Raw genomic sequence first — 70400 nt, forward strand, 5'->3', positions numbered from 1 at the left:
GAAAGTCAGAGGAAGCTGGGGTCTGGGCTTGGTTCTGCACCCTCGCCCTGTCTCTGAGTCCCTCTCCTCTCTGGAGGCTCAGTTAACAAGGTGGGTCTCTGGGGGCTGTGGTGACATTAGCAAGCGCGGCATCAGCCCTGGGAGGAACTGTCCCTTTCCTTCCTTCTTTCCTCCTGCGAAAGGCTCTCAAGACAGCAGTTAAGGGGCCTGTTGGTCTTCTTTCTGCAGAGGGAGAAACAGTTCTGGGCTTTGCCACGGAGAACCCGCCAGGGCTTTCAAACACCTGGCTTCTATCTAAGCCCATCCTTCCTTCCTCTGCCTGGGCCTTGATTTCCCCACTTGCAAACTGGCCAAGGCGCTGGCCTTGCCCAGCTCATCTCTCTTGCTTTCCCTGGGTCTTCCGGGCACCGCCGGCAGACTCAGCCTGAAGATGCCCCTTGAACGAAACAAGCAAGCGCCACCCTCCACGTGGCTGTGCGCTCCTGGCTGGCATTGCACTTTGGCTCCAGGACAAACATAGTCTGAAACCCTAACAACAGGACAAACACAGTCTGAAACCTGGACCGTTTGCCCTCCTTCTACCCACGGTTTGCGTAGGGCAGTGCGCCTACAACCAAAACAAACTTATTTTGAACACCGGCCGCGAGCACGCGGCGCCGCCAATCATTAACCGCTGGTTCAGGCGGCCCGGCCGGCGCCCTTCATAAGGCGCCCCGGCGCTCAGCGAGCATCAGCCTCCGCTCAGCCAGCATCGGCCAGCGCGCCGCCGCCACCGCCTAGCGAGCACCGGCTCCCGCCCGCCGCCGCTGCCCGGCGATGCCCGAAGTCCCCGCTGTCCGCGCCTGGCCGCTTCTGCTCTCGCTGGCCCTTCAGCTCGGCTCAGCCGCTGGCGCTCCGCAGCCCTGGCGCTGCGCGCCCTGCTCCGCCGAGAGGCTGGCGCTCTGCCCTCCCGTGCCCGCCTCGTGCCCGGAGCTCACCCGGCCCGCCGGCTGCGGCTGTTGCCCCACGTGCGCCCTGCCGCTGGACGCCGCATGCGGCGTGGCCACTGCGCGCTGCGCCCATGGGCTCAGCTGCCGCGCCCTGCCCGGGGAGCCTCGGCCCCTGTACGCCCTCACCCGCGGCCGGGGCGCCTGCATGCCCGCGCCCAGCGCCGAGGCCACAGGTACCAACCGTCTCCCCGCCCGGGGCCCTCCCCTGGGACAGATGGGGTGGGGGACTGGGGCGGGCCGGGGCGGGGGCTCCACCAAAGCCCACAGCCAGTGGGGAGCAAACCCGGCCAGGCTCAGAGCTTGCAGCCAAAACCTGTAAGGGGAAAGGATTTGTCACCCAGATGAACCCCATCGTTGTGTGGTCCTGCAGGGGGCGCTTAGGGTAAGGCAGGACACACACAACTTGGTGGGAGAGCTGGGGAGGGAGCCCAGACCACCCCGGCAGCCCACTGATCTATAGAAACCCAGAAGAGGGAGGCGATGGGGTGCCCAGGCAGCGGGGTGCCACTCCAGATGCCCCTTGCTCTCCTCCCTGCCAATGCATTAGTTTCCGGGAAGGCCTGCAGTGGGAGCCTGTACTGCCGGCCTCCTGGGAGGTGTTTGGAATGTCCTTTGAAATATATGTCCTGTGCAGACAGTATGTGCTTCCCAGATGTTTACAGAACATAATGTGAAAGTTCAGGCTAAAAACTTCACTTGCGTTCATTGCCACAGAAAAACAGTGGTTGATGTGTGTGCTGCCTCCTCAGAACTTGACAATCAGAACTTTCCTGAATTTAGCAGTGATTTATTTGTAGTGGGAAGCAGAGGAAATACACCCTCCTCTACCCCCTCTCCCTACCTCCCTGTCTGGGCAGCTGTATGTCCAGTGATTCCGTGATTCTTGGAGGGATCTTGTGGCTCTATGCCCTGATAGGGATCTGCTGGAGCGCGTCACCCTTCCAAGGTGGGGACGGTTTTCCTCCTGGTTCTCTGCCTTCAGAGTCATCTCTGTGGTCCTCAAAGGAGAGGGTGTCCCCCCGGGTTCCCTCAGGAGAGCCAGTTCTCCATCATTCTGTCCATGCACCAGATCCAAACCCTAGGACTCTGCAAGAAATCTGGTGACCCTCCCTTTTCCCAGGGTTGCAAAGAAGTCACTCTGTGGGAAGGCAGAGCCCCTGGAAAAGAAGAGAGTAGAGCTGCAATCTAGACCCCACCTCTAAACAAACCCTACCACCTGTTCACAGGGAATTACTAAAAATGCCCATTTTATGGATGGGAAAGCTGAGGATGGCGTCAGGAATTGAATTGTAATCCATGGCTTTCTCAGAGCTCTTCCCAGGCTTTGACAAATGTGCATTTGGCTACTTTAGAAGCAGAAACACAGGGCACTCGTGCCATTGGTATTGCTGTTGGGTCATCCCTCTACCTGGAAACCATCAGAAGTTCCTTTAAAGAGGGAGTAGGCAAAACTCTGGGTCAGCATGACCCAGTCCGGTTTTGTGGGAAGGGAAGCAGCTTCAGGGGAGGGGGGCACAGGTGCAGATGCTTCGGTGGGAGGCTCATGGGTTTTCGTTTTTCCATTTTCAGAGGCAGAGGACCCTGCCATCCCAGAGAACGTGTCCCCTGAGAGCTCAGAGATGACCCAGGAGCAGCTTCTGGACAATTTCCACCTGATGGCTGAGTCCAGTGAGGACCTGCCCATCCTCTGGAACGCCATCAGTAATTATGAGAGCATGAAGGCTCTGGAGACCACCGACATCAAAAACCGGAAGGTGAGAGCCTCGGGGTAGGTGGAGACTCTAGCTTGAATCTGCTGGGCCCTGCAGGTCCGGTCCTGAGCCCTAGATATAAACAAGTTCCTTCCCCAAGCCTAACAGACATTTCTCAGCTTAGCTTTGGGAGCTTTTAACCCAAGGGCTTTCAGCAGAGGAGCCCTCTGGATGGAAAGAAAATGCAGTTCGTGCTGTGCAACCTTAGATACATTACTTCACATCTCTGAGCTCACCTCTAAAATAAGGGTATCAGACTGGCAGTGTCTAAGGAGCACTGAGCTATTCTTAACATCCTCCTCCCCCATCCCATCTTCCCCCCACTTTTTAAGAAATTGTGGTAAAATATTCATAACATAAAATTTAGCATTTTAATCATTTTAAAGTTTAGTTCCATTAAGTACAGTCACACTATTCTGCCACTATCTATCACGACCGTCCATCTTGAGAACTTTTTCATCTTCCCAAACTGAAGCTCTGTCCCCATTAAGCACTAACTCCCTTGGAGCATCTTAATTGATGTATGTTTTTAGTCCTACCACTTGAGGGCGACAAAGAATCAAAGTTGGAGTGACTTGGGTTCATTTGTGAAAAAAAGAAAGAAAAATCACTTCTACGAACATGCATACCCAGAAAAGTGGAGATTGAACCGTTTTCTAGACACTTCAGAGTTTCATCCTGAAATCATGACACATAGAGAAAAGTTCATGCTTATCTCAGATTGTCCAGATGAATGCCTTAATCCTCAACGAATTTGGTTCATGGGAACTGACCTTGTAGATTACAGAGGAACATTGTTCAAAATTTAGAAATCTCTGCTACTAAGTTCTCCATTCACAGAGTTGTGCCCATTCTCCTTTCAACCAGATGACTGGTGCCAGAATTACTCACGGGGGGCAGGAGAGTCGGAGAGCTCATGGCATTGGTGATGTTCTGGTCTCCTGCAAGTGTTTAGTGAATGTTCAGTGAGGGAGGGCATGGGGTTCCCATCCTTTATCTTAACAGCTCAGAACAGAGACTAACCACCCTCCTTTTACAGGTGAGAGAGTGAGGCCCAGGGAAAGTGGGTCCAGGCCTGTCCTCAGAGCCCACACAGAACCTCTTACATCCGCTCCCCTTTTAGGCTAATAAGACACTGTTTCTTGTCATTTACCCCAATGTCAAATTTTTCTTTCAGGAGCCGTGCCAGCAAGAACTCTACCAAGTGCTGGACAGATTAGCCAGGGAGCAGCAGAAGGCAGGAGACAAACTTTACAAATTTTATCTGCCAAACTGCAACAAGAATGGATTCTATCACAGCAAGCAGGTACGTGCATCCTCACGCGACAGCCCCTGATGCCCGCACCCCTGCCAAGTGCCAGCCTTTCAGCAAACAGGGTGCCCAGCCCCAAGTAAGCAACGTAAAACCACATAACCGATCATATTATGCAAGACCCACCCCTCTGGGAGTAGGAGCCACTAGCCCCCTGGTAGCCTGAAGACCAGCTCAATGCTCAAAGCCAGTGTGCACTCGGGGACCCTGAACCGAGCGTTGCCCCATCACCTAGCAAATCTGAGCAGGTGGGGACCTTCACAGGCCCCTCGCGTTCTGGATCTCAGTGTCTCACCTGTAATAGGGAGGAACGGGACAATTCTACTTAGGAAAGTGAGTATCTGTTTGGACAGCTCTTACTTTTTTTCTCCCTACAAAGGGAAGTGAACTTTATAATTAAATATAATAGCATTTTTTTGGCTTGCCAGATAAGAAGTGAGATGAAGTAAACCAAGACCTAATTCTGAGGAGCCCTTTAGGACTCAGTGAAGCCTAGGTTCTGTGGATATTTCTGGGGGAAACTGAGGACCAGGAAGTGCTTTATAACAAACAAGGGATTTGGCAGGGGATACGACAGCAAGGTTGGCCACACACGGGCAGGCTCCCTCCGGGCTCAGCAGCTCTGCTGTAGGGGCCGTGAAGCAGACAGTTGTACACACGCTGTACCGTTCAACACACGCGTGACATCCTTATTGCACTGGGCACTTGCCCTTAGTCTCCATTTTATGAGGAGAACCAGGACGGTGTAGGATTTGCCCTCAGTCATGGCCACGGCCGGTTGGGGGTGCCCACGGCCTGGCTCTCAGCTGCCACGCCCTCCACGTGGCACTGGGCAGCACGGAGCCCCACCTCCCTCTCAGCTTCACAGGGGCTGTTCTTGACCTTGCTTCTTTTCTTCGCAGTGCGAGACATCCCTGGAAGGAGAGCCTGGGCTCTGCTGGTGTGTCTACCCTTGGAGCGGGAAGAAGATCCTGGGGTCCGTGGTAATCAGAGGGGACCCCAAATGCCATCAGTATTTTAACTTACAGAACTGAAAACAGATGCAATATGATCTGTTCCTTCACATGAAATATTTAAGTACATACGATATTTATACTCTGGAATACACACACACTTTTATATATATATAGATGTGTATGTATATATATAGGAATTACTTTTTATACTCCACATATTACTTGATATATAAAGCTGTAGTTTATTTATTCACCATAAGTTTATTTTTTTCTACACAGTAACTTGTGTTATATTAATTTATATATCATGAAACACTTCCCATCATGTTGTGTGTAAATACTTGTATTTCAGTTCTTCAGAGGTTCATGCTTCTGTCTTAAAGAGCACAGGAAAATACTGCCTAGAAAATGCAAAATCAAATGTGTAGCAGTGATTTTTTTTAAGTGGTTTGATGGAGGATGGTTATGCTGTGCTTAGGAATGATTTACTCTGTTTATTCCATGGATCCGTGTTTAGCGTAAATTTGCAGGGAAACTTAAATGTTGATTACGTAGTCAAAGCTACATGTGATGATATTGCTACGTGTTAAAATATGTATTGGAGATATGGTCAAACACATGAACACAGTGTAAACACATTGGAATAAATACACCACACTGGAACATTGCTATTGTCATGGACCTTTGTTGAACATAACGTCTTCTCCCTTCCTGAATTCCCTCCCTCCGTCACCTCCCCTTCCTCATGCAGTGTTGGGGCGTCCAGTCTGCAGGCTCCTGGTCCCCACTGCTGGCAGGTCTGCCCTGCCCACTGAGGGCTCCCACGCCCAGGGCACCCCTCCCTCCCTCTGCGGGCCCTAACCTCTCCACTAGCTCCACCCCTTCCTCTTGTAAATAGGCCAGGGTTTCTCCTATCTTAAATGCAAGACAGAATCACTTCCTTAACTTCTCCCTCACCCGTCTCCTCTCTGACTCTGCCCAGCCTATGTCCCCTGCAGGGCTTCAGTGGCGCCCTCCAGGGCAGCACCCTGCTTGCCCCTCTGTTTGCACAACTAAGACCTGAGCCCAAGACATGGGTCCTCTGCAACGTGGATTCCTTCTTTCTTACCCTGCTCCCTGCTCGCTTTTCCTGACCCCCATTCCTTCCTGCCCTGCTGACCTCTCCTTCCTCTTCTCCCCCTGGGTGGGCATCTCATCCATCCCAGCGGATCCCAACCGGCCCCTCCCTGGTCTGGGTTCCAGCTCCCTATCTTGGGTCTCCCCCTTCACCCCCTGACCCCCACAGCTGCCACCCTCCCTGTGCCGAGCCCGCAGGACTCACTGCGAACTCAGCCCTCAGCTGCATCATACAAAATATATCAGCCCGATGTGGGTCAGCCACGGCCCCATCCCACCCTGCTAAAAATAACCTCATGGTCACCGTCGTGGTCACCGTTATCCTGTGATGGCAATGCGAGCTTTTCTCAGCACTTCGGTCCCCACGAGGGCCCTGTAGGACCCAGCCTGAGGGTCTGGACTGCAACTACCCCTCAGGTGTGGGCTCAGGAGCGGAGCTGGGGAAGGTGGACTTCCCTCCCCACGACGCGCAGGAGGTGACTTCTGGGCAAAATTAAAGCGACACAACTCTAAACTTGAAGGCACTGGCACAGCAGCGCCTACAGAGGGTTCTCAGTCTCAGCTGAAGTTGGGGGTATTCATCCACCTTGACCATGGCATGTTTGGGTGGTTAGTCAAAAGTATCAGTTAAACTATATAAGTATCAATATGGTCTTAGACCGGGGTTGGGGGGTGGGCAGCTCTGTCTAGTCCCAGGGCTTCTGGACATGCTCTCATGCAGCAGTCGTGACTGGCAACAGTGTCTCATATTTCTAGTTCCAGTTCCTTTCAAAGGAATCAGGAGTTGATGGGCATTTGGGAGGCAATCTGAGTTAAGAGTCCTTCACGATTCTAGCGCCCCCATCTTTTATTGTTGTTGCGTCCACCTGATTCTCCAGCAACTTCTCAGCAGCTCCCTTGGGTCAGTCCTATTCATAGAGAGGACAGCTCTTTCTGCTTACACGTAGAAGTCATGCACCCACATGTTGAGTATGTAGTCACAACAGCAAGTCCCATGGGTTCACACAGGTCTGGGGGTAAATGGGCTCTGGGGACAGCTCCTGGTGGGACAGAAGGATCTCTGCTCCAGCCACGTTTGGAGTCTATTCCACGTCTGATCCAGGCCATAAGCGTTATTAATAGGATGGTTTCTGTGGCCGGGTCAGGCCCAGAGCATTGCTGCACTTAGTCCTGACAGCAAGCAGGGGCAGAAGGTCCAAACGGAACCCCTCCCATGAAAATCATCCTGCTTTTCGTGCTTTTGCCTCTGTGGGTCTCAATTGGGACAGCACTTCCCTACTTCCGAGCTTGGGAAACTCTCAAATCTGAGGAAGGTAGAGCAGTGCTTAGAAGGAAATTTACAGCTATTAAATGCCCCTATTATTTATTAATAGGGGCATTAAAAATCTCAAAAAAACTTTATGACACTGGAAAAGGAAGGCCAAACCAAACCTAAGTCAAGCAGAAGGAAGGAAATAATAAAAATGAGAGTGGAAATAAATGAAATAGAGAACAGAAAATCAATAGAGAAAAATCAAGGAAACCAAAAGCTTGTTCTTTGAAAAGATCAACATAATTGACAAACCTTTAGCTATATTGACCAAGAAAAGAGAAAAGACTCAAATAACTAGAACGAGAAATGAAAGAGGGGACATTACCACTGATTTTACAGAAATAAAAAGGATTATAAAGGAATATTATGAACAACTGTACACTAACAAATTGGATTACTGAGATGAAATGGAAACATTTCGAGAAACACATGATCTACTAAAACTGACACAAGAGGAATTAGACAATCTGATTAGACAAGTGAAATGATTGAATTAGTAAAGAAAAAACTACCCACTAATAAAAGCCGAGATGGCTTCACTGATGAATTCTACCAAACATTTAAAGAATACTAATTCTTTAAAACTCTTCTAAAATTTAGAAGATGAGAAAACACTTCTCAATTCATTTTATGAGCCTACATTCATAAAAGTTTTACCCTGATTCCACACCAAAGACATCACAAGAAAAGACAACTACAGAGCAAAATCTCCTATGAATATGGACACAAAAATCCTCAACAAAATACTAGCAAACTAAGTCCAGCAACATATTAAAATACTCATTCACCATGACCAAGTGGGACTTATCTCAGGAATGCAAGGTTGTTTTAACACCCTAAAATCAATTAATGCAATAAACCATAGTAATAAAATAAAAAACCAAAAATCACATGATCATCTCAATAGACTCAGAAAAAGCATTTGATAATATCCAACACCCTTTCATGATAAAAACACTCAACAGACTAGGAATAGAAGGAAACCTCCTCAAGCTGACAGAAGGCATCTAGGAAAACACCACAGCTAATGTCATAGCTAATGGTGAAAGTCTATATGCTTTCCCCCTAAGATCAGCAACAAGACAAGCATGTCTGCTCTCATGACTTCTCTTCAACACCGTAGCCAGGGAAATTAGGCAAGAAAAAGAAAGAAAAGGCATTCAGATATAGGAAGAAGTAGAACTATATCTGTTTGAAGATGACATGATCTTATACATAAAAAATTCTAAGTAATCCACTAAAAGACTATTAGAACTAATAAATGAGTACAACAGCATTGCAGTATACAAGCTCAATATATAAAAATTAATTGTATTTCTATATGCTTGCAATAAACGATCAAAAAATGAAATTAAGAAAATTTCACTCACAATAGTGTCAACAAGAATAAAATACTTAGTAGTATGTTTAACAAAAGAAATACAAAATTTATATTCTGAAAACTACAAAATCTTTTTGAAGGAAATTAAAGAAGATCTAAATAAATGGAAGACACACCATGTTCATGGATCAGAAGACTTGACATTGTCAACATGGCCATACACCCTAAACTGAGCTACAGATTAAGCACAACCCTTTTCAGAATCTCAGTGACTTCTTCGTAGAAACTGACAAGCTGATTTTAAAATTCATATGGAATTGCAAGGGTCACAGACTAGCCAGTGTTTTTATTGAAGTGATACAATACCTTTCCTCTTCTCTTCAAACCTACTTGTTATATGTTTGTTTCCAAAGGAAACTAATCTACTTTTTTTGTTTACTTTTTGTTACAACTGTGAATTCATAATGTCCCAGGGTACTGGCCACTCTCTCAGATGATGTGTGACGGTCTGTGTCTACATCTGAAGTTCAAGAACACAGGTGCAGGTGAAGGATGAGCCAGATGGACAGCGTCCAGCACCAGCAGCCTGCGTTTGGTCATTCTCACCCTCCCCTGACCAGGGAGGAGCTCTGGGGGAGGACATTCCTGGTGGTCACTGCCCAGTGTAGAGAGCGAGACCTGGAAGGGATCATCTGAACTTGGTACGTTATCACTGGTGTCCGTCAGTGTCTGCCCTGCCTGGATTTCACTCCTCAGGACACCTGGACCAGGTGTCTGTGTAGGTGTAGGGCAGGTACTGAGGGCACTAGTGGGGACAGGGCCACAGCAGCCTGTCCCTTTGGTTTATGCGGCAGCACTGCCGGCTGCCTCCTGCCCCACCCCCTGAAAATCATCTTTGGCTGCCATCTGTCTCCCCAGGGGCTTCGCTGTTTGCAATGAGCTTGAAATTCTCCTTCAGGAAGCCACAGCCCCCTTACTGGAGGTGCCTGTGGTGTTTCCGGGGCTCGTCTGATGTGCCTCTCAACCTGAACTTGTACAGAGGTCCCGAGTCCCCCCCCAGACTGTCTTCTCCTGTTTGCTTCTTCAGTGGCAATGCTGCTTTAGTTGCTCAGACTTGCTGTCATTCCTGACGTTCTACCTCCACCTTCTCACCCTCACATCCAGTCCATGCCTTCTCTGCAAAATATGCGCTGACGGGGCCACACCGCAGCCCCCCAGGGCAGCGCTGGTCTGACCCACACAGTCTCCAGGTGGAGACCTCCCAGGCCTCGGCTTCTGCGGACCCGCTGGACGAGCCTGTCACAGCTCAACCAGGTCACCCCCCTCTGCTGCCTCCCAGCCCCCCATTCGCTCAGCACAAATGCCAGGGCTCTGGGGTCCCGACCTGCCCCCTCTCCGGCTGCAGCTCCATCCCCCCCCATCCACCCCCCTCCTCCTGCCTCTGATAGGGACACCGGGTGGCTCCCCGCTCGGGCTCCCAGGGCCTGCTCCCTCACTGCCCGCCCCCCCCCCCCCGCGTCCCCTCTCAGCTAGGCCTTCCTTCACTAGCTTTTCCAAATTAAACAAAAACCCAAAAGTATGCCTCACCCCCCCCCCCCCGCCAACAACAATAACAACAAAATAACATTCACTGCAGGCTTTTTAATATTAAAAAGGGGACATACAGGTTCTCAGGTCCGATGCTGAGAATGGTAAAGAGGTTATGATAAGTTTCACCCTGAGACAGACATTGTGAGTGCATTAAAAAAAACGCGGAGGTACACTAAAAAAGAAGAAAGTGAGACAGGCTGGGACCTGGGACCGGGGACACTTTGCTGCAGTGCTTGCACCTGCACAAATGTCTCCTCGAGCGATAGAATACAAAGAAACTCCAAGGGACTAAAAATAATTGCACGCATGCGCAGTTGGGGGGCAAGTATGAACAATATGATACAAAAAGGCCACAAACCAGCCGCCCTTTCTCTGGTGTCAGGAGCAAAAGCAGGGTGCTGCACATGATCCCAGCACACAGCACCACCAAGGGGGTGCGCAGATCACCGAAGCCACCCCTCCAGCCCGACCCACCCATCGGCCCCCACTCTCACCCCATTTAAGGGACCAGCTCACCCGTGCCTTGGGGAGCGGGCAAGGGCACCGGTGACTTGTTCTCACTCGCTGTCCTGCCGCAGGGGCCCCAGCCTGAATTTCTCATCTGGCCTCTTATCAATTTCTGTTACTTGAAAAAGAGTCCCAGGACCCACGTCGGTAACAAAGGGTAGGGAAAACAGCAGCAAGGACGCCGCTGGATGTTCCGCGTCCCCCTCTGTTCTCCCGCACACTCATCTCCCAGGGGCCGCGAGTCCCACTGGCTCGCCTCGTATACTGTGTTTCTCTGCAAGAGCAGTGATCCTGCGTGTTCTGTCCCCTGCGTGCAGACCATGCCAGGACAAAAGCCGGAGACCGTATTGCTGGTGGAACGCGGGGCCGGGAGGGGAGGCCAGGCCACCCCCGAGGTTTGGGGGTACGGCTGGGCCGCGGAGACGAGCTGTGGGAGTGGGAGCCTGAGATGCTCACGGGAGCAGACCCCACCCTCCAACTTTGGAAGCAGATGCTTCCCCCCGGGGCAGTGGGCCACCCCTCTGCCACACGGAAGCAGCACACTTTTCTAAATAAAAAGGAATCCATTCCTGTTCACTACGGAAGTTGTTAAAACTAACGAAACAGACATAAAATAAGGACATCATCTACATTCACAGTGTAACCAGGTTACCGTTTTGGTGCCTTTCCGTTCAGTTTTATGTGTGTGTACGTGTATGTGTGTGTACGCAATATAATTGCATTTTGCTCTGCCTTTACCCCACCATGAGCATCTTTCTGTATTATTACCAGCAGACACATTTTAGTGGTGGCATAATATTCCTTTCTATGGATGTATTTGTTTAATATCCTCCTGCTCTCTGGGCAGAGCCCCTATTGTGCCTTTAGGATACGTTTCTGGAGAGGAATGGTTGGTTTAAGGACTTATGACCGTATGAGAAAATGGCCTTAGACAGGTTGCCTCATCACTGAAGCCCCGTTTCATGACACCCTCGTCAGTACCCGTGATTGGTAATTTTCCAGTGCATTTGCTAGCTGAACCCTGGTAAGCGGTTGCCATAGCAACAGCATGGCCTTGGCCCTGGTGAGTGGGGAGCCCAAATCACTCATTTCTTTGTGCCGTTGGGGGATGGTGGCCGCGGACTCATGGGACTTGGGTCTGGTGAACCTGGCAGGACCGCCCAGAACTGGAGGCTCACTGCAGAAGTGACGGGTGCCAGCAAGGCCGCAGGCTGGCTCCTTGGGTTCTCTTTCCAGAGATGGAAGCAAGGAAAGCTCCTACTATAGTCGGAACATCATTGCCCTCTGGATTATTTCATAACACAAAACCCGGAACCGGTCACTAACAAGGGGAAGGGGATTTCTTTATGGTAAAAACTTTATTTACTATTTATAAATACATTGCAAGACGAACTTTTCAAAAATACCTTTTTTTTTTCTCAAAAACTTAATTAAAAAAATAAAGGAAAGCTAATAGGTAGGCAGAACATCTTGAGATCCCTTTGTGTTCTCCAGGAGGGCTGTGTGCAGCGTGCATCCAACCAGAGGCTGCAGTGAGGCGGCTGAGGGCCCCTCCCCACTCTCCTGCCAGACCTGGAGGGTGGCCTCAGGGAGAGTGGCTGCGCCCTGGGCACGAGCCCCCTCCCTCCGTCGTGGCCATGTTTATATTCTCTAGCATTGCTTACAGTTCGTCTAGGATTATCTAGTATAGGTGCTATCATATTTGGACGATGACGTATACACTGTGAACAGTCATGAAGAGGGTATTCTCTCTGCGTGTACGTGTGACTTAGAAAGAAAAGGAGGAAGTCCAAGTGCAGCAAGCAAGGGGGATTCTCTGTGTTCTCCCAGTGTCCTCGACCGGCTCCCCAGCAAGCCATTCGTCTTCCAGGTTAGATAGAATCATTATTTTTTACATGGTGCCAAGGAGGACAAAAGGGGAGAGATGAAAATAAACCTCTTTTGTCTTTAAGGAGCTTATCCTCAAGAATACACTTGCTCTTCAATTGTTGAGTGGGAAAACACTATTTTCTGCAGTCATTGGAGAATGAGGCTATTATTCGTGATGCCTCTGGCTGTCACCCTGCCCCCCTGCCCCACGGGGCCTCAGCAAAGGCTGTGTCTTCAGGAAGCTGCCTGACAAAGAAGGGTCAGAAATCCCCACCTCTGTAGGTTCCCAGAGTTCCCTAGAACATTCTTGGTCATTATTATTATTTTTTTGTGTGTGCAAGATTCCACCTTATTCTCTCCACTAGTTTCCAAGCAGTGCAGGTCCCTTGAAGATACAAAATATCTTCTTGGTCCAGGGACCCTGGCCCTTGCTTCAAAGATGTAGCTCCAGGTGGGTGCGTCGTGATGTGCAGGCATCAGAGGGCAGGGCGTTCCTCTTCTCGATGAGGCCTTGTCTCACCTTACATGTGGGGACGAAGCGCGCGTCTACATAAGCAACACCGTCGCTAAGGCATGAAGTGGAGGGTTGGCTGCGTCGGCAAACACGTGGGGAGGGTTCCAGGGCGGTGTGAGCTACGGCCGTGCCGTGCTTGAGCTTACAGGTATTTTTATAGGAAGCAACAAGAAGAATCAAACTGCGTTTCACTGACTACTGGAAAGTGGAAAGATGCCAAGTTCACCATTTGGAAAAAAACTAGGCATTTCAAACATCTCTTTCTAAACTTTGGTTTAAAAAAAAAATAAAATCAATTCACCACAAAAAGAAATTGAAATCGAGGCTGTGACCAGCTGCTGATCATGTCCTTGGCAGTCTTTTGTGCAAAATAAGGCATATTTGAGCTCCACATGAACTAAAACAGAAAGAAAAAGGAATGTATTGAAATAACTCCCCCCAAATCAAAAGGGCTCAGTGCCCACGCTGGGACCATCAGGCATGATACCCAGGCAACTGGCAGGGTGGAGGCTCATTCCACACTTTATAACAAAGCAGAGAACACCATGAGACGCCCACGGTGTTCACTAACATAATCATCCTGAAATTACAATTATTTTTTCCAACTTGCGAGGAAACAGAACTTATCACTAAAAATGACAGTTTCTTCTGTTTACTTAAATTTGTCTTGAGATGATGAAATATATTTATCGTTTTTCCAATAGCTCTCTCATTTATGAAAAAAGATTTTTAAATATGATTTCATTCTTCCACGTGATGGTTTGAAATTTCATTTTCATGTTAGATTTAAATAAACTTTATTAACATGCTATTTATCATAGACTCTCAGAATAGCCATAATGTATTTTACTGGAAAGAAAAAGCCACATCTTTTAGAAACATACTCCTTTAACAAGTTCTTTTCGATGAAAACAGTTTACATGTGAAGATAAATGAACCATCAGGCTCATGGGGGGAAAAGCTTAACTCTGGAAATCTTACGTCGTGTATGAATGTTTAAGTGTTCTAAGATCTTTAAAATGAGGCAATGCTATATTTAAAATGGATAACCAACAAGGACCTACTGTATAGCACAGGGAACTCTGCTCAATATTCTGTAACAACCTAACTGGGAAAAGAATTTGAGAAAGAATAGATACATGTATGTGTATAACTGAATCACTCTGTTGTACACCTGAAACTAACACAACATCGTTAATCAACTATACTCTAATGTAAAATAAAAAGGTAAAAAAAAATGAGGCTAAGTATCTCTAAGACAACCTGGCCACAGACCCTCTTTCCTGCTCTGGTTTGGGCGGGTTCAGGGCTCCTGTCTCGTGTGGGTCTGTCCTCCAGGCCAGTGCCGCTTCTGGGTCGCCAGCCCCTGGGATCTATAGATGCCCCTCGCACCAGGCTGGGTCCCGCGCCCCCCCGGATCCCACCGGTGCCCAGGGCTTACGTGGCCGCAGTTTACTTGCTCTCCATGCTGTAGCAGTGCACGTCCCCTTTCCCCTTCACGTCGAAGCCCGGGAGGGGCTGCCCGTACTTATCCACGCACCAGCAGAAGCCCCGCTTCCTGCCTTTGGAAGGGCGGCACTGTGGGCAGAGCACAAATGATCCAGTGAGCCCCGGGGAGGCCCCGTCGAGGGGGTCCTGACGACGGGGGCAGGTGGTCAGCACCCAGGATGGTTTCCCAGCACGGCCTCTGCTATGCTGAGGAAGCACAGCTGATCAAGGCCTTGTGTGCACAGCGTGTGTCTGGGGGCGTGTTGGGCAGGTATGAGTGCCCCAAGAAAGCAGGGGTCCTGGTGGTTTTGTGTCCCTCAGGGTCTCACTGGGGTGGACATTGGACCCTGTTGGTCCTACAGGTCTATCTGCTGAATGGGGGGAATGATAATGTCCCATCTGCCCTGTGCTTGTCACATTTGGGTCTTTCAGAGCACACCCCGAGCTGTGTATATGGTACCTTCTCAGGGTGAGTTTGCTGAATAAGTGACTGACAGAAATATATGAAAAGGCAAAGAGACCAGTGGCCACTGAACAGGATGGGGCCCTCTAATCGAGGCCACTCCCACCAACACTTTGAACATGGCCCTGTGTTCTGTGACTAATTCCGTAGATACTGAGGTAGGAGTCATCCAATTAGAAAGTCCATTGAGATGCTCCCAGAGCGTGATCTGAAATCTACAGAGGTACACTCACTATGCCTTAAAATAACAATGTATCGGATCCTTTACAGCGGGTCACCATCAGGAAGGCACGGGTGTGGAAGGGACCAACATGGGACCTCAGGGTAAGCTTCCTGCCATAGGATCTCACGTCAGGCTTCTGGGAAATTCTCTACAATAGTTAATAAGAACATCCCTCCACGGAGCAGTGCTAACGTGTCTGGGTCCCTCTATGGCTAGTAAAAGGTTCCAGGGAGGCCTGGCATTGCTCTGTGGGTCGGGAGGGAGGAGCGGACAGCGGGAAGATACCAGGATTCAGGGATTTAGGGGAAGCCCCTCAGAGGTCGTGGGTGTGGCAGGAACCGGAAGCAACGGCTGCAGCCGGAGGACTTGGTGGAGGGCTGGTCCCTCCTCCGCATGAGCGGCTGGTGGGAGAGAGAAGAGCCGCGCGGGCAGCGCTCACCTGCTTTTTCTTGTAGAAGCCCTTCTTGTCGCAGTTGGGAATGTGGATACCCCTGGGGCTGAGCATGTTCAGGAACTTGAGATGGTTCAGCGTGTCCTCCATTTCCCGGCGGCAGGGCCCCTGGGGAGAAAACACGGGTTACCTGGGAACTGCCCGCCTGACAAAACCCTGCAACGCCCAGGGAACCGGCCATGTGCTCTTGAGCGTCTTTTGCCCGACTTAGCTGTCACCGTTCCCACGCAGCTGCCAACCAGGGCTCCCTGTCTCTCTTGTGATTCCCCAGAGCAAGGCACAGAACCGGGACAGGGACCCACAGGCCAGGACACTCAGAGGCCAAGTGAACACCTCTTGTGAGAATACCTCTCTGCCCTGCAGGGGCCTGGAGGACAGCACACTGGTTCTCAGGAGACCTCTGCCATAGGGGAGGGTCAATATCCCTTCTGTAAGGAGGGGCTCTTGGCTGCCCGCTGAATCAGCAGGACCAGCGAATAACTGCCAGGGCTCTTGAGTAAGGGGCAACCCTGTGATCTCCAGATGCCCAGGCCGGGCAGCCCCACCCTCATCAGCAAGAGGAAAAGCACTCACGTATTCCGTCTCACGCTTGGACTCGGAGGAGAAGTTCTGGGTGTCTGTGCTCTGAGACTCATAGTCGACCTTGTAACGCTGGCTGTCCTTGGCGTGTCCTTTCTTGATGACGTCCATCTTGGTGTGGACGGGGTGGAATTTGGAGTCGGGCACCCTGTGCGTGCCGGTCAGGGCCTGGTTCTCTGTGCTCCCCATGCTGTGGTCTTCCTCTGACTCGCTGCCATTTCCTTGAAAGACACAAGGCAGACACAGACTTGAGGGTCATTGACACTTAACGACGAAATCTTACCATTTTGACCAAGTCCGAACCAAATGGAAATGTGATTCAACAATTCCGAGTAAGTTTAGAAAAACACCTTGGTAAAGTATTATTCCATAATACTAGTGGTGAATGGTACTCCCTTGGTCTCAAGAAGGCATCTTTTAAAAATGAAAACTGCGGGGCTTCCCTGGTGGTGCAGTGGTTGAGAATCTGCCTGCCAATGCAGGGGACACGGGTTCGAGCCCTGGTCTGGGAAGATCCCACATGCCGCGGAGCAACTAGGCCCGTGAGCCACAGCTACTGAGCCTGCGCGTCTGGAGCCTGTGCTCCGCAACGAGAGGCCGCGATAGTGAGAGGCCCGCGCACCGCAATGAAGAGGGGCCCCCGCTTGCTGCAACTAGAGAAAGCCCTCGCACAGAAACGAAGACCCAACACAGCCAAAAAAAATAAAATAAATAACAATAAAAAATGAAAACTGACATGTGCTATTACAAAGTAGGTGCAGCTGAAGAAAAATGCTTTTCATGCTCTCAGCTTTCAAGTACCTCTCATCCTCCACCAGGAGGGGGCAGACCCGAGCCAGGGAAGGCTCCGAGGCCCACTCAGAAATCCCTCAGGGATGCCCCAGTGCGGGCCTCCCACGTGTGGACTTGTGGACAAGCACATCCTCTGCCCCACCCGGCCCTGCTGAATCAGAAGCGCTGGGGCGATGGCAGAAACCTGGGAGGCAGCAAGCCCCAGGGATTCTGATTCCAGCCCATCCTAAGTGCCACCAGGCAAAGGGCTCAGATGGGTAAACTGAATTCTCCACAGAGCGCCTTTGCCTCAGGCCCCTGGACTCATGAGGCATGTTTGGTAGTGTTTCATAGGTCTCCCTGTCACATCTCTTCACTGTCCGTGCAGGGTCTGGAACACCCAGAAGAGCTGCACGGACCCTGTGGATCCTGGGACACTGTCCTGGGTGAGTCCTTCCTTCCTTGTTTGCACAGGAGCAAATGGGATGAGGACATCACCAAACAAGGCTTACAATCCTTTGTGCCAAAGAGCTTCACTCTGAAAAGGAAGCCACTTCCTGCAGATCTCTGATTGTAATCAAATTAATGAAGACACACTTGCTATTGATATTGCAATGTCCACAGCGTCACTGGGATTTGAAGTATACTGACTAAACGTGCAGCTGATATGGAAGCAGAATGCTCTCTGTTCCTTTTCCAGGATGAACTTGGGCCGGCTAAGGGAGAAGGGCCAGTGGGGAGCCCCTTCCTCTTGCCTGGTTCTATGCAGCCAGGTAACTGTCATAGGATGGCTTCACCCTGATGAGCAGAGTCCCGATGTCTCCCCCTCCCGGGTGGGGCTCAGTTCGCTATCTGATCCCGCATCTACTACACCTGGGGTGCCAAGCGCACTGCTCCAGCTGACCTGTTCTCTACCCTCCCGGGATCTGGCCCATCAAGGCGGCAGCACGCTCACCTGCCTGGAAGCCTGCCAAGGCCTCTGGCTCTAGGCTCCGAGGAGCAAATGTCTAGCTCTGGCTTGGAGAATGCTTCTGGAGGGTTGAGAAGGGCTGAAAGATACTCTGCTTCTGTTGCAGAAGCCCCGCTCTCTCCTGCAGGCATCTCGGGCAGGTGCGCTCACAGGGGTGTTTGGGGAAGTCCCCATTCTCTCTGGGTTTCGATTTCCTCACCCGGGAAAAGAAACAGTTCCATGAGGAGGAGAAGTTGCAAAGTTCCCAAGGGGTCTGGTGTTTGGAGAAGCACAAATTCATCCAGCCCAGCAACCCACAGAGTAAGTTTTTAATTGGTAGAATTTGGTTTCAATTTCCTTTAATCTTAGTTTTATTTTTTTGTTTTCTTTTTCAGGGAAGTACTGGGGCAAAGGGGATGCTAAGAATATGTAAATGAATATATTTGCATTTCTTTTCCAAGAACTCTGAGTAATTTCTTAAACTTCCTTGGTTTCTTTCTAATGCCTGTTGAGAGAGGGAGAGAAAACCGTTCCATTTAAGCCACAGATAATTTTCTTAAACTTTTGACTGTTATTTAAATTTACCCCCCCAAGTGGATTTTAGAAGTCACTTAGATCTTTTCATAATTTTATAATAAACCACATCAACCTATAGTATGGAGCTACTACGACAGTAATCATAATTCCCATTAAAGTCCAGCCAAAACTTACAAATCTATAAAAACTTCTAAGATCACTTTCTGAAGATCCAAAAATGAACGGTAACAATGAAGTACACACACAGCAAATGCCTCAACTGCCCTGAGAGACATATGCATCCAGCAATTCTAACCGTCTACTAGAGCCAGTATATGTTTTAGGCAGTTGTAATTTTACCTTTCCACGAGTCTTGAAAGGAAATAGCCTCACCTGGGAGTGGAAATCTGCAGGTAGGGAAATTATAAGGGGGTTTCCATCCTTCTAGTCCCAGATGGGGGTTAGCTCACGATGGTCTGTCCAGCTGGTGGCTGGAGGTGAGGGCTTTATCTCCTAGCCTTCAGCGACGCGGGAACTTCATTCACATACCTGAGTGAGGCTGTCTAAGCATGCTTGAAATTTAGAGGAACACCTGCCAACTCCAGAGCCACTTCTTTCTGAACGTCAGGCTGTCCGACCCGGTTCCCACCTCGCTGCTTTTGGGACACCCCCGGGCCTGAAACTGCTTTGCAAAGCGTAAGTCTGTGTAAATCAGTATTTTTAAAGCCAGGTACCATTTCCTACAACGTACCTGCCCACCTTCCCCGTCCAAATCCGCCCTGGCCCATTCCCTGCGCCCCCGGCGCCGCAAGCATCCTCGGCATGGACACGCTCGCTCTTCGTTCGTGGGAAAGAGAAGTCGCGGTCCGGAATTGGGCCGCACAGTACACGCCCACGTTTCGGCGCGGCGCCTGCATGAATGGCTTGAGAATCTCCTCCGTCCAGGATCTCTCCATTTACCGTTAACCTCTGCATCCCCTCCCTCCCTGCCCAGAAAATCTATAACCCATTTTCGCCGAAAGCGCTTTACAATTTACAAGAACTCTGCACTCAAAGAACGGAGCGAGTAGAGGGCCGGTTGTGGAGGGTCCCTCAGGCGAGCGCCCTCGCCTCGTGGGGCTTCAGCTTCCCCACGTACAACCCTTGGGGTGGGAAGAGCGGCGAAGTCTCCACAGAGGTACCACCTGTGGCCTTGGCCGAGGGGCGCGCTTCGGCGGCGCACCTGGCGTGGGTAGCTCACCTGGCGCGGGCGTTGCGGGCAGCAGGTAGGCGCGCAGGCGGCCGGCGGCGCTGGCGTTGGCGCAGAGCCCGCGGCCGTCCAGCAGCGCTTGTAGCGGGCGCGGCTCGCCGGGCGGCGGCTGGCAGCGGAGGCCGGAGCCGCAGCGCTCGGTGTAGACGCCGCAAAGCTGACCCTCGCGCAGCGCGCACGTCAGGCAGCAGCCGCAGCCCGGCTCGCGCACAAGCTCGGCGCACGGGGGCGCAGGAGGAGGCGGCGCGCACTGGGCCAGGGCACGCGCGTCGCACGGCTCGCAGCGCACCACGGGGCCGGTGCCCGCAGCGCCCGCGCCGGCCCGTGCCGCTGGCGGCCCGTGGAGCAACGCCAGCGCGGTCAGAGCCGCAGTCCAGAGCGCGGGGCGCGCCCGTAGCATGGCACTCGTCGCGGGGGCCCGATGCTGGGCCGGCTGGGGGACGCGGGGACGGGTCGACAGCGAGCGGCGCGAGGATGCGGGAGCGTAGCAGGAAAAGTCCAATCCTCAGCGCGGAGCAGCCGCGCTCGCATCTGGGCGGCCTGGGTGCGCCAGCCGCTATATAGAAGCCGGGTGGCCGAGGACACGCCCCGGAACGGCGCGCCGTCTGCGGGGAGGGGGGCGGGGGCGGGCCGGCGCGGACCCGGCTCCCCGGGCCCGCGCCTCGCCCTGTGCGGCCTGGCCGAGTGCGGGGGCGCGTAGCGCGCGGCCGCCCGCGCACCTGCTTCGCTCGCTCATGCCCGGCGCCCCCCCCACACCCCCCCAACCCCTCGGTCCCCGGGAACTCGGCAGCACCACCACCCCGCCGTCCCAGGTGCCTCCGGCCACCCAGGCGCCTCGGCCACCCCGGCATCTCCGGCGCCCCAGGCCACCCCAGCGCCCCCGACCTTGGCCACCCGGTTGCAGCCGCCCTTCTCCCTCTGCGCCCCAGGTTGAGGTCGATCCGTGGCGAGATGGTGTCAGGGAAACTGGTGAGCGCAGCTCTTTACCGTGTGTACTTGGCAAAGCTTTGCAAAATTTAATTCCTTGGGTCGGGGGATGAATTTCTGAATGAGGATACCCTATTCGCATCGGGGTCTCGGGGAGCCGAGGACTCGGGGTTTTATCATTAGCACCTACCTTCCCCCCACAAATGCGCATCTGCAGGTGCGCACGTGGTTTTCGTCCTTTCCACGTAACTTCTCAAAGCGGTGAGGGCTCACACTTGCCGTCTGTACGCAAGTACCTGGTTAGCAAAGTGGGCCGGCGGCGAGTGGGTCCTTAGCAGGGCTTGTCAGAGATTTGACATCACGCCTGTTCTTGTTTTAGGCATTGTTTTCAAATAGAGCTTACATTCACCACAAAAGAATATAAAAAACAATAAAGCCAGCACTGCTGAAGCGTGATTAATAACCTAAGTCCTTAAAATTGGTGACTTTCACTATTGTCACTTTGTATTCCTGTACTAAGTTTCCTGCGGTGCGTTGAAGTGGAGACTTTGGGATTCTCGCTCATCTGTGAAATGTAAACACTTTGCACTAGTGGGGGGGGGGGGGAAGTCCTTAAAATTGGTGATTTTCACTATCATTTTTTCAGGTCACTTTGTATTCCTGTACCAAGTTTCCTGCGGTGCGTTGAAGTGAAGACTTTGGGATTCTCGCTCATCTGTGAAATGTAAACACTTTGCACTAGTGGGGGGAAGTCCGAGAGCACAATTGCGCCGGGAGGTCTCGGTGAATCTGGTGGGCCGACTCCGTGCGGGTCTTTTCAACTGTGTATGCGCGCCCCTTCCCTAGGTGACCAACAGAGGACGCCAGTGGTCCAGGATTGAATTTGGAATTACACTTTCAAGGCTCTTAAAAAGAGCGTGTGGATCAGCGGTGGGAAGCGGCGAGACCACGTAGAAAACGGGTACTTGCCCCAGGAGGAGGATAGGTGTCTAGGAGGAGCCTTTTGCAGTTTGCAGTAGACACAGCAAATCAGGACCTCCTTGCATTCCCTCCTCCACCCCGGGCAGAGCTCTGCGCAGCCGTGGGTGAAGTTAACGTGGTCTCTATTCTGTGTGTGTCCGTGTATATATGTATCTATATACATCACCATACATCGCCTCCTTTTAGTAAATTGGGAAGGCCAATTTACTCCTAGCAAATAAACAAATAAATAATAAAATAATAGTAATAATTGAGGCTTTACAAAGGAGAGCAGATGAAAGGCAAACAGAGAGGGTCTTGTCTCCCCCGGCCCGCAAAGGCACAGCCCCTCATGTCCCTGTCGCGCCCCACCTCCTTCCCCAGCACTCAGGCTAGATTGCCCTGTTTACTGTGAACTGTGCCATAACCATCGCTGTCTATTCCCTTTCTCCTGTACCACTCCTTGTACCTGTATGTTATCTGCTTTGACAGCCAAGAACAGGGTCTCCAATTTCATTGGAAAATTGAAACAAAACATGTGTTCCTTAATAGCTAACCATGGGGAACTTGACTCTGATATTCCGGTCGGTTTCTATATCAGAAGATTCTTGGGGTGGCAGGTCCGCCTCTGTTTAGCACAGTGTTATACCCGGGGCTGAGCTGGTCTTTGGTCAGTGTGACACTTTTTATCAGCATTATCTATTTTATTTTATTTTTGGCTGCCTTGGGTCTTTGTTGCTGCACACGGGCTTTTCTCTGGTTGCGGCGAGTAGCGGGGGCTACTCTTCGTTGCGGTGAACAGGCTTCTCATTGCAGTGGCTTCTCTTTTTGGGAGCACGGGCTCTAGGTGGGCGGGCTTCAGTAGTTGTGGCACACGGACTCAGCAGTTGTGGCTCGCGGGCTCTAGAGCGCAGGCTCAGTAGCTGTGGCGCACGGGCTTAGTTGCTCCGCGGCATGTGGGATCTTCCCGGACCAGGGCTCGAACCCGTGTCTCCTCCATTGGCAGGCGGAGATTCTTAACCACTGCACCACCGGGGGGGAAGCCCCTACCACCATCATCATCTAAGTAGCGGACAAGGGAAGCCCAGGGAGAATGTCTAAAGTCACAGACCTCGCCGTGCAGTTGGAGAAAAGGTGAGTGTTCTGCGCGGAGTCCCTAGGGGGCGCCTAAGCGTCAGGATGTCTCTGAACAAGCCAGAGACCAAGAAAACTAAAGGTTACACTGTAACTTGTAATAACATTCCACAACAGCGTTTTATAGACTCTCATGACCTTTCTCGTGAAATCTTGCAAAGTAAATCTGGGGCAGTGATGTGGGGAGAGTTGTGTTTCAATTTTTAGTCATTTTTATTTCACAAAACTGCAGGGAACCACAATCCCCTCCTCCCCCCACCATGGAATATAGTTGTTGCAGGGAAGACTTGGGGACTTGGATGGGCTAAAACTTAATTTTGTGGCATTCTAGTTAATTTTGTCAAACTACCAATTTATCTGGCGTTTGTGGTTATTAACATAAAGTGGTCGGTAGGCAAGATGGCTTTTCCCCTGGTGAAGGTACTTGGCATAAATTGCTGAATAATTGTAAAGTAGCAGACAACCATTGGCATAACAGACAGGCGACAGGATGGGATGTATCCCTTTTCACTAACAAAATTCAGTTGGCCTGATGATGAGGGGTGACTGCTGGGGTCAGCCTGGTTATTTTCACCTCATGACAGAAGCCACTCATTTCTTGGAGCAGCTCACAGGCACCTTGTCTCCATATGACGTCCACTTCCCTTGCTTCTCTTCTGCCCTAGCTGGACACACCACCCTATGGTCTCTCTCCCTGCCCCTAGCAGTAAGCCCTCTCTTCTACGTCCCAGAGGTCTGGCTGTCAGGTTTACCTACCCCAGTAGACTCTGAACAGAAATGTCCTAATTCCTAGAGGGGAGTGATGTTATGGACCTAGTTTCAGGGATCGGTGCCACTCTGCCTAAAGCTTTGCCATTTCCCGCTAGAGGAGGTGTGGGTGGGGAAAGGGAACCTAATTTCCCCTCCATCAGATGGCCTGCTAGGTAAGTCTCCTGAGTTTGGGGATGCATGAGGACATTACTGCTGAGAAGAACACTAGAAATGACCCTAACCTACAAATGACACCATTAAGAGTTTATCTGTCCACAAACTGAGCACTTCCGTGTGCTGGCCACAGGGTCTCACAGGCTGTCTGGAGAGACTGATGGGGATCAGGCAGTGGTGTGCAGTGTGACCATGAGAAACACAGAAGGGTTGACCAAGTGTGTCTGTGACCCAGGGGAGGGGGCACAGACTCTCCTATGTGGTCGAAAGGAGCTTCAGAGAGGTGAGTTGAGTCTTAAGGAGGAGTATGAGAGCATGCAAGGACCGCAGCTCTGTGTGCCTGGAGGGATGAGGGAGGCCTTGGAATGGACAGCATGAGTGTTGGCATGTGTCTTTCAGAGGAGGTGGAATTCTGAGAGGGACGCTTGATAAAGTGGATTGGGAAAGTGGCACCCGTGGCATTAGAGCCGGGGATTTCAGAGTTAGTGCCATCCTGCTTGGTCTGACAATTTGGAGATGGATGAAGGGCTTCCAGAGAAAGGGCTTGGGCACGTTGTAAGCAGAAGACAAGCCTTCTGGGATCCCACCCGGTGGAAGGCAGGTTTCTGTTCAGCACAATGATTCCCTGTCCGCAGCCTTTTCTCTCACAATAGCATTGCTGTTCCCATGGGCACTGGCACCCATGCCCGTGTAGTCATTTACAGGGCAAGGGCTGTTTCTCTGTTCTGGTCATTCACAGGGGGCCAATTCCTGAGTCTGTCTCAGATCCAGCTTTTGTTCAAGGCTGGAACTTAGGGAACTAAGAGGGAGATTGGGACCTTGATCACAGGAGACCTGAGTGTTTGCCCACCTGCTGGCTCACTCCTCCCCTTGCTAGCTTCTGACCCGGAGCAGGTTCTGAACCTTGATTCCAAGACCAGGAAAGATCACTGCTGTGTATCTCATGGCATCCATGGAAGGATTAGCTCTTGGACACAGTAATGCCACGTGGGAAGTCAAATTTTATTCCTGTATTCACAGAGCCACCTGAACAAACCTTAAATTAGAGGATTTATTCTCAAATGGATTCCAAACCAGAGCCCCACCCCGCTCCAGATTCCTGACTCGTTAGTTCAAATGTTAACATGTTTCCAGTTGCTGCTCTCTTTGGGGATGGTATGCAGCGGTCAAACTGGCCATGGGCATAATAGGGTCTTTCCCTGGCCAATAGGGAGCAAGGAAGATTTGGGGGGCATTTTCCGTTCAGCTGGTTTGCCTCTGGCGCTGACACCAATCCTGTCACCTCCCAACCAGTGATCTCCTTTCTGTTACTCTAGTTTGCATTTTCTAGAATTTTATATGAATGGAATCATACAGTATGGACTCTTTTTCGTCTGGCTTCTGTTACTCAGCATAATTATTTTGAGATTTATCCCTGTTGAGGCAGGGAAGAATAAATAGTTCACTTCTTTTGTTGTTGAGTTGAATCCCATTGTATACATACAACCCTGGTTTTTTAAATCTATTAACTCGTTGATGTATATTTGAGTTGTTTTCATTTTTTGGCTATTAAACATAAAACTTCTGTGAACATTCATGTACAGATATTTGTATGGATGCAAGTTTTCAGTTCTCCTGGATAAATACTAGTAGTGGAATATCTGGATTATATGATATATAATCATATATATATGATATATATAAAATATCATATATGCCCAGACATTTATATATATTCATATATAGAATATGTATACACATATGTGTGTGTGTATATATATATATATATATATACTTGATGTTTTATGAAATTGACAAATTGTCAAACTGTTTTCCAGAACGTTTGTATCATTTTACATTCCCACCAGCAGTATATGAGAGTTACAGTTGCCAACACTTGGGATGGGCAGTCTTTTTAATTTTAGCCATTCTATTAGTTAAGTAGTGGTATCTCATTTTGGTTTTAATTTGCATTGCCTTAATGACTACAGAAGTTGAGCATTTGTCTTGTGCTAATCTGTCATCTGTGTATCTTCTCTCTTCTGAAGTGTCTGTTCAAAGTTTTGCCCATATAAAAAATTGGGCTGTTTGTTTTCTTACTGAGTTTTGAGATTTCTTTATACATTTTGGATACAAGTCCTTCTTTACTGGATATATTATATGCTGGATATATTATCTCCCAATCTATGGCTGGTCATTTAAATTTTTAACAAGATATTATGAAGAGTGAAAATTTAAATTTTGATGAAGTGCAGTTTATCCTTTTTTCTTTTATAAATTATGCTTTTAGTGCTATGTTTAAGAAATCTTTGCCCAACCCAAGGTCACACACCAAGGGTTTATCTTGTTTTCTTTTAAAAGTTTTATAATTTTACCTCTTACATTTAGGCCTATGGTCCATCTTGAGTTAATTTTCAGATTTGGTGTGAGGTATGGATTGAAGTTATATGGATATCCTATTTCCAGCATCATTTTCTGAAGACTGTCCTCCACCGAACTGCTTTTATGCCTTTGTTGAAAATCAGTTGTCTATATATGTGTGGGTATATTTTTTGGTTCTCTATTCTCTTCCATTGATCAATTTATTATGCCATCTCTATTTATTTATCTTTATGCCAGTATCACACTGTTTTCGTTACTGTAGTTCTATAATAATCTTAAAATCAGAGAGTGCTAGTCCTCCAAATTTATTCTTTTTTTAAAAAAAAATTGTTTTGACTCTTTTAAGTCTTAGAATTTTCACATGAATTTTAGAACCAAATTTTCAATATAGATAGATCTATCTATATATATCTAGATATCTATATCTATATCTGTATATATCTACCAGCATTTTGGCTAGGATTTCTCTGATTCTAGAGATCAATTTGGGAAGAATTGACCTCAATAATACTGGGTCTTCAGACTCATGAACACAGTGTATATGTCCATTTATTTTTCAGCATATAAGTCTTGCATGTGTTTTGTCATATGTATTTCTAAGTATTTCATATTTTTGGATGCAATTGTAAATGGTATATTTTTAAGATTTAAGTTTCTAAGTTTTTATCGCTAGTATACAATTGATTTTGGTATATTGATTTTTGTATCCTGAAAATGTGCAAAACTCATTTATTAGTTCTAGTGGTTCTTTTTTTTTTTTTAGTTCTAGTAGTCCTATTATGTATTATGTCATCTGTGAATAAAGAAGTTTTACTTTTTTTTCCAATCTGGATGCCTTTTATTTCTTTCTCTTGCCTTGTAACACTGGCTGGAACTTCTAGTATGATGCTTGATTGGAATGGTAAAAGAGGACATCCTGTTGTGTTTCTGATCTTGGGGGAAAAGCGTTCAGACTTTTATAATCAAGTATGATATAAGCTGTCGGTTTTGCACGGATGCCAATTATCAGGATGACAAAGTTCCTCTCTTTTCCTATTTTGCATAGAGAGCATTTTATTAGGAATGGATGTTGACTTTTGTTCAATGCCTTTACTGCATCTATGGAAATGATCATATAGCTTTTCTTTCTTAGGTTATTAATGTGGTGAATTACATAGAATTATTTTCAACTGTTAAACCAGCCTTGCATTCTTGGGATAGCACACACCACCCCAATCTCTTCCCTTAGCCCCTTGGTCTTATTCTTTTATATATTGCTGAATTTGGTTTGCTAAAATCTTTTTTCAGAATTTTTGCATCTGTGTTCATGAGAGATATTAATCTGTAGTTCTTTTTCCTTGTAATATCTTATTTCTGGGGGAGTTTGTATAGAGTCTTTGATATTACTTCTTCTTTATATATTTGGTAGAATTTATCAGTGAAACCATCTGGTCCTGAAGTTCTCTTTATAGGAAGTTTTTGATTTGTTTTATTTTGATTTTCTCTCTGCAGGCCCCGAGGGTGGAGCATCAAACAACAGAGGATTATTCTCAGGTCCTGAAACCTAGTGGATTTTGCCCTGCTGGGTTTTGGACTTGGGACCCATGACCCTTTTATTCCTTCCAATTTCTCCCTTTTGAAATGGGAATGCCTATCCTATGCCTGCCCCACCATTGCATTTTGGAAGCAGATAACATGTTTTCTAGTTTAAAAGGTCTACACATGGAGAGGAATTTTGCCCCTGGATGGGTCATACCCTCAGTATCACCCATCTGGGCCATTTAGGCAAGTAGATTATGGGATTTGGAACTTTCTGAGTTGATCATATTTAGATGAGATTTTGGGATAATTCTGGAATGGAAGATTTTAAGATGAGGTGAATGTATTTTGTATGCAGATGTCAATTTTTGGAGGGCAGAGGGCAAAATATACTGAATTAAATAGTGTTACCTTGAAATTCATGTGCACATGGAATGTGAACGTATTTTTAAATGTCTTTGCAGATGTAATTAGTTAAGATGAGCTCGTACAGGATGAGAGTAGGTCCTAAATCCAGTGTTAGGTGTCCATGTAAGAGGAGAGACACAGACACAGACAGAGGGGAGAATGCCTTGTGAAGAGAGGCAGAAATTGGGATGATCTAGCTATAAGCCAAGGAACGCCAAAGATTGCCTGCACCACCATACGCCAGGGGAGGTGAGGAATGATTCTACCTAATGTCTTAGAGGAAGCCTGGCCCTGCTGGCACCTTCCTTTCAGACTTCTGGCCTCCAGAACACGGAGGTAATAAATTTCTGTCATTTTAAGCCACCCCATTTGTGGTAATTTGTTAGGCAGCCTAAAGAAAGGAATATATTTTGTACTTGAAACAATGAGATTGGATGAAATTACCAAAGCAGTGAGTGAGGTCATGAGAAACTAAAAAGGAAAAAAAAAGCCTGAGTTATCAGCGAGGAAAGGAGAAAAACCAACACAGGTGGGAGGAGAAAGGGGGAAATAGAGATCACAAGCATGGGAAGGGGAATGGCTTGGGAAAATGGTAGCATTAAGGACCCACTGGAATGTCATGAATTTAAAATAAGACTAATTAGCATGACCGTGTCCTGTTCTCCAGCTCTATTCAGTAACAGGTGCAAAGAGCTGTCAGACAGTTGGACTTAACAGGGAGTGGTTTCCCCAAGAGGGTGAGCTGAGGGGAGACGGACCAGGAATTGAGACAGGCGGGCTATGAGTGGCCACAGACTTTAAGTACAAAAATCAGTTTTCCTTTCAGTTTGATCAGCTTTTGCTTCGTGTATTTTGAGGCTCTGAGTTCGGCACATATATTTCGAAATTCTGTGAATTGATGCTTTATCATCACGCACGCAATGTTCCTCCTTATCTTGTTAACATTCTTTCCTCTGAAGTCTGCTTATTTGATGCTAATCTAAACACTCCAGTTCTTCTGATTATTGTCTGCATGCTATACCTTTTCCTATTCTTTTATTTTTTTAATTGGCCCACTTAAGGATTAGACAGTTCTTTTAGAAGAAGTTGAGAATTAGACAATGAAGTCGTTCTTTTTTTAAAAGTGTGGGCACATCTGTTTTTTAAGGACTGATCCCAGATACTTAATTCATTCAAGCAGTTTTCTATCATCAGCAATCAAACTTTTAAAATAATTACAAAGTGTTCCCCAGAAGAGTTGTCAGTGCTGTATGAAGGGTAAACTGTCACTAGTATTTGTGTCCATTTTATAAGATGCAATTTGTGAAGAGTTTTTATATAAGTTAACCTATGTGCATACAGGTAATATGCCTCAAAGAATGTCTTAGAAACACAGTATAAACATTTATACTATAGACAGAGTTCACTGTCTCCACTGGGGCTGTCCAGAGAATCAACAGGTTTTCTTGAAAGCGGGTTCCAAGTGACATCAGCACAAGCTCTGCTGGGATGACTGCCCCATAAAAAAGAACAGGCGTGGTTATCTATGGCTTTTAACCTTGAGCTGCAGTTAGGCTGCGGTTCCCCACCCTGGCAATCTAGTCAGCAGGTGGAGATGGCAACTTCTCCAAACATTGTATAGACACTGGTTTCCTGGCTCTGATGGAGACTTCGGAGGCCATCAGAAGTCCGTGGGCTCAGATCCAGGGCAGGATGAACCTTGACGTTCCACTTTCCCCCATTAGTGACCGGCCACAGGTCTCAAAGTCTGCATGCAAACATCTGGACGACCACCTGGCTACTTGACAAACCTCCCGTGGTTGTCTTCCTAAGCTGTTTATGGCTTCCTACTTCTGAAGGAAAATCCTTAGAGAACATTTCTGTTCTCTTTTATGCAATGTGTTATATTCTCTGGCTTTTAAATTTTTTTCTTTATCTTTTGTTTTCCACAGTTTGATTATGAAGTGTTTGGGTATGATTTCACTGGAGTTTATCCTCTTTAAGTTTTCTCACTTCTTGAATCTGTAAATTTGCATTATTCATCAATTTGGGGAAGTTTTCAGCTATTATTTTTCAAATTCTGTTTTCTGTGCCAATCTTTTCTTATCGTCTTCCATGTTACATTGAGATTGTTGTGTACATCTCTGGTGCTCTGGTCATAGCACATTTGTTTTGGATCTTTTTTTCTCTCTGTTGTTTAGATTGGATAATTTCTATTAATCTATTTTCAAGTTCATTAACTCTTTTCTTCATGATCTCCATTTTGTTATTGAGCTGAACCAGTGAATTTTTATTTCACATATTACATTTTTCTCTTCTAAAATTTTCATTGGGTTATTTTTTACATTTCGTTTTTCTGTTGAGCACTCTTCTTTCACTTGGAGGTTGTTTTCTTTGGCCTCATGGAGCATGGTTCTAGTAGCTACTTTACGTTTTTGATCATTTCTACGTCTGGGTTGTCCGGAGGTTGGCCTTTGTCGACTGTCTTTTCTCTGGAGAATTATTCATACTCTCCCAGCTTTTCTGCTGTGTCTTCCATACAAGGAATGTATGTTCTTTAGACTCTAGGTGCAGGGTCCTCTTCTAATCTTACGGGGAATGTTGATGCTGTTGTTTGTTTGTTTATTTATTTTTTAGCGGGATATCACCTTGGTTAGGTCCAACCACAAGTTCTGTTTCACTGTCTGTGGCCAGTGGTTCTAATCTCAGTTCTGCTTTAAAGATCTGTGATGCTGCTTTGGGTCTGCCTCAGGCCTGAATAATACAGGGGTTATTCTGTGATGTGGGCTCTGGTCTAAATCTCAGTTCAGTTCTCAGAGCATTTGGGATGCTGCTTTGGGTCCTTCCCACTCACGTGCCACTTGGGGATGGAGGACCCACTTCCAGGGTGGCTTAGTGACATGGCTGTTGGCAAGAGGGTTCAGTTCCTCGCCACGTGGGTCATCAAGCTGCTCGTGCATGACATGCAGTTGGCTTTCCCAGAACATATCATCTGAGACAGAAAGCAACCGGGACAGGAGCCACAATCCCTTTTAATGACCTACTCCTCAAGTCACAAACTGTCACTTCTTTATTCATTAGAAGCAAGTCACCAAGACCAGCCCATACTCAGGGGAGGGGAATCAGGCTCCGTCTCCTAAAGAAGGAATACCAATCAATTAATTATTGAGGGAAGAATATAAACTTTCCAATTACATCTGTGGATTTATCTGTTTCATCTTTTAATTCTGTAAGTTTTTGCATCATGTATTTTCAAGCTTTGTTACTAAGTGACTATGCATTTAACATTGTTTGTCTTCTTGATGAATTGATTCTTCTTTAAAAAATGAGTTCTTTCTTTATCTTTGAAGGTACTGTTTTTCTTGAAGTCTGCTTTATCTGATATTGATTTAGCCACTGCAACTTTCTTATAATTAGTGTCTGCTTGGTATATATATTCCATTCTTCTACTCTAAACCTAATGGTTTGTTTATATTTAAAGTGCATCATTTATAAATAGCCAGTAGTTGGGTCTTTCTTTGATTTTTAAATGTAGTCTGATCATCTTTGTCTTTTAATTGGAGTGTTTTTGTTAATTAATGTTTAATCTAATTATTCCTTTGATTGGGTTGGGTTCACCATTTTCCTATTTACTTTATTTGTAAATGGTACTGATTTTCCTCTTTTCTTTTTGCTTATTTGTTCCATTGAATCTTTGTCCCACTTGTCTTTTTCTGCCTTCCTTTGGATTCATTAAATATGTTTTGGTATTCCACTTTGTTTCCTCTGTTGGCTTTTTGTATTGTTTTCATTGTTAACTTTAAGATTTTTCGGTGTGTGTGTGTTGTTTTATCCTTAACTTTAAGATTACAGTGACCCCAGTAACCTTTTCTCAGGAAACCAGGAGTTCCTATCAGACCACTTCTCAATGTGAGAACTTCAGAACAATGTAATTCTGTTACCAGGATCTGCACTGTTGTGCTATTGTGGTATGTGTTTTACTTACACACATGCTATGAAACACACAACACATGCTATTATTTTTGCTTTAAAGAAGAGTCTTAAATATATTAAAAATCTTTTTGTCTTTGGCCATGTGTCGACTCACGTGGGTGACTCCATCTCTCTCTGCAGACGCGTGTTTCATCTCAGATCATCCCCTTCGGCCTGAAGATCTTCCTTTAGTATTTCTTTCAGTGTTGACAGGGTGCTGATGCCTTCTCTCAGCTTTCTTTTTTTTCTGGGAATGATTTATTTCATCTTCATTTTTAATGTCTATATTTGCTAACTCTAGAATTTAGGGTTGGAAATCTTTTTCTTTCAGCATTAAAAAAAAATTAATTAATTAATTATTTTTTGGCTGAGTTGGGTCCTTGTTGCTGAGTGCAGTTTTTCTCTAGTTGCGGCGAGCAGGGGCTACTCTTCGTTGCAGTGCATGGGCTTCTCATTGCGGTGGCTTCTCTTATTGTGGAGCACGGGCTCTAGGCGTGTGGGCTTCAGTAGTTGTGGCTTGAGGGCTCTAGAGCGCAGGCTCAGTAGTTGTGGCGCACGGGCTTAGCTGCTCCATGGCATGTGGGATCTTCCCGGACCAGGGCTCAAACCCATGTCCCCTGCATTGGCAGGTGGATTCTTAAGCACTGCGCCACCAGGGAAGCCCTCTTTCAGCATTTAAACAGATGATTTCATTTTCATCACTCTGGCTTCCTTTGTGCTTTAGGAAAAGTCACCTGCCTTTCTTTTTGTTGTTACCCTGAACATAAGTTGTTTCTTTTCTCTGCATGCTTTTACCCAGCTTCTCTTTTTCTTTGGTTTTCAGAAGTTTGACTAGGGCATGCCCTGGTATAGATGTTTGTGTTTATCCTTCGTTGGATTTGTTGAGCGTTTGAATTGTTGGACTGATGACTCTGACAAGGTTGGGACATTCTCACTTATCATCTGTTCAAATGTTTCTTTTGCTCCTTTATCTCCCTCCTATGAACTCAGTTACATCCTTATTAGACTGTTTGATATTGTCTTCATATCTATGATGTGATGCAGTATCTATTTTATTTCTTTCTATGCTTCAATGTGAATCCTTTCTATTAACTTATCTTGAGTTCACTGATTCTTTTTGTTTTGTTCAGCCCTGTTAAACCAACTGAATATGTTCTTAATTTCAGTTATAAGGTTTTTTAATTCTAGCATTTCCATTTGGATCTTTTGCATAGTTTTTCATTTCTTTGCTGAAATTATCCATCTTTTAATTCATTTTCATATTCTTCTTTGATTACTTTAGTATACTTATAAGTTATTTTAAATCCTTTTCTGCTAATTCCAAAATCCATGTCATCTCTCAGTGTGCCTCTATTACCTGTTATTCCCTTTATTGTGGCTTTCATTTCCTTGTTTCTATGAACATCTGATAATTTTGGTTTTATACTTGACTTTGACTATAAAGAACAGGGGAGAGGGTGGCCAGAGTCAGGAGCTCATCACTTTGATCCAGTCAGGAGTTAAGCTGGGCCATGGTTGGTTTGTGCTGTTAGTAGTTGCAATTCATTTCTATTTTCAAACATCTTGAGGGTGACACCAAATGCCTCATTGGAGTAAAAGCTTTGGATCTAAATACCTCAAAACTATGGAGATATCCCTTTCTCTCTTGGTAGACTAACCTCCATCTTCTCAAGTGGGAGAATTGGCACATGTGTGAGCTAGCTCGTTTTTTGGGGATCCTCCAGATTCCAACCCATTAAATCTATTCATCTTGGCCAAGTTGTTCATCTGCTGTTCTGCAGTGATCTCAAGGAGGAAAGTGGCCATTGGTCTTTTCTTACCTGGGGAGGGATTAGAACTCTTCTGGAATTCAGTAAATTTGGACTTCTTTACATCTGCATATTTCTGATAGGTTTAAGTAACATTTTATTTTGTTTTAAGTTTATCTTCTTTTCTCATTGTTTTGGTGGGAGGGATGGTCTTTTTACCATTTTCTATATTCTGCCTTGAAGCAGACATCTCAGTCATCTTTACAGATGCGTGGCATTTCATCAGGTGATGTGTGATCACTTGCCCAACTAAATCCTATTGATTTGCATTGTTTCCAGCTTTCTCTTTTCTGTTTCTTTTTCTTTTCTTTTTATCTTTTTGTATTTTTGTAAAATACTGCTGCAATGAGTAACCCTGTGCATATATCTTTTTAAAATTCTTGCCAGTAAATTCCTAGAAGTGACATTGCTGGGTTGAAGGGTAAATGCCTGCATGATTTAGCTAAATTGCCCTCCACAGGGACTGTGACATTTTGCATTCCCCCTGGGTTTATGGGAGACAGTGTTTTCTTTAGTCTTGCCTCATTATATGTGGTCAACCTTTTGAATTTTTGCCCATCTGATAGGTGAGAAATGGTAACTCAGTAGACTTGGAATTTGCTTTCCTCTTGTTCTGAGTGAATCTAGCATCTTTTCATATGTTTAAAGGTCATTTTCAATTCTTTTTTTTTTTTTGTGAACTGCTCTGTAAATTTCTTGTTCTTTTTCTTCTCTCTTCTCTATAGTAAGAAACTTAGTATTTTAAGGTTATTAATCATTTGTGATGTAGGTTGCAAATATTTTACATTTTAATTTTTTTCTGTCCTTTTAATGTTTTGCATAGACTTTTGAAGATCCATCTAGAAGTCTAATTCTTGAAGGCCTTAGTAGTCACTTCAGACACAATTGTACTCATCAGATATTTTTCACTTATAACATAGATTTGCTGCAGGATCCCAGAAAGTTTTCTTTGACACATCTCAGTTTTCTAATAATCGCCTTTAGTGGTTTGGCCACACTGAGTTATGTCTTAAAGACACCATACTATTTCATGCCTTTTGTTTAGACGCTCAGTGCCTTTCCCTTCTGGCAACTTCAAAACAAGGCTGAGTGGTTACCACCTGTGCCAGGCCTTCCCTGATACCTCCAGATTTTTTACTGCTGTCCTCTGTGATTTTCCCGTGCTCCCATCAGAGAGCTTATTCTGCTTTTAAGAAAATTGATTACATGCCTGTTTCTCCTCTTCAGGGCAGGGACCAGATCTTACTCAAATCCCGAATCAAATCCCAGGTCCTGAACCCAGGTACTCAATGAATATTTTAAAGATGGAGAAAGACTTAGGATTTGGCTGCATCTCCTGGGCAATCAGGATGTCAGGGGTTTTAACCCATGATGGTGGGCCCAGGTATCTCAGTGACCAGAAGCAGGGGTAGAGGTACTTAAAAGTCAGAGGTAACTACAGGAAAGGCAGGGGCCTTGATTTGGGGTCAGGATCAGGATGGACTGCTGCTGTGGTCATCTAGCAGCTGAATCGCAGGGGGAGGGGGCAGATGTGGGAAGTAAAAGCACTATCAGTCATTCCTCGGACACTGATTCTGTGGCATTCTCTGTGCTAGGCACCTCAGCTTATAACATTCAGTCCCTGCAGCAATTATTTGGTAAGACTTCTTCAGACCAGGAATCAGACTCAGGGAGCCCCTCTGAAAAGGCCATCAAAGTGGGTGGTGGTGACCCTAAGGGTGCATTCTCTGTTTTCCTAGCTTGAAGTGAGTGCCATTCTCAACCATACGATCGTGCCTTCATTTAAGATTGTCTTCCAATGCAATTTCTAGTAAGACTTCTCAACGCAGAGGCCATTGCTATTCACCAAATAGATGAACCGTGCTCTTACTTTTTGAGTCTGCGGACATAGGATAAAAGAATCCAGCTATTTACAGGGTGAAACCTGGCAATGTGTTGGGAGGCAAGTGATCAAGGCAGTGGGATGCCGCCAGTACAGCTGCACGGTGGGATCTTACCCACTGTGGGTTATTTAGGAAGACACATGTTCTGCTTTTTGCACCTTCTTGTAAAAAAGTGATGTATTTCTTAATTGCACAGCCTGTCCCTGACAGGGCAGACAGAGGAGCTCCTGTGCGGCCAGACTGACACAGAGTGGGAGATGGAGTTCTGCCCTGAGTCCACGGTGTGCCACCCTGCACGGCCTCTCCCTGCCTGCGCTTCCTGTGTGGGAATTGCCTGCGGTCCCTGCTTGCGGCCTGGGCATGGGGGGAGCTGAGATGCAGCAGTTCCAGACCGTGTAGCCACCGGCCTAGACTCCGTGGGTACCCGGAGCCAGCAGTACCATGAGAACAAAAGTACAGGTACCCGACAAGGTGGCAAGTCATCCATTTGTTTAACTTTGAATATTATTTCAATAATTTGTATTAATCTGGAACGTCTTTTAGCTAAGCACACATGCAGAACCATGAGAGGGGTTCTCCAGAGCAGCACACGCCCCATGGCAAATGCATTGGGGGTTGCAGCCATGTGTGTTTGGGAGAGTCTAGTCATCCTGGGTTCTGGGGAGAGCATCTCCTGCGTGTGAAGTCTGGGCTGAACCCAGAACCTGGAGTTTAGAGAAAACCTGGGAGAATAGAAGGAGGCTGTCCTGGTCAAATATTCCAGAGACTTAAAAAAAAAAAAAAAAAGTCCTCTGTTGCGTGGGCACATCAGCTGCTTTTAAAGAGTTGGTGGAATATTTATCGTTGGACAAGATTCCATTTCTCAGTGAGGCAATGGGAAAGATTTCTGACCTCCGATACTTTCCTCATTCCATGTAAAACAGCCTTCCCCAGCACTGTATATGTGTGTGTGAGCTTGTGCGTATGTATGTGCGTACACACGTGTGAGTGTGCAAGTGTATGTGATCGGGAGTTTGCATGTGTGTTTTTGTGTGTGTATGTGCCTGTGTGATGGGGACACAAATCCCCATTTGCCGATTTTATCACTTGTTTTTAGTTTAACGAAGTATTAGCTGAAGCCATAATGAAGCAATAATTATCAAGATTGGCAAAAGTGCAAGCATCAAGTTAAAAACAATTTTAATGGCCAAAATAGGTTGTATTTTGTTGAAATGCAGTAAATAATTTTCATTAATTTTAGGTTGAGGGAGTTAAAAAAAATAAAACCTGTGTAAAGACTTCTGATTAGCCCCACCCCCTGCCCCAAACTTTTGCTAAAGTCCTGGCATAATATGAAATTTATTTAAAACATGGTCATTGTAAGCTTCACAAATTCATCAGCTTCTAAGCACTCAAAGAAACGCATTGAAATATATAAAGTAAATTAAGAATGAGAGTGAGTAACTTCTCTAAAAAACTGCAAACAAATAAGCAAATTCCCAGCCCCACAGAGGCAGGCCATATAAAAGTAAACCCCAAATAGTGCAGCCTATTTCCTGTGTGAAATTTACAGCATGTTGCTTGACCTGAGTAAAGTGACAAGGCTTTGGAGAAGCCTCCAAACCTTGCCTAAATCCCAAACTTGAGAGCCTTTTGGATTCTACTTTGTGTGACCAGGGCAAGGTAGTCAGGTGAATCTAAATCCCCACTGCTCTGAAGACCAAAGTTGTACTTTAAAACAAATGGCTGGGGCTTCCCTGGTAGCGCAGTGGTTAAGCATCTGCCTGCCAATGCAGGGGACACAGGTTCAAGCCCTGGCCCGGGAAGATCCCACATGCCGCAGAGCAGCTAAGCCCGTGCGCCACAACTACTGAGCCTGCGCTCTAGAGCTCGTGTGCTACAACTACTGAGCCCACGTGCTGCAACTACTGAAGCCTGTGCACCTAGAGCCTGATGCTCCACAACAAGAGAAGCCACCACAATGAGAAGCCTGTGCACCGCAACAAAGACTAGCCCCCTCTTGCCGCAACTAGAGAAAGCCTGTGTGCAGCAACAAAGACCCAATGCAGCAAAAAATAAAAATTAAAAATATATAAATTAAAAAAACAAAAAAACCCGAATGGCTGTGCTAGACCCTGAATACGGCCTCTCCTGGGAGGGAGGGGTGGGTTCCCAGACCGGGGGTTGGGGGGCAGATGGCCCCTTACAGAACTTCCGTGCTGGGGGTCCAGGGCTCTGGCTGGTGTGATGCAGTCTCCCAGCCCAGACACACTGATGGGTTTAGGGTCCTAATCACTCTACCTAGCCAAAGGGTATTCAAAATAAGAGTAACCCTCAGATAAGTGTGGCAAAGTGTGAATATGGTGTGACCATTTGAATGGGGGCTCCTTGTGCCAAGAGAGCTCTATAGGAGTCTTTGGGGGCTTCTTGGTGGGAGCAGCTTGCCTTGCTCCTGCAGGGTGAGGCTGGGTGGGCACAGGGTCACAGGTTGGGGTCTGGCCCAGGTAGGAGAAGTGAAGGTAGGGTCTTGGAGCAGGCCATCCATGTGGTGTGTGTATGGGATGGGATGGGGTTGGGGGCCTGATCTCTCCTCTCCTCCCCCACTCTGCCCTGCACCACTGGGACTTCCGGGTGCTACTGCCCTCCCCCTTCCCTCCCTCAATTCAGGAGCCAGTCTTATCAGGACTTTGAGCCCGGCCTGTGTGTGCTGGACCTGGGTTCTGGCCCCCATGGGAGGCACAGCAAATGTTGGCAGCCATCAGCCACTGCAGCCGTGGCCCACCCTCCCCCTCCCCCCCAAGGTGCACCCTGAGGGGATCCAGGATGGAGAAAAACAGGATACTGGCCCTAGAGAGTTGAGATATATATCACAGGAATAATTTCAATGAGCCCAGACTCTTGCATCTCCCCATACATAGAAAAGCACTAAAATCATTAACTTGAGATGTCTGTTTTTTTGTGATTAGCAGTAATCACAAAAATTTTTTTTTAATTAATTAATTTATTTTATTTTTGGCTGCATTGAGTCTTCATTGCTGCACACGGGCTACTCTTCGTTGCGGTGCACAGGCTTCTCATTGTGGTGGCCTCTCGTTGTGGAGCACGGGCTCTAGGCGCATGCGCTTCAGTAGTTGTGGCACATAGGCTCAGTAGTTGTGGCACACGGGCTTAGTTACTCTGTGGCATGTGAGATCTTCCCGGACCAGGGCTCGAACCCGTGTCCCCTGCATTGGCAGGCGGATTCTCAACCACTGCGCCACCAGGGAAGCCCCAGCAGTAATCTTTTGATGTTTTGGCTACTTTTTTTTTTTCCCAGCAAAAACTCCTATACATCCTGGCTCTTCCCTTACCTCTTAGGAACAGTTTCTCAGAGCTAGCTGAGAGGCTGTCTCCTGGGCTACAGTCCTCAGTAAGGTCCTAGAATAAAACGTAGTTCTCAACTTCCAGGTTGTGCATTTTTTTTCAGTTGACATGTTCATGCTGAAAGACCTGGTGTGGTTTCTTTCCTGAGAAAGACTTTTCCCTGGAGCTATGAACAGGCACCAGCCTCTAGGACATGAGTCCTGGGGAGATTGTTTCCCTACAAGTCCTGGGACTGACCCCCTTTCTTATCAGGGTCCGTAGAGCCTGTAAAGGAGGGTTTAGTTGTACAGGCCGATCCTTAGAACAGACCTCATCTCCTGATCTGTCCTGATGGTGGGAGCCCTTGTTAGCCAGGGTGTTCACAACCTTGGGATTTCCACCTGTTCAGGCTTCTGTCATCACGTTGTAGAAGACGCTCTGGTGACCCTACTGGTTACTTATCCAGCTAACCAGTTTGAAGAAAATAATACTCTAAGGAGAAGTAATCCTATAATTAGTAACTTACATTGTCGCAATTTTTTTAGTCAAAAAAGTCATTAGTATGTTAATTAATATATGAATGCAAATTAATGTTAATGTACTATTCTGACAACAGCTACACTTCTGATCACAAATTCCCATGTTGGGAGTTTTTCCCACACCAACTGGGTGTTCTGCAGTTCAGCTCAATTCTGACTGTCTACGCTCAGGTAACATCAGATCCCACGAGACTGTACCCCTTCCCCCCCAACTTCAGAGGGCAGTCACAAGTTCCAGGTTGTCACCTGTGCTTCTGATTAACTGGCTATAGGTGGGAAGTTCCAACGACCCCCTCTGTGAGTTCAACTAGTTTGCTAGAGTGACTCTCAGAACTCAGAGAAACATTTTACTCACTAGGTCACCAGATTATAAAGGCATAAAAAACTCAGGAATAGCCAAATGAAAGAGATTTGTACCACAAGGTATGGGGAAAGGGCATTGTTGATGAAAAATTAATCAGTTGATCTAAGAAAGAAATGGAAAGGTTTATTCAAGCCAAATTGAGGATTATAGCCCTGGGAGAGCATCTCAGAAAGCTCCGAGAACTGTTCAGCCCGTTAGAAGTCAAAGCACAGTTATATAAGGTTTTTGAGACAGAGGGCTGTACATTAAATGACATATTATGGACAGTTTACACAATCCAGATCTGCAAGTACAAAGTGGTGGCTCATCGTTGTAACCGAGCAGGACCCTATGGGGCCTTCCCGGGACAGACCCCTCCCCAATATCCTCTGCTGTAGCTCCTCTCTGAGGTACCTAGATAATAGTATGTGACGGACATTTCCTGAGTTGCTTTACAGATGCTAAAACCCCCCCCTCAAATGGAAGTTAACTACTTGATGACCTTGAGCATATAGCCCCCAGGCTTACTGGAGACTAAGGATTGATAACGCTAACCCCTGTGACACCAGCCTGTTACCTCACCATCAACCGATCAGAGAATTGTGCACGAGCTGATCACGTTCCCTGCGACCCCCCAACCCCCCCAAAGCCTGGCCTTTAAAAATTCTTTGCTGAAACCCTTCAGGGAGTTTGGGGTTTTTGAACCACCGGTTCTCCTCCTACCGCGCCTTACAATAAACACCGCACTTTCCTTCACCACAACCTGGTGTCAGTAGATTGGCTTTACTGTGTGTGGGCAAGCAGACCCAAGTCTGGTTCGATAACATTGTGACCCGTTACAAGATCAGGAAGGAAGGTTCTGTTTTAAGGAGTTGTCTTGTTGAGGCTAGGGGAAAGTTGAGCAGGTATTCCTGCTGATGGGAAGATTAGGTCCATACATACTGCACATATACAGTGGTGGGAGAGAGGAGGCCAAGAGCAGAGAAAAATTTTATGTTACAATTTTTCTTGGCTTGCCATAAAATATGAATTTTATTTCATAGCCAGATGGAAGAGACGCATAAGGCAAGGTATGTGGGAAGGGTGTGGAGCTTCCACGCCCTCCCGAGGAGCCCCGCTCTCCCAAATCTCCATGTGTTCACCAACCAGGAAGCCTCTGAACCCTGTCCTTTGGGTTCTTATGTAGGCTTCATTACATAGGAACATTTGATTAAATCATCGGCCATTGGTGATTGATTCCACCTCCAGCCCCTCTCCCTCCCTGGAGGTCAGGAACTGAAACTTCCAACCCTCTAATCACGTGGTTTGTTCTCCTGGCAACCAGCCCCCATCCATAGGGATTTTTCAAAATCACCTCATTAACATAATAAGAGATATTGTACCATTACAGCTCACATTGTAATAGGGAAGAGCCAAATCTGACTACGTGTTGGATCTGTTCCTTTTACTTTAACCTTTGCTTTCCGCTGCTTTTGTTCACTGAAAGGATACTGTCTATACACAGTGGCCTGCCTCGGGGAACCCCGCCCCTCTGCCTGAATGTTAAACCGAAGTGCCTTTGTTCAGGCAGACATCCGGACCCTGTGCACCTGTGGATGGCTACAAGAAAAAGAAATTAACACATCCCCTCCCGGAGGCTGGCCAATCCTAGGGGATATTTGCAAGACTTAATGGCCTTTTTACTTTTCTTCCTCATCTCCTCCGCCTCTCTGTGCTATAAAAGAAACTGACATCCAAACCCGGATAAGATGGTTATTTTGAGACTTTAGCCTGCCAACTTCTCGGTCTGCAGGCTTTCCGAATAAAGTCGTATTCCCTGCCTCAACACCTCGTCTCTCATTTATTGGCCTGTCGTTCGGTGAGCACAGCGAGCTTGGACTCGGTAACAACATCACAGGACATTACAAGGGTTTTAGTTGATCTGTGCCAGAAAGGGGATAAAGACCAAATATATATTTTTTATAATAAAATCCAATAGCACAATACATTAATTATTAATCAGATCCACCAAAAAGCTGGTTATAAAACCAGTGTTAGAACATGTTGTGAACCTGACATATTCTCTCTGCCCCCAGGGAGTGGTTGGAGACACACTTTTTGGCCCCTGACTCCTTTGTAAGATCCCTACAGGGGTCTTGAACGTGTCTCTTGGAAAATAGGCAATTCTGCTCACAGACCAAAAACACCGCTAAATTCCTGGTGAGTGGCTACAACTTCGTTTTCTGCAGCAACTATTTCCAAGGGGTGCTATTAGCATTGGGTGGAAACCCACCAGAAAATCCACTGTGAGGGATTTTCAGCTTCACTAGAAGCTGGAAGCCACAGCAATATCCAAAGTAGAGTCTGCCTGGTGCAGTCTGACCAACTAAGCTGGTTAAATGTTTGGTTGTGATTTGAGGATCGAAAAACTTTGAATGAATGAATGGAGTTCTTTGTCCATCTTCAATGATGGCTGCCAGTTTGAAATGAAGAATGAAGATTGTGAAGGACTGTACAGATGAGGCGACAGGCTTAAACACTGAGCAGAAATAACAGAACAAGGCTTTTTCTACTCTTTTTAAAAAATGAGTCCCTTCCTGTGATCCTACAGGATGTGGAAACGCAGTTATTTGGAAATACCAAGTACTATGTAATCACGTAGGTTCACCTCAAAGAAATGAAAATGCTGATTTACCTTTAAGAAAATTTAGGAAAAGGTAATAAGTGCAATTATATATAATCGTTTTATATCAAAGTAGTACCTTTCCAGAAGGTAATTTGCTCCTGTGATCAGAGATTTCCCCAGGTATTAACAGATTTGGACTCACTAGAATATCTGCTAAATATCTCGCCTTGGTGGAATGGAAGCCCATCCCCGCATAAGTCAGTCTTGTTAACGCTATCTTCTAAGTCCAAAAGGGCAAGTCTTATTGCTTTTGTAGCTACTCTTCTTCTCTTCTTATTACAGAAGCTTTTAGAAGGATGACTGTGCTTTAGTTAGATTGAAGGCTGAGGAGGAGACTCAGTACAGTGGCTGAGTCAGCGGGCAAATACAGCTGGTGGTCCAGGGTGAGACAAGGCAGGTCCTCTGGTTTGTGGTTTAGGCATCATTTAGGGTTGTTCTTTTCAGTGACGTTGGAATTGCTCCCAGGCCACAGTCCCACTTCTGCATGAATTACTTCTGTGCACACCTGTTGGCGAGAATGGAGGCTGCGGTTATGCCAGGCAGCCCAAGGGCCTAGGGAATGTCCAAGCTCAGGGTTCCCATGACCTCAAAGAGGGTGCACTGCAGTTTTCCACAGAGAGGACACACCTTTGGGCTTCCTTTTAGCCTTCTGCCTGCATCTTTTTTTTTTTTTTCTTTTTTAAACTGGGATATAGTTCCTTACTACACAAGGATCCACTGAGCCGGTTGAGAGAAGGAATTTGCCAAGTTCATTCCTCCACTTGGGGAAGAGGATCATCATAAAAACACGAGTTCACATTTCAAATTTGGTCTTTCTTACGCGTCATGTCCCCTCCAACAGGTAGTCTCTTTCCAGCGCTCCCTGCAGCCTCCTCTAAAGCCAAGGGTGCAGGGACTGGCCTGGCACATCTCCCTAAGTGTCTTGTCTGGATTCCTCAGTGAGAGAGGACTTGGACCAAGAGAACAGAACCTCCTTCTCTGACATGGGGGATGCCAAATTCATAGTTTTTGGGAAAAGGAGCCCTTAGCCTGCAGGACTATGGTTTTACTGTTCCTAATAGAACACTGAACTCTCCAGCTTCCCGAAGGCCAGAGCAAAGGCATCCCTCCCCTCAGAACAGCTGGCTGAGCTGCAGCCGTCCCCTCAGGATGAGTGAAGCTTTGCTCCAGGAAAACCCAGCTGCCCCGGCAACCCACCGACAGCTTGCCGCCTCCAAAGTGGACTCATGGGCCCTTCTCTCTGACTTGAACTTGACCAGGTGGTCTTGCACCCAAGTCTAGTTCTCGGTACAGGTGAGAGGTTTCACGTGACCCAGGTGGCCCGCATGACTCACCTGTGACCTTACGCTCGGCTGCCATAGGGGGGAAATGTGCAGGCCAGCTCTTGATTCTCTGGCCGGGACCAGCTTCTCCCCACGTCCCCTTGTTCGCTATAGGAGAGAGGAATGGGCACCTCCGAACGCCTGCCCCTTCCCTGAGGTTGGGGGCTCAGGCTGATTTCGTCCCTGGTGAGGCTCCACCTCTCCCCCAGGCACCTGGCTGTCTGGCCCGTCAGGTTCACACGAGGGAGATCCTACCAGGACCCCCTGCCCCCCTCGACCCACAGAGGGTGTCAGGCAGCTTCCTGCCCCTTCTCCCGAGGGCGCTGCGCCCAGCCTGCCTCTCACTCCCCCGCGCCTGCAGCTCCTCCAGATTGGTCGTCGTCCTTCTCTTCCAGGGTGCACATGGGGGCATCGGACAAGGCCTGCTCCTTGGATCGAGGGGCACTGATTACGGGGAGCTCACAGTCTCTCTCTCTTCCCTTTCCATTTTTCAGAGAAAGACTCCAGCAACATGGAAGTGTAGAGTGGGATGTGCCAGTTCGCCTGACCCGCCCTGCCTTGCCCTGCCCTGCCCTGCCCCGTCCGGTCCCCACCTGTCCTCACCTGCTCTCACCAGCCCCCACCTGCCCTTACCTGCCCTCACCTGTTCTCACCTGTCCCTACCCGCCCTCACCTGTTCTCACATGTCCTCACCAGCCCTCACCGGCTCCCTCTTTCTCCTCCCAGAGGTGGACGTGGCTATTGATTGGTGAGTGTCGCGCAGGACCTCCCCACGCACCTCTGTGATGTGTAGAATTTAACCAGGATTTAACCAGGGTCATGATGCACCTGGGGCTGTGCAGCAGCTTGTTCCCTACAGCAGGTCCTCAGCTCTTTCTATGCCAGCACACATACCTCTATTTCATCCTTTTAATGGCTGCGAGGATGACTTGATAATATTGAACTTCTCCCCTTTATTCAGGAAGGTAAGTGTTCCGTGACTCAACAGTATGCAGTGGATTGAGGGTGTGAAGCTTTTAATCAGCTAACCATCAATGTGACTGGTGTTGGAAATCAACAAAAGTATCTGTTGTGTGCTGAGCTTCCCATGTGAACTTTTCCTTCCCTTCTGACTAATCTTTTTTTTTAAATTTAATTTTTATTTTATATTGGTGTATAGTTGATTTATAACATTGTGTTAATTTCAGGTGTGCAGCAAAGTGATTTGGTTATACACATACATATATTCATTCTTTTTCAGATTCTTTTCCCATATAGGTTATTACAGAAATGACTCACCTTTTTCCGATAAAAGTCCAATTGTGAGGAAAACTCAATGCTCTTTAGAAGAAGAATCTCACTAACTTAGCAGTGTCCAGGTGACCATTTTGGAAATTTAGTTGCAGGGAGATGAGGCTATAAGGTGTTCTGTGTTTTGCTTTTCTCCTCCCTTTGTGTACCTTTCTCCCATGCGTGGAGCTCGCCTCACTTTCCCAAAGGCTTTGCAGGAAGGGACCCCAAGCATCTTGGAGGAGCTTCTCAAGTCAGTGCAGAGTCTTTCAACTCGGAGCCTGTGTGCCGTGTGACACAGCAGATCAGGCTGTTAAATCTGAGGGGACCGTAGATAGTGCAAAGCTGTATCAGTGGTTAACATTCTGGCTTTATCTGCCTGTCCTCATCCTATGCATGACACAAAATATTTTATTTCATTGAGGACCTGGAGCTTCCATGGCTCAGATGGAGAAGGTTTCTGAAAGCTTCGCCCACATTGACCAGAAGGATCGCCGTGACTGAGTGGTTATAACCTCCAGTCACTGCAGGTGACTTGTCTGTGCAGGTGTTTGCCACCTCCTGGGACCTAGCAGTCTTGTGCTGCCTTCCTGGGCCATCAGAGGAGAGGCATCAGATGCCCCACTGAGGGGCAAGGAGGCGCCTTATTAAATAAGCCAGATGGGTGGAAGTTTCCTCAGGTGACAGTTTTCTTGGGCATCTTCCCGCAAATGTCTTAAGTGTCCCAATCCATGGAGGAAACTTCCTCTCCTAAAACCCTGCTCTTTTTGTGGCAGCAGTGTATTGTCCATTGCTTACTGCTTTGTTTCTGAAGTTGACGTGGCCTCGTACTGTTCCAGGGATTGACAGTGAGGCCACCAGCAGCCCCCCCTCCCCGGGAAGGCATTCTCAGAGCCCAGCACTGCTGTTTAGAAACTCTACAGCGTGAGTCGATTCCCAGGTGCTGTGTTCATTTTCAGATCGGTTTTTGCAGCAGGAGAAGGTGTGAGTCGGAGCCCCTGGCCTTTCGGAGTTGTTTTTGGAATGGAAAATGACCTGAGGGCAGTTCCCTTTAAGCCAGAGGTCTTGTATCAATCACCAAACAGGTACCTGACATTTATTGAGTGTGAAGGGTGCCAGGTGCCAAGACAGGGGCTGAGCACAGAGTGGTGGAGAGGGGCCCACCTCCTGAAGAGCCATGGGCTTTGGGGACCTGATTTCAGGGCTGGGAGGTGAGAAGTACAGGGGAGGCCTCTGTGGCTGCTGGTGCCTGGGGCTCGGGGCAGGCTGCCCAGACCAGGTGCTGTTTGGGCGTGGCTTTGACGGTAACTAGGAGTTTGCAAGGAGGAGAGGTGGAGAGAGCAGAGGTGCAGGAAGCCCCGAGAGGCCACATGTTTGGGACCGGGGAGAATTCTGTGAGGTCGAGGAGGGAAGTCTGGGGGCACTTTGGGACCAGACGGTGGGTGGTCCCCCGTGTGGCCTGCACTGCATGTGACCCTCATTTTCATACCCTGCTGCCATGAATTTTTATATTATTGTCTTTTGTTTCATTTTGGCAGGACATGTTGATGGACTTCTACAAATGGACAGGACTGTTATTCTAGCCCCTTGTGGTAAAAGCCTGAGGGCCTGACTGCTGCTGCCCTCGCAGGCTTCTTCCTTGGGGCCAGTTCTGTTCCTGTTTCCAGAGCTGCTGACCCTCTGCAGAAGCTTCATAAGCCAGGATGGCACTCCTGCCTGGATTCAAGTCTGCCACCTCGGAATGTACCAGAAGGACTAACGGGTTTGGGCGGCTGTGTGCATTTCTCATCCCGCTCAGAAGGGGAAACGTTGGGCGTGGACCGCAAGACCTCTGTGGGTGTGAAACACTCTGGTCTCGGGCAGGGAACTAGCTGAGACCCGCTGATGATTTGGGAGCTGACATTAGATAGAAGTAGCCCCGAGTGCCCAATGACAAGAGCGGTGATCCTGGGGGGTCTGCCACGTCCCTCTCCTTTGCCTTCTGGCTCGAAGCTCGCCTCCCTTCCTCTATTCTGTTTGCTTTGCTTCTTATTTCACTTCCCTCATCCTGTTTCTCTTATTTCTGAGAAAATATCCTGGGTCACCTCTCATTTAAATTCACTGACAGCTGTGTACCCACAGAGCCTGCACTACTGTTGAAGTCATCTTCCCGGGTACCCGGGCTCCTGTCCCCTGCTCTCAGGTTCCTTAGGACTTCTGGGGGTTCCACAGTGTCCTCTCACAGAAAAGCAGCCCTTTTATTTTGAGAGGCTGCCTCTCCCCATGTCTAGAAGCATGCTTTTTGATGGGGGCTGCACTTACATCCCTCAGTCAGATGCCACAAGGCAACTGGGTCCTTCCAGGAATGGATGTGTGACCCACCCCGGCCAGCAGGAGCGCTTCCCGGGGGATTTTTCTATGTGGAGCTGGCAGGGAAGACAGGTGTCCTCTGTGGTCTTAAAGTTGCAGGTTGTAGACCTGGAGAGGCTTCCAGCCTCGTGGAAGAGGGTGAAAGACTCCCTCTGTAATGGAGCAGGACCCTATGGGGCCGTCTCAGGACAGACCCCCCCCCCCATGTCTTCTACCTGCTTCTTGTCTGTAGAAAAACTTTATCCAGGAATAAATTTAATGAGAGCAGTGAAGAAGTGCAGACACAAAGGAAAATAGTCAAACAAGACAAAATAATAATAGTTTAGCCATTAAACAAAGTCAAGGACCTTTATTTCCTCCTCAAGGGCTATGGTTAATATTCTGAGCTATATCCTTTGAGATATTTTGCAGATACTGAAGCCCCCATCAGGTGGAAAAAGTTAACTACATGATCACCAGACTGTAGCCATGACATAAGCTGTTCCACCTTGCACAATACCAAGAACTGGCCTCAAGGAAATGGGAACAAATGGACCCTGGAATTGAAGGTTAAATGTACTTAAAACCATCAATATGACATCGATCAGACCATTGCATGACTAACATCAAGGTGATTTTTGGAGTTGTTCTGTACGTGGCCACTCCCCAGCCTCTGCATCCCTGAAACTCCCCTTTAAAAGTTCTTGCCCCTGATCAACAGTGAGGAGTTGGTTCTTTGGGACATGAGTCCAGCTTCTCCCCAGGATTGCCGGCTTCCTCGATAAAGCTATCTTTCTTTTTACCCAACACTTGTCTCTCAGTATTGGCTTTTGAGCAGCGAGTAGCCGAACCTGAGTTCGGTAACACTTGCCTGAGGGAATGATCCATCACAAACAAGGAGAGAAAGAAACAGAAATAGAGGCCCGACCACATGTACGCCTGAGGCCCGTTCCCTTCCTCCTGGTCCCTTCACTGTGTCCTCTGCCCTCACCCGCCCCTCCCCTGCTCCCTCTGACTTGTGGATCCTCTGCGCTGCCGTGCCCTTCAGGGGATTTCTGTGGAAGTGATGTGGCATCTGGACTCTCATGGTCAGTGGGGCACAGCATCCTGGGACCATGGCACCGCCCTCACTTCCGGACACCCCAGGCCCTCTCCCAGCGTCTGAGGCAGCATCTCGGCCCTTCTCAGCTCTCTTCAGAGAGGCCGGCTGCCCTAGGGAGGCCCCCTCCTCCCTCTGAATCATGAAGTTCCAGCGATTCCTTTAAAGCACTCACTCCGTTCCGTACTTGCCTTTTGATTTGCTCTCTGCCCCACGAGGAGGTCAGTGCTGTGAGAGCCCACCTGTCCGGGACCCACCGGCTACTGGTCCCCCAGGGTGGGCACAGAAGCTGCTGAATGAACACAAGTGAGTGTGGGATGGGTGGGTCCCCCTGGATCCTGCTGTCCCTGAAGTGACTTGGCTCTGACCCTCCCAGCGCCTTCTCGTGTGTCCCCCTAGAGCTCCAGAAGCTGTCTCTTTTTCATCATGCCCACATTTCACTGCCCCAAAGGGCAGGTTAAATGTAGTAAAATTGGGGGCACTGACCTGGAACTGGGAACAGAGGGACACATAACATCTGGGCCCAGGAGGTGTTGAGAGCTGGGTTGGGCCTGAGACCTCGAAGCTGAGTCTTCCACAGGTCCCAGGCCAAAGGCCCAGTTTTAGGAAAAGCCCTCTGGACGCTTGATTTGTATCCCTCCTGCCCCCGACACACCTGCTGTCTGATTTATCAACTTCAGCCTCGTCTGTAACCTTCCCAATGGAGGATATCACCTTTGTCTCTTCCTGTGCAGTTGGACCAGTAGGCTGGACACTGAGAGCCCGAGGAAGTCCATCCCCTTGGACCAGCCCTGGATGTGGAGGACCTCAGTGGAAGGACGGTGACAGCACGCAGCTGGGGACACCCGGCGAGCAGAGTAGAGGGCTTTGCAGCTGGGCTGTGGGGCGGGGGGTCACAGCACCCACCTAGGACAGTACAAGTCCTTGATGCAGGGAGTGGGCTTCAGCAGACCAACGTGGGCGGTAGTCATTGGATTGTGGGGCCCCAAGGAGCCGTGGGGGCAGGTGTGGGTGTCGACACTTTGCGTTTGGTCACAAGGTCCCCGGGTGTGGGGTGAGACTCGTGGAGGAGGAGACTGGGGTGCTGCTGGGGCCTCCGTCAACGTCTGCAAGAGAAATGGGGGGGGGACACCCAGGCCAAGGTCATTCCCCGAGGAGGGGCCCCAGAGCTGATTCAGAGGAGAGACCCAGGATGAGGACATGAGGAGGGGTGAGCAAGAGGAAGGAGCTCAGTTACTTTCTGAAACTTCCCCTCTGGCTCTGCCCAACTCCTGCAGTCTCACCTTCTCCATTCAGGAAAGAGCACAGGTCCGAAGGCAGGGCTCCAGGCAGGAGGGCCCCACGGGCCTTGAGACACAGCTGCAGCACCTGTGGTCCTGGGCTCCATGACCCCAGCAGCTCACTAACCTCACAGAGGCCTGAGCTGTGCACAGAATGTTCTCAAATGCCCCCTCCCCCCCCCGCATACCCTGGGGAAGTGGGCACAGAGCTCAAATGCTCACAGTCTACCTTAAAAGTGTGTGCATACTTTTTATTCTACCCAGTAATATGTCTTTTTATGTAAGGTGAATGTCATGCTTTAGACTATTTACTATGAAGGAAATGTAATGCTGCAGTGTCTCGTTTAACCTCGACTGCAGCGTCTCGAGGTGGGTTCTGTTATTATCATCAGGGAGACCCGGAGGAGTTAGGAGCCTATTGTCACACTGTACGTCCCAGAACCAAACCTCGGGTCTCAACCAGATGGGAATAAAAACAGCCAGCAGTTCCTGAGGGCCTGGGCCTGCGGTGCCCGTGGCATGGTGCCCTGTGTCCTGAAAGGGGAATTGCAAAACACATGGGGACTGCACCCCATGCCTAGTGTCAACAGGCACCCCTGTCCTGGGTTCCCTTAACAGGTGGTGTCCTAAAACCCTGTGCTGTGGGCTGAATATTCCTATCCCCCAAATCCATGTGTTGAAGCCCTAACCCCAATGGGATGGTATTTGGATGTGGGGCCTTTGGGAGGTGATGAGGGTCAGATGAGGTCGTGAGGTTGGGGCCCCCATGATCAGATTAGTGTCCTTCTAAGAAGAGACACCAGAAAGCTTGCTCCTCTCTCTCTCCCACTTTCCTGCTCTCCCCTCTGCCACGTGAGGACAGAGTGTGAAGATGGCTGTCTGCAAACCAAGAAGGGGGTTCTAACCAGAACCCAACCATGCTCTCACCCTGATCTCAGACTTCGCACCTTCAGAACCCTGAGCAATTAATGCTGAGGCCGCCCACCCTGCGGGACTTAGTTCTGGGGCCCAAGCTCTCTAAGACACCCTGGTTCTCTGCCTGCGCATGTGCAGAACCCTCTTGTCACCACCTGGCCTGCACTGTCGATTGTGATCAATGTGGGGGGGTGCCCAAAGGGGCTGGGGGCAACCTGGAGGTGACCTTTGGACAAGTCCCTTCTCCCCGAGTTCTGATGGGGCATCAGTTCTGCCTGGCGAGCCAGGAGCCAGAAATTAAATCTGGAACCCAGTGTGCCTGGGCAGAGCTTGCCATCTTCCTTCAGGAAAGGACGGCGAATTTCTGCAGCTTTCCAGGGCCTCCTCTGTGCTGACAGGAGGGAACCTCAGCTGTCCCTCTGGAGCCCTGATGACATGTGCGTGGGGAGGGCACGGTGTGAGCTGTGGGTCACATGGGGCCTCAGGCTGACCACTAGGTGCCACTGCCCGGGGGGAAAGTGCTGGCTCTGTGGGCACCTTGTGCGGAGGCCGGAGATCCCAGAGCTTCCCGGCTACTCTAGAGACAGGGATCCAGGTCACACGGCTATGGCTGTCAGAGCCGAGGGTATTGGTCTCTCCCAGAAACAATGTGGTGCCTGGGATCCAGATTCACCACCTTCTGGCATCATCCAAGGGCTCCAAGCCTGCATTATGCATTCTCATTCTCAAAGTCATCCTTTGAAGTGGGCATTATCTCATTTTTGGAGACAAAGAGGCTGACGCTCAGAGAGATTCAGTTCCATTTCTGCAGACACACAGCTAAGCGAGTGGATGGCAGAGCTGGGGTTCGGAGCTGTCGGGCCCCCAGGACCTGCCTTTCTCCTCAGTGCCTGACTCCCCTTTCGCAGGAGGGGTCCTTCTCCTCAGGGACTGATGTTTTAGTCGGGGGGTGGTGGGGAGGGTCGGCCACCAGAGAACATTGGTGTGAAAACTCTGTCCCAAATCGAGTGTGCTCTGTGACACACAGGGACCACAGCACCAAAGGGTCCCCACCCTGCAGGAGGGTTACCGAGTCCAAGCTCGCTCTGCTTGCCACACGACAGGCCAATAAATCGGAGACGGGTGTTGAGGCAGGGAATACGACTTTATTCAGAAAGTCGGCAGACCGAGAAGATGGCAGGTTACTCAAAATAACCATCTTATCGGGGTTTGGATGCCAGTTTCTCTTATAGCACAGAGATGGGGAGGAGATGAGGAAGTAAAGTAAAAAGGCCATTAAGTCTTGCAAATATCCCCTAGGATTGGCCAGCCTCCGGGGAGGGGAGGTGTTAATTTCTCCTTTCTTGCAGCCATCCACAGGTAGACAGGGTCCGGATGTTTGCCTGAACAAAGGCACTTTGGTTTAACATTCAGGCAGAGGGGCGGGGTTCCCCGAGGCAGGCCATTATGTAGAGACAGGATCCTTTTAGTGAACAAAAGCAGCAGAAAGCGAAGGTTAAAGTAAAAGAAACAGATCCAGCATGTAGTCAGATTTGGCTCTTCCCTGTTACAGGAGGGCCCACACCCCCGCCGGGGCACTGAGCTTCCGAGGGCCAGTGGGATGCACGGGCCTTGCCTCTAGACCCCCAATAAGGCAGAGAGGCAGTCCATTGCCACCTGTACTTCCCGCAGGTGCTGAGACCCCGAGGGCCCGGCCAAGAGGCCCACAGCTCACAGAGGGGCACAGAAGTGCTGGGCTGTGCCCCACGCCCTCCGGGGCCAGGCCGCCTCCTCCCTGCCCTGGGTCTCCCCTCTCACTGCCTCGCTCTCTGCTACCAGACATCTTCGGAGGATGGGTTTGGATGAGGCCCATGGGGGAGGGAAGTGTGAGCCCTTTGGTGGTGAGGGGGCAGTATTCAGGCCCTTGTCAGGGTTTATGAACTTTGGAGGAAGTGTAAAGTGAGATTGGCGACGAGGAATCTGAAACCTGAGGTTCATCTCAAGACACCTCTGGGGCTCCCCGCTCGCCCCTTCTCTCTCTTCTCCTGGACCACCAGTGTGGAGTGCAGCACCCACCAGAGCCCAGCAGGACCGGGCACTGGGGATGCCCAGAGAGCTCTGTGAGGGGCGCCCAGCCTCAGAGTGCCAGGCTCCATGGGTGCCCCAGGAAAGTGTTCCGAGTAGGCAGGCCCGGTGCCGTGACCCCACCATCTCCCATGGGAGGCTCAGGCTGGGGATCTGGTGGGCACCCGTGGCTGTGTCCAGGTTCTGAGCCTGAATTTCCAGCATGTCTGAGTCTGGGCCTTGGGGGTGGGGTCGCAGAGAGCAGCATATTCCCAAAGGGGGCTTCCTGTTCCCAGGCGGAGGCTGGAGACAGGCTGGGGGCACGGGGGCTGGGGGCAGGGTTCGCAGAAACTCAATGCCCCGGGGTCTGGACCGCAGCACCAGCTGTTCCTCATTCCATTGTGTGAGGAGCTTAATAACACAGGGTAATTCAGCCCAGGGGCAGGTGCAGCAGATGCTGGCAGCGTAGGGGAGGCCCCGTAGGAGCATGATGTCATCGGGCTCCCAGGTGGATGGGGTTTCAGGAGGGCTAATGCAGCCACATTTAACTGATGAGAATTAAGGTCCCGGGAGGGGAAGTGCGGAGCTGATGTCATGGACATGCACGGGGCGTGGGAATCACTCTCAGGGACCTTGAAGCAGCTCTGAGCCTCAGTCCCTTGTCTCCAGCCACCTCCCTGCCCTGCCAACATCACTCACCCCCAAACACCCAGTGCTTCCCGTGACCCCTGGGGCGGCCCAATGTCCCTGGGCTCCCTCCTCGGGGCTGGTGGGGGGGTGATATACACTGGTCCCCCTCCAGGTCATGGGACAATGGGAGCTGCCTGGAGATTCTCTGAAGACACTTTGAGAAAGGGCATCGTCTGCTTTTCTGTGGTCACGGGCACGTAGAATTAAGACCAGGATGGAGAAGTTGCAAGGAGAGAGACTGGCTCATCTAAAGAAAACATTCCACCCCAAATAAGTGCTGTTCTGCCCTAATGGCAGCATCTCCCCACACTTCCGTGCCGTCTGGGAGAGATGGGTAGCTCTTGCCCATGGTGGGACTCAAGCCTCGGGTGGGTAGGCAGCCAGATAACCCCGAAGAGCCCTTCTGACTGCAAAATGCTGGGTGCTGTGCTGGTGTTCACCTTCCCTCCTGCCCCAACAGTCAGCTCTTCCGGGACAGTAATAACGAACGAGGCTCTGCGGCTGTACCTCGTGTACTTTGTGTCGACGCCTTACTTTAGCCTCACAGCAACCTTCAAGGTAGGTCTGTTAGCCCCATTTTATAAGGATTAAGGACTATCCAAGGTCATGGCTATGAAATAGCTGGGATTGAAGCCTAAATCTAAGCCCCTGAAGCCTCTACTCTTTCTGTGTCCATCTCAGCCCCCACCTTTGCCCAGCTGACCCGGCACCACTGGACAGTCTGGCTCAGGACCCTGGAGAGTGATGCAGGCGCGTGCCGGGCTCCACTGGGGGGGGGGGCGGGGGGGGCTGGAGGTACCGAGGTTCAAGACCCGAGGGCTTCTCTCTGCCCCTTGATAGCTCCCTCAGGTCTTGTGGCTGCTTCTCAACACCTGGGCTCCCGGAGAGAACTTTCCTGACCACCGGCTAAAGCAGCCTCTCCCATCCCCTTCTAAAGCTGCTGCCCCGCCCCGCCCCGGTCTCCACAGCACCCAGAACACAGGCTCCAGGGAGCAGGGTCCGGCTCACTCAGTTCCGGGACATGGACCAGCACAGAGTAAGCACTCAATGCTTGTTTGCTGAATGAACTGCAGGAAGGAGGCAGGAAGAAGGAGAAGGCCCTGCATCCTCAACCAATTTGCTTTCTAATGTGGGTGGAGTGGAGAGATGCAATGACCAAACCAAAATGGCCAAGGTGACTTTAGGTTGTGATAAATGACGGCAGAGTGATAGAGAGGACGGGAGGGCCTGTCGGAAGAATGGCACTCGATTTAAGACTGAACAATGTGAGGGGTCAGCCGTGGAAAGAACAAAGGAAGGCACTGAAGGCAGGACAAGAGCTTGTGCAAAGGCCCTGAGGCAGGAAACAACTCAGCAGGTTCAAATACAGAGCCGAGGTGAGTTCACTTGGAAGGAGATGCACCCAGGGAGGATGGAGGAGCCTGGGTGGGCCCCTTACGTCCTCTAGGGCCCCCTGAGTCACTGGCCTGGGGCTGTCAGGCTCTGCAGGTGCTCCTGGAGAGAAGCCGGGACACACACACATACCTGATCCACAAGGGCTCATCGGAGGATCTGGGCAGTTGATCCTCACAATTGGTCTGTGAAAGAACCACCCCAAAATGCAGGCATTCAGCTGGGTCCATTTTCAGCACATGTATTTCACAGCTTTTACATGTTCCTTCCTGACATTATGAATCTCGATTTCATGAAACCAAGAAGATTCATCAGGAAAACAGAACTATGCTGGCTGAAACGCTGTTGTCATGTTGAGTCATTAGCCGTTGCTAAAAAAAAAGAAGAAAAAGAATCCCCCTACCTCTTTGCTAACTGTTTTACAAGAAAGGAGTCTATGAAGTATATTTTTTGAAAACAACTAGTGACCATGACCTTGGGAAAAGCAAGCAATGAGTAGGCATCCCCTCCCCAGGCTGGGGGTGTGTGTCTCTGAGCTGTTACCCGAAAGCCCCCTGTTTCACGTGTGAGTTGTTCTTGATTGATTGACAAAGATAAGCCCAGTCACATCCTTTGATAGGAACTCAGGGATTCAGTCCCATCAGCTTCACACAGACCCAAGGCTCATGTGTCTAAATTATGGGAATTTGGATTTCGCCTTGGCTGTCCACCACCAGCAATCAGGAAATCTCTGAAAAGGAAACCACACAGACTCCAGCTGTCCAGGTGTCATTTGCCAGGAATGGCTCCAGGGAGATTTTATTTACAGAAGAGTGACTGGCGCTGCAGTGTAAGTCCTTGACCGGCAGTCTGCAGCTGTCCAGTGTGGTTCGGGGGGGTGGTCCAACGCTGTGCCGGCTGAGCCAGACCTGGCGGAACCCGCCCATGAGGGGGAAGCAGGTCAGGGACCAAATGGGGCTGTGGTGAGGAGGTGGGGCTTCAGAGCAGCTGCCCTGTTCACAGGCTGCTGGCCATGCACTGGGGGATCAGACCAGAGCATCACGGCCTGTCCACACGGCACAGCCTACTTCTTTGAGCCTCGTTTTCGCATCGGAAGAAGGGATGGCTTATAGAAGCTGCTTCTTCATTTATTACAGCTACACCTGCCTCTGCTCCGGCCAGGCCCTGGGGCAGCGCGGTTAGAGGCAACCCTGGTCCCCACCTAGTAACCCTCACAGTGGGCCTCCAGCTGGCTCTCCTCCCCCGCAGGGCAGGTGACCTTCCTCCCCCATCCTTGCACGTAATAAACGGACAGACACCGTCCCTGCCCAGGACTGGCCTTCTTGGTGCCTCAGGGCTCCTGGGCTCCTGGCCTCAGGGGCAGAGGTCCCAGGAGAAGTTCTAAGAATAGTATCCTTTCCAGGACTGTTACTTCCAAAGTCAGACCTGACTTTGCAATACTAAATAAATATTAACAAAGCTGATGCTGTCTTTCCTGCTAAAACTTCAACCTTTTCTAAAATCTATGTTAATAGCATCCCAAACCTTTCCTCTGCAGGAAGGCCCTTCTTTGGAATACTTGCTAAAAAGCTGGTCTCTCATAAAATAAACTCTGAAGAACTTAGGAAGTCCAATGCAGTCTGGGAAAAATCATAATCCGGTAAGAAAATCTTAAAAAATGTTTTTCTTAGTTTCTTGAGTAATGGAGTTTAGACTTTACAGAGATCCAAATTTAATATCTGTTGCTATTTCATATTATTTAACCAAAAAATCTGCCCTCCCTATTAAGGATGATTTGCATATTCAAAGAGTTTTCTGCTTTCAGGAAAAATAACAGACAAACAGTGCCATCTTGATTAGGTGATTATTTTGCTTCAAGTCCTGAGGGCTCCTGATGCCCTTTGGAAGAAACCCCAGGCCCTGAACAAAGCTCTCACCATTCAGTCTTGCCTACCCTGTCTGCCCCCTTCCACCCAGAACCTTCTCCCCTGAAAGACGGCTATCTCCTCCATGGGACCCTGGTGACCTCAGGTGTCCACGCAGGCCATGGGGCAAGGCTGGAGCTATGGCTGGACACAAGTCTTTTCAGAACGTCTTGTGGTCCTCCCAGACCCCGGGATCAATTGTGAGGGGCTGCCATCTCTCAGTCGCTTCACTGGATCAAGAAGGCTATCACAAGCGTTTTCTCGTTTGCATCCTGGATTTTGAGGATGTGTGAGGCCTTCTACTCGCCTCCCTTTAGATGACAGAACTGCTTCTCTGTCGCGTGCCAAGGTATCCCATCACTCACTGCCTTGTCTGTCCTCTGGCCCCCTCGTCTCAGCACCACCTTGCACAAGGACCTGGGGAGCTGGCCCCTTTTGCTGCTCTTCCCCCCCCCCTATCCTTGCACATAATAAGCTGCTCTGGCACCAGCCAGAGGGTGGCATGAAGCCAGCTTCACAGCTGAAAGGCCAGAAGGATCCCTAAGCCAGCATAGAGGCGGAGTCTGGGCAGCAGAAACAGGGCCACGCCATCACAGAGCTGGAGGGTGGGCCTGCACGCCCGGATGCCTTAAACAAGGACCTCTGGTTTCCCATCACATGGCCCGGGTTCTGGAAAACACTGGGGTGACCCTCAGGGCAGAGGGACCGGCTAGGCAGAGCAAGTGTCGGGGGAAGGCTGCTCAGGGCTGGCTGAGGGCAGGAGGCGCAGCTGTGGAGGTGAGACGGCCCCCACGTGCGGCACTGTCCCCTCAGTCCCAGGGCACTTGGAGCCTGAGCTCTTGGCAGGGACGCTGGCGGGCCCTGGGGTGACCTCCCCTCGGCCGTGCGGACGTGCATCTTCCCGGCACTGTGAGGGGTTGTGAGGGAAGGGCTGGGGCTGCAGAGGTGGGTTGGGGGTAGGGGGGCTTGGGATACACGCATCAGCCCTCACTGGTCAGCAGGTGTAAACCCTGAGCCCTTCCCAGGCGTTTCGGAAACGAGCCTCCCAGAGTCAAAGGATCAAGTTAAAAGCAGGAGTGGCCACACGCGTGCGCCCCTGAGTGGAGCTGTTCTTGGTGTGAAAGCCCTCTTTTCCCCTCTCCCCACTCCATGGCTGGGCCCGAACCTGGAGGAGCAGCCCTGACAGGCCTTGTGCTCAAGTGCCCTGTCCAAACTGGGTCTAAACAGGGTCTCAGGAGCTCTCAGACCGGCAGAAGAGGAAGCTGCTTTTACTCTTGTAAAATTCTGCAGGTTGAAACAGGGCATGTGTAAGGCTCGAAACTTCGCTAAGGTCAGAAGTTTGTGACAGTGGGTCCTTGGCCGATAGGCATCACTGAGGTCCCCTGGGCCAGGCGAGAGCAGGTGTGTTTACTTTTGATTTTGGAGGCACGCAGGCTGCTTGAGTTTCTTCGAACCCAGAAGGCATGTAGGCCCCTTGGGGTCATTTCTGGTTTAGAAACTTTGAGCTGATGGAGCTTGGAGTCTGGGTTGAAACCAGAGAAAAAGTTGGCAAAATGAAGGTTGGAGAGAGAAAGACCAAAGCCTGGTTGAGTTTGGTTCCCTGGATCCAGCAGCTCCTGAAGTCCACACCTCAGCGTGAAGCAGTAACTCTTCTTTGTCATTTTGTGTAAGCCGGTTTGAATTGAATTTGTGCTACTTGGAGCTGAAAGGGTCCTGAGGAATCTAACTACTCCTGAGAAAGATCACAGAATGGTGGGTGCATCCCTCCCCATGGGCCCACACTGGGAGACAGTTTGTGACAGGGGAATGGAGAGGGCAGTGTTTTCTGGAGTCCAATCAAGGTGAACAGGGTGTATCCTTAGGAAAAGACCAAATGCCACAGCTAGCCAGGCTCATAAAGGCCCTTGAAGGCAAGGAATGCCAGCTTTTATCCGTGGGTTTGCATCACAACTAAAGTCGCTGTTCTGTCATCACAGCAGAAGGGGGGGTCGTCCCCCAGAGAGCCGGGGTGGAGGAGACAGAACACCAGCATCTATCGGCCACCGTGGCGCTGCCAGGAGAGGAAGCTCTGATTCCAGGTGGTTCACCGGCTCCTGCTGGCAGGAAGCTCCCCACAAGGGGCCCTTTAACACGTCCCAGATCAACGTGGAAAATCTTTGAGAATGTGCAGGCCACTTATTCTAACAGTGACTTTCTAAGCCGTGCCTTGGCTAATTTGGGGATGAGGAGGATGGAGACCTTACCAGACAGAATAAACAGGAGAGTGTTCCTTTTAACCTTGAAACGTGACAGATCCTTGCTCTTGGGTGTGTTCTCCTCCGGAGCACGTGCCTTGGTCACTGACCTGGGGTCACCGTCTGTGGGCATGCGGATCTGTCAGCTTTGGGGGAGCTTGGTTGGCGGGAGCCTAGAAGGGCTTATCCCCTTGTGTAGCCTGAGGAAAGCCAGGTTTATGGACCTGAAAACAGAGGCACAGATCCTGCAACAAATGCTTTTCATTGCAGTTTAAGTTCCCAAATAACGTAACCAATGTAACCTTTTTAAAATAAAACTTTTTATTTTATATTGTACTAGAGTTTATTAATAATCTTGTGTTAGTTTCACGTGTACAGCAGAGTGATTCAGTTATACATGTATCTATGAGTTGTTACAGAGTATTGAGCAGAGTTCCCCTGTGCTGTACAGTAGGTCCTTGTTCGTTATCCATTTTAAATAGAGCGGCCTGTACAGCACGTGCATAGCAAGTTGCCACCAGTTTCTGATTTCATACTTAGTAAAAAATTCATAAAATATGTTTGATTGGTAAAGAAATGAGGTTGAACACGCCAGTGGACGTCCATGAGAGAGGTAATCGGGGGTGAGAGGGCCAGTGGGAGAGGAGGGGATTGAGCTCAGGGACACAGCAGAAGGGAACAAGCAATAGGGCAAAACAATGCAGCGTGGGAGGAGCAGTGAGACCCGCAGCCAGCCTCTCAGAGCTTTAGGAGTCTGGGCCTCACAGGCAGCAACCCAGAGGCTCGGCTTTCGTTCATTTCCAGACCTAGGCCGCTCCGGCTCCCTGCAAACGCTGCTTCCAGCCTCTGCTTTGAGAAACGGTATCACATCTTGCAAAGTTTCTCTCTCTTTTAAAAATTTATTGGAGTAGAGTTGATTTACAATGTTGTGTTAGTTTCAGGTATACAGCAAAGTGATTCAGTTATACATCTATCTATCTATCTATCATCTATCATCTATCTATTCTTTTTCAGATTCTTTTCCATTATGGTTTATTTATTTATTTATTTAATTTAACATCTTTATTGGAGTATAATTGCTTTACAATGGTGTGTTAGTTTCTGCTGTATAACAAAGTGAATCAGCTATACATATACATATATCCCCATATCTCTTCCCTCTTGGTCTCCCTCCCACCCTCCCTATCCCACCCCTCTAAGGTGGTCATAAAGCACTGAGCTGATCTCCCTGTGCTATGCAGCTGCTTCCCACTAGCTATCTGTTTTACATTTGTCCATTATGGTTTATTATAAGATATTGAGTCAAGTTCCCTGTGCTGTACAGTAGGCCCTTGTTGGTTATCTATTTTATATATAGCAGTGTGTGTATGTTAATCCCAAACTCCTAATTTATCCCTTCCCCCACTTTCCCCTTTGGTAACCGTAAGTGGGTTTTCTATGTCTGTGAGTCCATTTCTGTTTGAAGTTTCTCTTTCTTAACTCAGTTCATGTGTAAATGAGGCCCCGTCAGCCAAATGATTGCGATGTGTAAGGGCATTCCTAGCAGAAAGAAGCAGAAGTGAGGAGGGGAGAGCAGACACCTGGAGGCTCAGCTCCGAGCAGACACATGCTAACACAGCCCTGGGCACGCCGGGCCCACAGGCCCCTGACCTGCGGCAGGTGGGAGCTTGTCAGCGTCCTGAGGAATACCTCTGTCTGATGACTGTCCGCTTGAAAGTATCACTCGGGCTGCTGCGTTGAGAATGGACGTTGGAGGATAAGGTCGGGCTGAGGCAGATGAGTGAGAAGGCTGCCGCGGTCATCCCAGCATGGGGCGAGGGTGGAGCTGATGGTGAGGAATTACAGAGATGCACCCAGAGCCGGCATCATGGTCATCCGAGGTGCAACACTGCCCGTCGAGGGCTCTAGAGGAGAGACCGGCCGTCGGCTGTGGGCACGTGGAGTTTGAGATGTAGATTAGACACGTACGTGGGTGGAGGCGCTGCAAGGGAATACAAGAGTCTGACCTCTGTGTGGAACCGTCTCTCTCCTGCCTTCTCTGACCCTCCCCCGCAGAGAACTGTCGATGAAAACATTAATCAATAGTCAACCTAAGAAAGAAACGGAAAATTTTATTTGAGCCAACCTGAGGATTATAACCTGGGAGAAGGTCTCTCAGAGAGCTTTGAGGACAGTTCCAAAGAGGTAAAGGGGGAGGCCAGTATAGATGTGATTTTGAAGAAGGGGTACATGCAATCAAGCACACATCTTGGTAGAAGGTTACTGCTATTCTCGAGAAACAGGTATCTTAGATAATGGTTTCAGAGCTTTTCTGAGTATGGGAAGATGCAAGAAACTGGGTTGATAAAAATTTCTCCTTAAAATATCTAACTATCTGATGACCGGTTCTGCCAGTTTTCTTAGTGTACGAAGTGCCTCATCCTTTGCCCCAGATTCCTTTCAGGGTGTATTGTAGGTCAGCGACTTCAGTGGCTAATGACTTGATTCTTGTAGAACTGGATGGTGGGCACTATTCTTTGTTTTATGATCCCTTCCCTTTCGATCTTAGTTAGGATCAAGGTTTGGGAGGCATTTTGTGACCGAGTTGTCCCATGGTGCTAGGAATGCTCATTCCCAGGTCAGGCGAGGATTTCATTGATAGGCCACTCAATGTGCTATTACTGGACTAGCCCTGTTAACAGTAACCAAAAGTCTCTTGACCGCCTGTCTTACTAGTCTGTTGTGGTCCAGGAAACGGTCCCCTCTTGTTGCTTCTCCCCGTATCTGGACTTGTTACATTATTACAGTCGCTGATCTTATAGAACTACATATTTGATCAATTGTTTCAAGTCGCCTAATCATCTTTGATTTTATCTGAGACTCAGTCACGCATTTGGTAATGCAAGAAACCCTAATCTTATAAAATAGCAGAATACAGGTAATATAGCTAGTAACATTAATATGTCATAAGTATTTAAGCTAAGAACTTCCATTACGTGCTGCCCAGTATCTCCCCAGGTCGTCTAACCAGTCTGTTCTGCACCAGTTGCTATCTTTAAGGGAAATGGTACATTGGCCTTGCACATAGAGTTCATCAAAGATGTCTGCACGTACAAGATGAGTGGTGGGTCATTGTGACCCTTTACAGGATTGAGAAAGGAATGTTGTCTCCTAAGGAGTTACAGGGCTATGAGAAAATTGAAGAAAATGAAGAAAAGTTGATCTTTTTGGTTGACCAGATATCTCTGCCATTGGGAGGTTGGGTCAGTGCATCATGCAGATACACAATGAACACTAGAGGAGAAGGAGGCGGCCTCAATGGGCAGAGAAAAACTTTATGTTTACATTTTCTTGTCCTGCCTTGAAATATGACTTTTTATTTCATCAAAACTGACTCAGGGGGCTTCCCTGGTGGCGCAGTGGTTGAGAGTCTGCCTGCTAATGCAGGGGACACGGGTTCGAGCCCTGGTCTGGGAAGATCCCACGTGCCGCGGAACAACTGGGCCCGTGAGCCACAACTGCTGAGCCTGCGCGTCTGGAGCCTGTGCTCCGCAACAAGAGAGGCCGCGACAGTGAGAGGCCCGCACACCGCGATGAAGAGTGGCCCCCACTTGCCGCAACTGGAGAAAGCCCTCGCACAGAAACGAAGACCCAGCACAGCCAAAGCTAAATAAATAAATAAATTTATTAAAAACAAACAAACAAACAAACAAACAAAAACTGACTCAGATCTTCAGTGACCCATTAGGCTCTGGGCAGACACCCTAGTGTAGCACTTTTATTGAGTTGTAATTCCTGTGCCCACATACCTTGTAGTTACACATTTAAATTGGACATTCAATGGTTTTTTAGTACAGTCACAGAGTTATGCAACCATCATGACCATCTAATTTTACAACATTTTTGTCACCCCCCCCCCCAAAAAAAAACCAGTACCCATTACCAGACAGTCTCCATTCTTCAGTGTGGTACTTCTAAATATTGATTATTCCTATTTTTTAAGTCTGTCTGTAAGCCCTTTAATGATAAAGAACCCCATGGTATTTGTTTTTGTGTTACAAGCCTATCAGAATCATTCCAAAATAGCTTTTGTATGAATGAGCCATACTTTTAAACAGAAAGGATTTTAAAAAATATGACCCAAGGATTGTGCATCTTTAAGAAAGGATGACCCTTTTGCATTTTTGTGCTATTTATATGGCTGCTGCAGTATTTTTCATATCTACTTGAGAAACTGGTGGGAGGCTATGGAGATAAGTGATGATTGCTTTTTTCTTTTTTGGCTATATTTCTCTAGCATCTGTTGTAAACAAAACAGAGAAAAGAGCTTTTCTAAAACCGGTGCAACTATCTCAGATTCAAGGAAGCCAATGATAGAAAAATGTAATATCAAAGTTCAGATTATTATAAATACATGGCATAAATCACATCTGCTCATTAAACTTAATTCCAAGGAATAATAACAAAAGCAAAGAGATGTTGAAAAGTCTCTTGGGAGAAATAAAGTAGTTGATATATTCTTGGTTTTAACTGTTGTATGTCATGAGGATGCTCTCTTATTTTGGCCAAGTGTGGAGGGACCCAGACTACACACGTTGGAGCTGGAGGACACCACAATGGAAACCTCTTCCAACACGTCCATTTCAGAATTAAGAACTAGATAGTGGTACCCTGGGACCTCCAGCAGGTTAGTGGCAGGGCTCACCCAAAGCAGGGAGCCATAATCTATTAGTTGAAACCAGTAGGAATTAGGTACCAACTAGGACTGTGTGGTAGAGCACTCATTTTCAAACATTATTTTAAGGCTAAGGAACGTTTTGTCAAATAAAGTCTTATGTGGACCAACAGTAAGAAACGATTAGGGCAGAATTGTTCTGATGGGGCCTGGGGTCTGTCTAGCTCCCCTGGTACAGTTGTGCCAATTTGATTTAGTGAATCCTGAGAACATCCTGTGAACATTCATCGCTCCCCTGTGCCCACCTGGAGCACAGGGCCTGTGCCCTCAATACGCTCCCTGGTTTGCTTGTTCCTCTTTCCTTCTCAACTGTGGAATCTCTGGACAGAATGATTCTATCTCTCATGAAACTGTTTGTCTCAATTTATGACCTCAGTAAAGATTAACTTAGCTCTCCTACCTGCCAGGTACTTTTCAAGGTGCTAGAGATACAGCCCTGAGAAAAACAGTTGTCTTATGCTCATGGAGCAAACATTCTACGGGGCAAGGGTGTGCGGAAGGATAATAGTTAAGTAAGGAAACAACTATGTGACATGAGGAGATAAGTGCTGTGGAGAAAATGCAGTGGAGGGAGGAGTAGAGGCAGTGCCAGGGCAGCTGGAGTGGCTAAATTTGCAGTTCGAGAGGCATCTCTAATAAAGTGACGTTACACAGATCCATAAAGAAGTGAGGGAAGAGCCATGCATATCAGGGAACTTAGGTGCAACGGCCCTGAGGCAGGAGCCTGTAAGGTGAATTAGAGGAACCGCAATGAGGCCAGCATGGAAGAGCACTGAAACAGAGTGAGTTAGGAGATGTGAACAGAGCGGTCTCAGTGAGCCAGATTATGCAGGGCTCCGCAGGCCATAGTACGGGTTTGGGACAGGGACACAGGAGCAGAGGAGTAACACAGACTCACTTGGCTTTTGAAAGGCTCACTCTAGCTGCTCTGTTGAGAACACATCATAGAAGACTGAGCATAGAACAGAGAGACCAGTTAGGGGGTTCCTGCAGGAATCCAGGTCAGTAATGGCATATCCATCCTTCCAGTTCATCAGGCCTCTCAGTTCCACAGTTTTCATGACCTAAATTCAAATCTATTACAAACAACTGGCTCCACCTTCTAAATAGTCCTGAACTCTGTCTGCTTCTCATCACCTCCTCTGCTCCTGGTCCAAGGTGCTCTCATGTCTGATCTCATCACTGCAATTGGCTTCCTGGCCTCACCCCTCCTGATAATCTCCCACTGACACAGTAATCAGTGGATCCTTTAAAATGTAAGTCAGGGGAGTGATGTCATTGAAAATGGCAGATTAGGTCATTTCAAAACTCTGTTCCTCCACTAAAGCAACAATTAAGCTGGAAAAAAACTATAGAAATTAACTTTTTCAAATTCTGTAATCTAATAAAAACTTTACAACAGCCAAGGGAGTGTTTTACAAAGAAAGAAGATCCTAAATTTCAGCATGAGAGCACTGTGGCATTTTAACTTACCTGCCTACAACCTTCTACTTCCCAGCTTCAGGGTGGCTATCGGGATGTTGGTGTGTGTTCTTAGTGTGACTTGCTGGTTCCAGAGGAGACAATATAGACCTTGGTCTCAAATATGTATGGTTGTGTGTCTGTCAGGTTGCTCCCTGGGGGATTGGTCAGGAGCTTTTTTTCACTTGCCTTGGAATTCTCAGGACTAAAGCGGCCTCTTGGATGGCATTTACGAAAAGCATATAAAGGCAAATATACAAGCAGCAGCTGCCTGAGGCAAAGGATAGCAGATGGACAAACAGCTGACAGACTGAAAAGCTTAGGAAGAGGTTGGATAAAGGATATAAATGAGGGAATAAGGCTTTGAAAACCTTGCACATATACTAGAGAATATAGGAGGCCACACATATGCCCAGGGCTGGATGTATGCTCAGAAAAGATTGGAGAAGGCCCTAAATTTCATCTCTGGCTGATCCTTAGGCTCTGCTCAAGCAGGAAATGAATGCTAAGGCAGAGTTGTAAATGACAAAAGCATTGAAGCACTGCCCAAACACATAGCCATCTGCAAAGACTGGGAGAGTATTTTATTATGTTGGTCAGGCATTTAAGGAAATCTCTCTCTTAAATCACTAGCCGACCACTAAATGAACAGAGGCGAGGCTTTAGGGACCACCGTGACAAAGAACAGTCTTTACAGAAAGAGTTTAGAAGAGTCACTAAATAAACAACTACAACCCACAAAAATCAGCAAAGAACAAACCCTAAGGAGAAGGGGATTATGATTTCCAGAGTTACCACATTATAATATTTTAAATGCCCAGTTATTAACAAAAAGTTGCAATCTATGCAAAGAAACAAGAATGTATAACCCACTCACAGGAAAAAGCAAAAAGAAGAGAAATTTTCCCTGAGGAAGCCCAGGCATTGGATTTACTATTAAAAGACTTTAGATCAATGATCTTAAATCTGCTCAATGAGCTAAAGGGAACCATAGACCAAGAACTAAAGAAAACCAGGAAAATGATGTCTAAACAAATAGAGAATATTGCCAAAGAGACAGAAAATATAAAAATAAACCAAATAGAAATTCTGGAGTGGAAAAGTACAATATTGGAAATGAAAAATTCACTAGAGGGGTTCAACAGCAGATTTAAGCAGAAAGAAGAAAGTATCAACAAACTTGAAGATATCTCAATTTAGATTATCCAGTCTGAAGAGCAGAAAGGAAAAAGAATGAAGAAAAATGAACAGACCCTAACAGACCTGTGAAACACCATCAACTGTACTAACATACGCATAATGGGAGTCCTAGAAGAAGAGGAGGGAGAAAAAGAGGCAAAAAAAAAAAAATTTTAAAGAAATATGGCCCCAAACTTCCCAAATTTGATGAAATGCATGAATTTACCCCTCCTAGAATTTAAATGGACTCCCAGCAGGATAAATACAAAGAAATCTACACCATGGCACATTATAGTCAGACTTTCAAAAGACAAGGAAAAGAGAGAATGAAAACAGCAAGTGAGAAGCAACTTGTCATGTTCATGTACTAGGGATCTCAAATAAGAATAACAGCCAAGTTTCCCTCAGTAAGAGTGGAAGTCAGAAGGAGTTGGGACGACATATTTAAAGTACTGAAAGAAATAACTGTTAATCAAGAATTCTATGTCTGGCAAAACTCTCCTTCAATAATGAAAAAGAAATTCAGACATTCCCATATAAACAAATGCTGAGGACGTTCATTGCAAGTGGGCCTGTCCTACAAGAAATGCTAAAAGGATTCCTTCAGACTGAAATAAAGGGATACTAGACAGTAACTCAAAGCCATAAAAAAAAATAAAGAATACCAGTAAAAGTATCTACAGAGGTAAATATGAAACCTAGTACAACTGTATTTCTGGTTTGTAATTCCTCTTTCTTTTTTTTATACAATTTAAAATTCAGATGCATAAGACAATATAAATTTATGTTAATGGGCACTCAATGAATAAAGATATATGTGTGTGAGTGTGTGTGTGTGTGTGTGTGTGTGTGTGTGTGTGTGACAATAACAACATTAAGGGATGGATGGGACCGTAAAGTAGTAGAGTTTCTTTTTTAAGCAATTGAAGCTAAGTTGATATTACTCGATCTATGTTGTTAATATTTAAGATGTTAATTGTAATCTCCAGATTATGAATTAGGAAACAACTAAAGAAAGATTTAGCTTAGGAAATAATAAAAAAACTATTAAGAAAGGAAAATGAGAGTGGAATAAAAATGGTACACTAGAAAAAAATCAAAGACAAAACAAGGTAGTAATGGAAGAACTGAGAAACAAAAAAGATATAAAACATAGAATATAAATAACAAAATGGCAGAAGCAAGCTTTTAATAATAATTACTTTAATGTAAATGGATTAAAATACCCAATTAAAAGGCAGAGATTTGAAGCCCGTATTGAAAAAAAAAAACATGATCCAACTATATGCTGTCTACAAGAGACTCACTTTAGGTACAAAAACACAAAAATGCTGAAAATAAAAGGATGGCTAAGACATTCCATGCAAATGCTAACCAAAAGATAAAATGAAGGGGAGAAGGGCATGTGATGATGGAAGCAGAGAGGAGTGATGTGAACAGTTGCCAAGGAATGCTGCCACCTCTAGAAGTGAAGGAAGTAAGGACAGATTCTCCCCTGGAGGCTCTTGAAGAAACTAGCCATGCTGACACCATGATTTTAGCCCCTAAGGACACATTTTGGACTCTTGCCCTTTAGAACCATAAGAGAATAAATTTGTGTTGACTTAAGTCACTAAATTTGTGATAATTTTTTTACAGCAGCAATTGGAACCCAATACATAATCTCAGTGAAAGCAGAGGTTTTTGTCTCTCTTTTTTCTCCCTTCTCTACAGAAGTTTCAGGACTGAGAATAGTCTTCAATAAATGTTTGTTGAGTGAAAGAAGTGAAGCCAGATGTTATGGACCAGATTTAGGTAGGTTGGCTAAGTGCTATGAGGAGAACAAGTGGCAGTTCTGTTGGCCTTGCTTCTGCTTGCATGGGGAAGCTCTATCATAGGTCAAGAATGAAGGTGAAGGGGTTGGGGTGCTTTTGAAGGGAAAAGAGAAGGTGTATCTGTGGGAGGTGTTGGACTAGGTACTTGTCATTAATATAGCATAAATTGAGATCGTCAGCATAGTTGTATGCTTTTCTCCAGTTAGGGCCGTCGGGCGGCCTGGAGTTGGCAGAGCCACGTTTAATCAGACTTGGAATTTTTCTAGGGTAATGTGATAGAGGTGGAGTAGACAAAGGAGTGGGGATGATTGCAAGGAAGTTATCATAATGACGAATCCTGCCATCTAAGCTGGGTCAGGAGGAAATGAGGACGTGGAGTGAAATGCTGCCCAGATCCATGGATTGGAATTCATAATGGGTCTCAAGGTCTTGTTGGAAAAGCAGTACTAGAGGGAGTGTGCTCCAATGGTAGAAGGGGATGGAAGGGTGTCATGTTTGAAACTGAGTAGACTGAGGAGCTGCGGTCATCAACGATGTCAAGGTATGGGGGTGGCTATGGGGGTGGTGAGGCTGCGCAGAGGATCAACTCTTTGCAGAAGAGGAAGTAAAGGAAGGGAAAGTCAGGCACCAAAAGGATGTCTCTTGTGGGTATTAAAAAGAGATTGGAGAGATCACGGTGATCCAGGTGCTAAAACTACCAAGCAGTGCAGGGGAAGGACCAGTCTAGAAAATACTGCAGAAAGGAGGGGTAATGGATGACAATCGTTCATTAACAAGAACATGACTGAATGTGCCATGTGCCAGGCACTTAGTTATAGGTTCTGACAGGAGGTTGTAGGGAGAAGGGCTGTAGAATGATCTGGAAAAGTCAGTGAACAAGGAGGATTCCTACCCTACTTCCAGGCCCACTGAGTTGGGGGCTGTGGAGAAAATAGCAAACTTCTGTGACGGGTGCAGGGGCAGCAGAGCGAGTCCCGGGTTAGTTGGAACACACCCATGAATAAGGACATTGAACAAGAGGTCAAGTATTTCTGATGAAAGGCAGGTAGGTGTCTCAGTTTTCGCCTGAATGTCCAGGCTGCCCATCCCGGCCTCTGTACACCCTTTTATGGACTGAATGTTTTTACCCCCCTAGCATTTATATGTTGAAACCCTAATCCAACATGATGGTTTAGGAGGTGGGGCCTTTGGGAGGGGATTGGGGTTAATGATGTCATGAGAGGATGGGACCCCTATTATGGGATTAGTGTCCTCATTGGAAGAGACACTAGAATTTTCTCTCCCTCTCACTCTTCCATGTGGGATGGCGTCTACGTGCCAGGAAGAGAGCTCTCACCTGGAACAGAATTGATATCCTGATCTTGGACTTCCAGCCTCCAGAACTGTGATGAAATAAATGTCTTGTTTAAGCCTTCAACCTGTGGTACTTTGTTACAGCAGCCAGAGCTGACGAAGACATACCCCTCCTCAGCACCTGAGCCAGGGAGACTGGCACACAGGCTCTGGGGCTGGAGAGACTTGGGCTCACCTGCACTTAATCATCTACCTTGCTCTGTGGTTTGTGGTCAGGAACTGCCCCTGTGACAGCCCCACCAGGGTCAGAAAGCCCACCTCACACCACATCTGCTCCTTGTCCCATGTGTCTTTCCCATCTTGGTGTCCAGCGCCACCGGCTGTCCCGGTGTTCAGACAGCAGCCCAAGCATGGACATGGCTGCTCTCCTCCCCATGGCCAGGAGCCTTGAGAACCACATCATGCCATAGTCCAACTTTCCTCTCATGCTCCTTGGCCTCCATGCTATAAACACTTATAAGGCTGTGAAATGGGCTGAATTGAGGCCCCCCCCCCAATTCGTATATTGATGTCCTAAACCCCAGGGTCTCATAACATGACCATATTTGGAGATAGAGCCTTTAAAGACATGATTAAGGTCATATGGCTGGACCCTAATCCAATAGGACTGGTGTCCTTATAAGAAGAGGAGATCAGGGCACAGTCACACTCAAGAGGGAAGATGATGTGAGGACACAGGGAGAAGACAGCCGTCTACAAGCCAGGGAGAGAGGCCTCAGGGGAAACCAGTCCTGC

At 48.0% G+C, this 70400-nt stretch overlaps 2 protein-coding genes and 1 long non-coding RNA gene across 3 annotated transcripts; 2 read left to right on the forward strand and 1 right to left on the reverse strand.

Annotated features, from left to right (window-relative positions):
• The first annotated feature begins 711 nt into the window (after positions 1–711).
• On the forward strand, positions 712–5675 carry IGFBP1 (insulin like growth factor binding protein 1). The gene is made up of 4 exons (XM_036864441.1): positions 712–1162; positions 2559–2743; positions 3918–4046; positions 4955–5675. The coding sequence occupies exons 1-4, from the start codon at positions 817–819 to the stop codon at positions 5084–5086; spliced, it is 792 nt and encodes a 263-aa protein (XP_036720336.1). The 5' UTR covers positions 712–816; the 3' UTR covers positions 5087–5675.
• A 6518-nt stretch (positions 5676–12193) lies between these two features.
• On the reverse strand, positions 12194–20472 carry IGFBP3 (insulin like growth factor binding protein 3). Its single transcript, XM_036863865.1, has 5 exons — positions 19918–20472; positions 16436–16662; positions 15851–15970; positions 14679–14815; positions 12194–13634 (listed from the first exon to the last, which is right to left on the reverse strand). Exons 1-4 carry the CDS (start codon positions 20324–20326, stop codon positions 14690–14692), a joined length of 882 nt encoding a protein of 293 aa, XP_036719760.1. The 5' UTR covers positions 20327–20472; the 3' UTR covers positions 12194–13634; positions 14679–14689.
• Positions 20473–20748: 276 nt separating this feature from the next.
• LOC118901289 lies at positions 20749–24149 on the forward strand. The gene is made up of 5 exons (XR_005021323.1): positions 20749–20895; positions 21500–21577; positions 21700–21814; positions 22820–22947; positions 24005–24149. It is a non-coding gene; the product is annotated as an uncharacterized LOC118901289 (long non-coding RNA).
• The last annotated feature ends 46251 nt before the right edge of the window (positions 24150–70400 follow it).

This window comes from Balaenoptera musculus, chromosome 9 (genome assembly GCF_009873245.2).
Source record: "Balaenoptera musculus isolate JJ_BM4_2016_0621 chromosome 9, mBalMus1.pri.v3, whole genome shotgun sequence".
Classification (NCBI taxonomy): Eukaryota; Metazoa; Chordata; class Mammalia; order Artiodactyla; family Balaenopteridae; genus Balaenoptera; species Balaenoptera musculus.

What these genes read in the sequence shown, in the direction of transcription:
- IGFBP1 (XM_036864441.1), top strand. Translation starts at nt 817, where the DNA reads ATGCCCGAAGTCCCCGCTGTCCGCGCCTGGCCGCTTCTGCTCTCGCTG. An exon ending in GCCCAGCGCCGAGGCCACAG is followed by an intron (nt 1,163 to 2,558) that starts GTACCAACCGTC and finishes TTCCATTTTCAG; the next exon opens with AGGCAGAGGACCCTGCCATC. An exon ending in GATTCTATCACAGCAAGCAG is followed by an intron (nt 4,047 to 4,954) that starts GTACGTGCATCC and finishes TTTTCTTCGCAG; the next exon opens with TGCGAGACATCCCTGGAAGG.
- IGFBP3 (XM_036863865.1), bottom strand. Translation starts at nt 20,326, where the DNA reads ATGCTACGGGCGCGCCCCGCGCTCTGGACTGCGGCTCTGACCGCGCTG. An exon ending in CCAAGCGTGAGACGGAATAC is followed by an intron (nt 15,971 to 16,435) that starts GTGAGTGCTTTT and finishes TTTTCTCCCCAG; the next exon opens with GGGCCCTGCCGCCGGGAAAT. An exon ending in GCTTCTACAAGAAAAAGCAG is followed by an intron (nt 14,816 to 15,850) that starts GTGAGCGCTGCC and finishes CTCTGCCCACAG; the next exon opens with TGCCGCCCTTCCAAAGGCAG.